The sequence below is a fragment of the Mastigoproctus giganteus genome, chromosome 12, assembly GCF_048544385.1.
Source record: "Mastigoproctus giganteus isolate SK-2022 chromosome 12, ASM4854438v1, whole genome shotgun sequence".
NCBI classification, from domain to species: domain Eukaryota; kingdom Metazoa; phylum Arthropoda; class Arachnida; order Uropygi; family Thelyphonidae; genus Mastigoproctus; species Mastigoproctus giganteus.
The window spans coordinates 145,725,563-145,797,651 of NC_143586.1; the positions used below are offsets into that span (position 1 = coordinate 145,725,563).

At 37.4% G+C, this 72,089-nt stretch overlaps 1 protein-coding gene across 1 annotated transcript; it reads right to left on the reverse strand.

The window, feature by feature from the left end:
* Positions 1-12,139: 12,139 nt before the first annotated feature.
* Positions 12,140-51,390, reverse strand: LOC150077486 (ferredoxin-fold anticodon-binding domain-containing protein 1-like). The gene is made up of 7 exons (XM_090385918.1): positions 51,210-51,390; positions 48,067-48,121; positions 47,751-47,909; positions 38,268-38,424; positions 28,057-28,257; positions 24,504-24,677; positions 12,140-13,385 (listed from the first exon to the last, which is right to left on the reverse strand). The coding sequence occupies exons 3-7, from the start codon at positions 47,905-47,907 to the stop codon at positions 12,140-12,142; spliced, it is 1,935 nt and encodes a 644-aa protein (XP_090242044.1). The 5' UTR covers positions 47,908-47,909; positions 48,067-48,121; positions 51,210-51,390.
* Positions 51,391-72,089: the final 20,699 nt, after the last annotated feature.

Sequence of the window (72,089 nt, forward strand, 5' to 3'; positions counted from 1 at the left end):
TACTGTTTTTTTGCTTCTATCCTTGTCCCCATAAGACCCAAGCTTAGAGGTCAAAGGAATCTTACGACTTTGCAATGTTTTGAACACTTCTGGAGATTTAACCACAGGGGACTCAGAGTCAGAAGATGTACCCCCTTCAGAATCTTCTCTTACTTCTGTTACCTTATCAGCTGTTTTATTTGAGTTGTCCTTATCATTTTTATCTGCTACAACAGGTTTTTCATTTTTATGCTTGTGACCCTTAGTACTGCCCTTAAGTGTTTTAACAGTACTTTTTCCCTTGTGTTTTTTGAGGGGTTCCGGCTTATCCCCAGACTCGCCAGAAGACACTCCCTCCACTTCAGAATCCTGTGTTAGTTCCTTGTTAGGTTCTGTATCCATTTTTGTGTGTATGTGTCTTAAATGAGACAAAGACCAAGCTACTTAAAATCTAAGTGTCCTCTTCCTCCTGAAATAAAATATCTTATTTTATATGATCCTCTTCTTCTTGACCGTCCTGTTAACAAATTCACTTACCTCTCTCCTAAAATAAAAACTAATCCAATTTAAATATATATTTCCTATAGTATTTGCTGGATGAAAATCAGCATGGAAGTTTTGGATTTTACAAAATTCAGGTTTTATAACTCAGCTCCTAATCACTAGATGGAGCTGAAAAATATCAAAAAAAATAAGTAATTGGCCAAAGATTTGATCCTCCAAAGATGAGTTCCTCGATCCCAATAGATAAGGAGATATTCAATTTTAAAGTTTTGCCAATTTCAGCCCAAATCAAGCCCGCAGTAAATCCTATGTTAACCTATGGGAAAATATTCCTCCATAGGAAAACATTAAAAATTCAAATATTTTTGTCAAAATTCCACTTAATATTGTGTAAATGCCACAAGTAGATGTCACTATTCCTGTTATGGGGTATCCCTGGACACATAAAAAAGAATTAAAGCCAGGCAGCCATCTTTTCCCATATAAAGTCTATGGGACAATGCTATTCCTATGGGAAAATTCACTATAGGATTTTCACAATGTTATTTCTATGAGGTAATGTTTCTCTATGTGTGATGACAAAATAAATTATTGAAAATTTTAAAACAGTTATTTCTGGGTAAATGCACAACCCCAACTGCCAAAACTTAACCTCTAGACTCACCACTAGTTATATTTTCTCAAACACATATTTTCTAATGTTGGGGGTTGCTAAAGACACACTTTTAAATCCAAAACGCAGGAGCACATTTTAACGGCACTATTACACATTAACCACCACCAGGGTTTTTCATTGCCTAGGGCTGTATATTTCTCTTTCTTCGTAGATTTTCTTAAATCTATTCATCAAAAGTCTTTCAAAACCTTTGTTCAACACTGGCAACAAAGCCGCTGGTCCATACGAGGGATCTGCCAAAACATTATCACGACTTTTCAGCAAAATCTTTACATTAGTTTCTTACCAATGCACGGGAAAAACTTCCTCTTTTAGACAACCATTATACATCTCCAACATTTCTTCTTTATGCATTAAACCAAATCTCTTAGCCACTTCGGGTAGGATTCCATCCATTTTTTCCTTCATATATCAATCTGTATCTCATCCCACTCGATCTTCTGGAAATAAGAAGAGCACCCTCTCCATAGAGGACGTCCAATGAATTGTTCCTTCATCACCACCTCCTACTGTGATACACTTTTTCTGCCTTTATCTTTTCTATCTTATAAGGTAGACTTCATACATCTTCTTGCTCTGAGAGGGATTAATAAAATGCATAAAGGTGGAATTCTCACTCTTCTAAAGAATCCCAGAACAAGGGGTCATAAATTCAATTTACAGGGCTCGAGGCTTAGATTAGATCGTAGGAAGTTTTCTTTAAGCCAACTAGTTGTTGATAGCTGGAAAGTATATAATTTAGAAGGGAAGCATATAATTTGTGTTTTCTTATCTGCTTGGTTGTTGTTTTTTTTTTTTTTTTTTTTCCAGTGCAGCAAAATTCTGACTTCCTAGCACTATTTGGCGAATACTATTACTATTATTATATATGACTGGTTCATGGGGTACAGGGTGAACAATGCACTAATAATGAAGATAGAAAGAGTGAAGGTAACTAATAGACAATTATTAGTTACCTTCACCTAACTAACAGACAACTATTAGTTACCTTCACCCTCTTTCTACCTCATTTTCTTTCCCATTTTTATCGCTTTATTGTACGTGCTCAGCTTAGGTTTAGCATTTAATGCCTTTAACTACAGTAGAATACTTCCCCTTTTTTCTATCTTTCTACCTTCTTATTTCCACTTTCTTGTTATTCTGTTCCACATATATAAATATATACACTGAGTGATAACTGAATTATGACCACCCCTATGAAAACTGAATGCCACCCATTGACCATGTGAGGTACGAGAGTGCGCAGTTAGTCGACCTACTTAGCATAGATAATGTGCCAGTGGTTCAGTAGGTAGTAAAATTCCGAGCATGATGGGTAAAAGGAAAGATTTATCGGACTTTGATAAAGGCCAGATTGTGGGAGCTCGACGAGCTGGTGCCTCGATTTCCCAAACGGCTAAACTAGTGGGGTGTTCGAGAGCTGTCGTTGTTAAAGTGTACCAGAACTGGTGTCAAAAGAGTCAATGCCGTCAGATCCGACGACATCGGCAACGACCCGACGTCAGCAAAAGGTTGATATTAGAGGTGAGCGTCGGGTCTGACGATTCGTACAGGCGAACAGGCGTAGCACCGTTGAAGAGTTGACTACCCAATACAACATGGGCCAACCCGGAACAATATCTGACATGACCATGCTTCGCACGTTGCACGTATGGGCTATACCAGCAGACGACCCATATGGCATTCTCTCCTAACCAAGGTTCATCGGCATAAAAGACTCGCCTAGTGCAAAGAGCATGCAAGTTGGACGTTAGAAGACTGGAGGAAGGTGTGCTGGTCGGATGAGTCACGTTATTTACTCCACACCGTGGATGGTCGAATATGGATTTGGCGTCAACAACATGAGCCTCTTGATTCGTCGTGCAAGTATCAAACGTGTAGGCCGGTAGAGGCTGTTGTATGGTGTGGGGCATGTTTCACTGGCAGGAACTTGGACCCCTGGTCCAAGATCCTGCCAAATCAATATATGAAAAAGTGAGTGTGTCAATACAGGTCAAAAGTTCAGATCAACATAGAACAAGGTGTCCGACAAGAAGAAACAATCTCCCCAAAACTATTTTCTGCCTGTTTAGAAGAAATGGTTTGCAAGCTAAATTGGGATAATGAAGAACTCAACATAAATAGAGATTACTTGAACCACTTACAATTGTCAGATGATATTATTCTCTTTGCGAATGATCCACAAAAATTGCAGCAAAACATTGAAGAACCTCAGCATGAAAGAAAGAAGTTCACTTTGAAGATGAATATCGAGAAAATACAGGTTATGTTCAACAAATCGTGGCTGATGAACAAGAAATAGAATTGGAAAGGTATGTTTACCTTGGACAAGAAATTTCACCAAATGGCATCATGATGGAAATTGAACAGCACATAAAATTGGGATGGCAAGCGTTTGGAAAACTTCAAAAAGAAAAGTCTACAAGACAACCTTGTCACTCTGTCTCAAACAAGTTTTTGATCAATGTATTCCCTGTCCTAACATCTGGTTGTGAAACATGGGCATTGAATGCCAAAGCTTTATAAAGGCTGAGGATCACACACAGAAGTATGGAGCGCTGAATTTTGAACATAACCAAGAGACCAAAAAACGTGTATGGATTTGCCAACAAACCAAGGTCTGTGATATGATTAAAAGAACAAAGTGCCATAAAATATTTAAGGGCAAAGGCCTCGTGCTACGAGGTAGAATGACTAACATATAGGTTAGTGCAAAAGCATCATTTTAACATAGCTATCTACCAAAGTAGTTAAATTAATTAATTAAATTGGCATCGTTTTGGTTATATCTCATATTGTGAATGCCTTCACAGTGAGTTGCCACGGTATTGTACTACCTCAAATAAGTAACACTTCACCAGTGGAGAAGACTATTGTTATTTCTTCTCAGTGGATACCACCACCCAGACGGCACAGTTTCAAAGCTTGTTGCCTTCTCTTCTGTGGGTGGGCAGGTACCCTGGTGTTACAATAGTGCCAACCCAGTTATGAAGTATAACTTCACAATATGAGAGATGCCCCACTATTGCAACACGAGGGTACCTGCCACCTTTGTATCTTTGTTTTTTGATACATCAATTAGTTATTCATTTTAGTTTAAAAGATAAGAAATATTAACACTTGTTTCTCAATAAATATCAAATTAAACTGAATGAAATTACACATCTGCAATATGTGAATTCATTAATTCAATTATAACTTTAAATACATACATAGCTGTTCCCTGCTATAGTGCAGCTAATCATCACCTTTCCCCCCAACACAGTTGTGCTATTTTCTCCCAGAACAGTGCAATTCCCTTTAAATGCCTTGGTAAGAGTTACTAATTAGCAGATGTTTAAGTGGTTCCTGAGCACGTCAAAAAACTACCCAGGCCTTCAAAGGGGTGTTCTTTGATTTTGCTATTAAAAATCCACTCTTCTAACTGATACTGAAATTAACAAGGAAATGGTTGAAGTGGTAACCAAACTGGAAATGCTGCAAAGCATTTCCAATTTATGTCAAGGAGAAACTTTGCAAGTGTCTATTCATTGTCCAAAAATTTAGTTTTCATGCCCATGAATAATTTAGATTACTGTGTTAATTTTCTGTAGCCGTTTGTACTGGCACAAGTTTCCTGTGCTCAGCTGTAAAATCCTACAGTTCTCTCCACTATTTCTGCATATTACAAAAATATACACTTCATACATTTTCCTGCCAACAGTGTTAATGGAAAGAGCGGGCCTACTTAAAGGTTCTAATTAACTAGTTTATTGAAGTGTTGTTTATAATACTTCTCTTTACTGCAATGCTATTTTCAGTTTAGTTTTTGTTTCTAGTCAGTTCTGGTTTACATATTATTTATGTGTATTTTGTATCCACATGAATAACTTCAGTTTACCATATAGCAGAGGTGGTCAACTTAATTTGTGATGCGATCTACTTTTTTCCTTCAAAATGTGCCGCGATCTACCATCCCAAAAATTTCATTGCACAAGATTAAAAAAGTGAATCAACACATACTGAAAAATGTTGTTTATAAATTTTAAAATTCAATACAATTCAGAATTCTTATATTAAATTCATGCGTATTTAAAATTTTAATTTATGCGAAGTTTGTGTCTTCATGTCATCTGCCAAGCTTTCAAAATCGGGGATATTATTTTTATTTTTTATTTATTATTATTAGCTATAGAGTGCAAGGAAGCCTGAGGCTTATGCTGCACCAGCCAAAATAAAAAAAATAATAATAAAAAATTCCGAGGTACCCTGAGTTACCCCGAGTGAGTTAAAAGTAGAAGGGAATCACCAAGAAAGAGAAGAATGATGATATCCAGCTCAGGACCCTGGGTGTGCCAACCCCATACTCACCAGATGTGAGCCCCTGGGGTTTATACTGTGATAAGGGCAACCGTAAAGAATCTTCTGTATGCAAGTCCGTAAGAGTAAAGCGATTCTTCGTCTTTGTTTGTTTCAAATACGAAAAGGCCGATTCACATAGATATGTGGAACCAAAACAGGAATTTAAAAGTTTACTGCATTTTTTTCCATTTGGGTACATCTCTCTCGGCAAACATATTTCCAAAAGTTTCTTTCTGATGATCTGGCTTTTAGGAAGATATCGTTTCGCAATGTAATAATTTCATTTTCAATTAATATTTTCTCCATGTGAAAAATCGCAGCGATTTTTTCTGTAATTTCTTTCGTATTTAAATCGACATTAAATGAATTAGAAATATAATGAACGATGTCTGCAATTGTTTTAAAATCACTGAATCTGGTTTCAAAATTGTCCACATTCTCAATTTCAGAAACATTCTCACTATTAAACTCAAAAACAGGATATTTTCGCAAATGACCTTGCATATTTGCAAAATGGTCGAATTTTTTTTCTTTGAGATCCTTAGCCATTGCCAAAAATTGATATTTATATGCAGAAATACTACTAATTGTGTCACCCACATTTTTATTTTTTCCTTGTAATTCCAAATTCAGATCACTTAATTTACTGGTAAAATCTGCCAAAAAAGCCAGACCACACCACCACTCCGCATCTTGTAGCTGCTGATAATCATCTCCCCTTTGATCAACAAATTTTTTATTTCATTCAGAAAATTTCGAAATCTCTGTAGAAACTTACTCCAACTCAGCTACCTCACATCTGTGTGTAATATCAGATCTGGTTCTTTTTCATCGAGTTGCATTTTGAAGAGTCCTTTGAAGAGATTGTCCTCTGATGGAATTCACGATTTCGAAAGCGATCACTTTTGGTACTTAATCTTTTGCTGGATAATACTTGTTGGTGGATGATAGTGGTAACTCAAAAAAATCTGGAAATTCATCATCCTTTTGGCACAATGAAATGAATCCGTTAAGATCCGGCGTCATTGCTTTAGCTCCATCTGTTGTTACTGATACGAGCTTAAATAGTGGTAATTTAATTTTTCAATAAAATGTTTGAGCGAGTTAAAGATATCAAGACCTCTAGTTCTTTCTTTTAACGAAACCATACCCAGCAGTTCTTCTCTAGTGGCAGAATCATCGAAAACCATACGAATAAAAACGAACAACTGAGTTGTATCACTGACATCTGTAGATTCATACAGTTGTAAAGGAAGGGACACACAATTAACAATATAAGCACGCAATTGTTCGCTCACATTTTTATTCATTTTTTCGATGCGTCGCATCACAGTATTTCGAGATAATTGCAGATCTTGAAGGGCACTTTTAATTTCATTTTTGTTCTTAAAATTTTCAAAAAGACAATCTGTTATTTCCAAAAATAAGGTCACTATTCGGCGGAAAATCCGATTGGTATTTACCATGGAGTGCGTTGAAGTGCCTTTCCAAAATTCCTTTTTTTTGCTTATAGCCACTAAAGCATTGAAAATCAAACATTTTTCTTTCACAAAAAAATATTCTAGTTCCCACTCTTGATGAAAATGATACGTTTTATTCTTTTTCCTAGTATTCATTTTAAATCAAAAGGTATTAAATTAAAATATAAGTACTGTTCAGTTATTAAATCAGCAAAGTAATGCTTACCGATTTAAACACTTTTAAGTTGCGCGAACCGGAAAAATATTCTGTCTGAACAGCTAAGGTAGGATAATTGATGGAGGATTCCAGAATGAGGAAGTTGTTTCCAAAATAACCGGACAAACACACTACCGTTTATTGCACTGTTTGGTTATATCGTTATAAGAATGTTTTGAATGCTTTTGCAGTATTTCTCTAAATAGAAGGGAGTTTATGACAGCCTTGTCGATCGATTCGGTCCTGGAAAGATTGTGCAAGGTTCAAGGGGTAGAATTTTTTTCAGCCTGGTCTGTACTTGTTCACAGGAGAGACTGCTTCTACAGGAATGGGATACACTTAAATAGAAAGGGTGCAAGAATATTTGCTGATGCTATCGAGACAGTGTTAGGTGGGTCGGAAAACTGCTAGCTTGGGGGGGGGGATACAAGGACTAATAGATTAACAGTAGCCACTGGCAGAGGTGAAAGTGATTCTTGCACTGCTTCTATTGGAATGAGCAGCAGCCTGGAAAACAAGTTGCAGGGTATTTCAGAGACTGCTGGGAGTTTTGCGGTACAAGTAAACACATGGGTTATGTTAGGGTAGCTAAGAATAGGAACAGGTGTACGTATACTTGCATGTACACCAATGCTAGGAGTTTGGTAAATAAATTTGATGTATTGCTCAAAACATCAAAGGCAGATATTGTTGGGATATCAGAGAGGTGGTGTCACACAGATATAAGGAATACAGAACTGGAATTTGGGGAATACAATGTGTACAGGAAGGATAGACAGGATAGGAAGGGAGGAGAGGTTATGCTATTAGTTAAGAAACACATAAAATCCAAGGAAGTCAAGCCAGTCGACATCGCTGGCCAGTGCAGTGTCGAGTCAATTTGTTGACATAAGCATTGGGAGATCAAATTTGAGAGTAGGAGTGTGCTATAAGCCTAATGACTCTGATGAGTATACAGAGTTATTCAAAATGAAGTCCAGGGTTTCAAACAATTCCTGTGCACACATGAGCAGACATAGGAAGAAAGAAATATTTCCAGAATGCAAATATAGTAATGAAGTTTTTTTACATACTTCATAAATGTTCAATATGAGAGCCTTTATTGAAATCGCCCAAAATCACATTCTGCTTATTCACTTTCCCCGACAAATGGAAGGTCGATTCTTCAGAAAAAATCACTCTGTCAGCAAAGTGGCGTTGCACAACGGTAACAGATTTACTTACATGAAACTCCAACACAATAAAAGCTTTCTCATTACATTCCGAAGGTATGTCGCAACAGAGCCGAACTGGCGTCACAGGCGAACGAACGAGTGCACGGCGGTATGGGTCCAACGCCATCTGCTGGTTAGCCGTGCAGCATACCGAATATCGCGAGCGTGGGAACGAAACTTGATATATTACGCGTTCTTTCGAGATGGCTACAAATGATTATGACACATGTGCTTTCCCAAAAAAAAAATTCTGAAACCCAGGACTTCGTTTTGAATAACCCTGTATAAGAAACTGTACAGGGAAATAGAGTGGGCCAGTAAATCAGTCTTATAATGGGGGATTTTAATTTCCCAGATATTGACTGGAATTTGTGGGTTGGTCACTCACACACTAGCAAGGCTTTTGTGGATTTATTGGATGATTGTTTTCTACATCAGCATGTTCGGGAGGCAACTAGAGGGAGTAATACTCTTCATCTGATTATCAATAGTGATTCTTCATGCATTAAGAATCTGCAGATAAATGAACCACTAGGTGGCAGTGATCACAGAGTGCTGAAGTGGGATTTACTCAAAGAAGTGACTACCATCAGGGGTAAAGGGAAGGGTTTTTGCTTTCATAAAGGTGACTACGGTGGTCTGAAACAGTACTTAAATTCTATACGGTGGGACCAACAGCAAATTCAAAATGGGAAGCATTCAAGGAATTTATCTTGGAAGCTACTAGGCTTTACATACCAAGAAATATTTTTCAAGGTTTAGGCCTGAATGGATGTCAGATGAACTAATGAGACATATGGCAGAGAAGAAAAATGCATGGGATACATATAAATTAATGGGTGACATGGGAACCTATGATACATATAAACCGGTCTGTAACCAAGTCAAAAAGGAGTTTAGGCAGGCAAAGGCAGATTATGAGAAATCTTTGGCAAAGAATGCAAAGAAAAACAACAAGGAGTTCTTTACCTATGTAAACTCTAGAAGGAAAGGGATGAATCAGATTGGTCCACTGGATATTGATGGTTCAGCTGTTGATGATCCTGCTCAGGTGGCTAACAAACTAAATGAGTATTTTGCGTCTACATTCACCCATTAGAAGTTATTCAGGGAGGGGAATGCCAGAGGTGAGTTAAACTCTGGCAGTGAGCTAGTTGATTTTGTAGTAACTCAGAGGAAAGTGGAGGAGAAATTGTTGATAAACATAAAAAAGGTACCCGAGTTGGATGGGATCAGTCCAGTTATATTAAAGGAAGCAGCAAAGGGAGTAAGCAAACTCTTAGCCACAATTATGAGAACTTCTTTGGACTCAGGGGAGGTACCCATAGACTGGAGATGTGCAAATGTGACCCCAATTCACAAAGGAGGATCAAACAGCGACACCAAGTAATTATAGACCTGTTAGTTTAACTTCTGTTCCAGGAAAATTAATGGAGGCACTGGTTAAAGCTTTGTTTGCTTGTTTGTTATTTGGTTTTTAGGAGCATTAGCAACTAAGGCCATATTGCTCCGGGGATATGAAGTGGTCATTCCCTGACCTTTCCGCATCCTCCGTATTTGGTGGTCACGGGTTCGAACCCCGGTCTGATCAAGAAGCGTGTGCTACGCGCTGCTACTCCTGCCCACCTGGCTACGGAGGCACCAATGTTAAAGAAGCACTGCTGGATCATCTAGACAAGACTTCAGTTATAGCTCGGACACAGCATGGTTTTGTTAAGGGAAAGTCTTGCCTGACCAATCTGAGTGGATACTATAATGTGGTCACAAAGGAACTGGATGGAGGGAATAACTTTGATATCATATATTTGGATTTTAGAAAGGCTTTTGATACTGTTGCATATGGAAGACTGCTGAACAAATTGGAGCAGTGTGGCATTGTAGGCAAATTGCTGCTATGGATAAAGGGATGGTGGAGTGGGAGAAGACAGAGTGGTAATCAATGGACACTGCTCATCGTGAACTAATGTTATTAGTGGAGTCTCTCAGGATTCAGTGTTGATTTCATTGTTGTTTTCTGTATTTATAAATGATACTGATGATGGTATATCAAGCTTAATGTCCAAGTTTGCAGACGATATGAAGGTTGGCAGGGTTGTTAAGGACACTAATGACAGTTCGCTGCTGCAGCAGGATCTAGAAAAGTTGAGCAGATGGGCTGAGAGGTGACAAATGAAGTTTAACATTGACAAATATAAAGTACTACATATGGGAAGCAGCAACCCCAGAGTGACGTATCAACTCTGTGGTACTACATTGACAGTGGTAGAGAACAAAAAGGACCTGGGGGTAAATGCACAGGCAGATATGAAGCTTTCAGTGCAGATGGTCTGCAAGAGTAGCTCATAGTGTCTTGTCAGTGATATACAGGAATTTTTCTAGCAGGGATAAGGTGATTATCCCCTTGTATAAGGCAATGGTCAGGCCACACCTTGAGTACTGTATGCAGGTCTGGAGGCCTCATTTCAAGGATGTAGAGCTGTTGGAAAGAGTACAGAGAAGATTAGTGAATGGAACAAAGGGTTGCTCTTACGAAGAAAGGCTTATGTTTTGCAAATTACAGTGTCTGGAGACTGGACACCTGCGAGGTGATCTGATTGAGGTGTATAAAGCCTTGAAGGATTTTAGCATGCTCAATGCTGATGGGATTCTTCCTCTTGCTCAGAATAATCACCTGAGAGGGCATAAATTGAAATTGAGGAAAGACAGATGTAGGATAGATGTATGTGAAGAAGTTAGCCTTTAGCCAGTGGGGTAGTTGATTGGTGGAACAGACTTCCATCCTTTTTTGTGGAAGTTGAAAGCCTAAATAAATTTAAAGCTGAGCTGGACAGGTATTTGGAACAAACGGAGGGATGAAATGGGAGAGGTTTTTTTTTTTTTTTTTTGGCTGATGCTGAATAAGCTTGCTTTCTTGCATCATATGCCAATGCCAATGCTATTCTGGAGGTCACAACCAATAAAACAATAAAAACAATTTGCACTTTTCGGCTTATTGGGGCTTTTCTGTTAGTGCAATCTAATTATAAACGGGTAGTAAACTCAATCTTATTGCATTTGCAATAATACCAACAGCTGGAATTCTGTGGAAATTTATGTTATTATGTGAAATGTGTTTCTCCTTCAATCAAGCAAAAAAAAACCAAAAATAAATATTCAAAATCTGCTCTTCATTCCTATTTTTGAAGCTTCATTATAAAAAATAAATAACGCGCAGGTAGCGAAACTCGCTGCACAATATAAAATTTTTGTCGTATAGCTGACAAAAGCCATGACTGACTCGTTGGCTACCCCTGCCATATAGATATTTTTGATTACCCCCTTTTAAATGTCTTCAAAGTGACTAAGTGAGTGAATAAGTCAGCTAGTGCTGATAACTCAAAGATGGTGAAAAACTATTGGAATTCTTGCATAATTTATGTAATTAAAGTGTAGATATAAAGGTTTAAATGTTTCTGATACATTTAGTATCATTATATAGAGAAATCAACCACTTAAAATACCTTAAAATCAACCACTGGTCATGTCAATCAGTCAAAATTATTCACATTATTTCCTGTGGATAAATCTCCTCCCCAGCCCTTAATGTGGATGCACTTAGTGCTCTGGTTTGACAGCTCCAATTAAGAACACTACACAGGGAATACCTGTACTATAAATATAAGATTTAACATGTAAAACTGTGTTAAATAAAAGTAAAAATAATTAAAACAAATAATATATATTTAATATAATATTCTGCAAATGAAAATTATCTCAGTTCATAATCTAATCTTTCCTGCAAATATTCTCTTAGAAGTAACTGAATATTTCTAGCAGTATCTTTTGACAAAGGTTTATCACATGACTGGTAAACAATACGATAACATCTACTAAGCCTGTCGGTCAGCTTACAGTAATATGTATCAACTAATTCAACATTCATTAACAGATCACCACATATACACCTTAACACAAGAAAAAACTTAATTTCAGAAAAATCTGATGGACACCAAAAGCTGATATCATGAGAAAAGGAAGGTGGGTATAAGCTTTTGGATACATATTTTTCCTTCATGATACCCACAGAGTTGTCATAAACAAATTCTGCTAAATCTGACCACATGATTCTCCAGTCATTTATCAGATACTTCCTCATTGCAAGAATATCAGCATTCAAAGAAAAACAATATAACCTACTTTCAGTCATTCCTAAATGATAAAGTGTACAAATTTTTGTAATACTTCTACTATTCTTACCATTTCTACCCATTACATGCACTGTTTTGGTTCTGAGTGTATCAGGAGAGACATGGAAATTCTGAAAAATTTCACAAACCACATGTGATTTGATAATGTTATCGTATATGACATTATCTGATATCTTGCTGCAGAAAACTGCACTGGAAATATTGTTATTATTTTCAATACAAAATAAAGAATTACTGTTACCTTCACTCATTCCAGAACAATTTACACTACTTATTTCTTGCAACATCTCATTCAAAGTGCATAACTTATTTGCATTATCTTTATTTTCAATATCTGTTAATGACTGCATTTGTAAATGTAAATCTATCCCTCTGCACCTGCCATTTCCAAAGTAAATATCTTTTTGATCACAATTAACTAACTGGTGGAAAAACTTTAAAAATTTTTCCAATAATTTATTTTGATCCCTAAAATATATTAGAATCTGATGGCAGACTGGGATATCTTCGGGTGAAACTGGACAGTGATGGTAATTTCTACCAACACCTATGACTAGAAGTTTATTTAACAGTTCCTTTTCAACTAACTCTAATGTGCAAGCACTACAAGCAATATTCTGACAAAGAATTAATGAATTAGTTGATAACACAGTTTCCCTACCAAAATAAACATCAGTGTTTGAAGTACAGTTAAAAATGGTGTTTTGAACTGGTATTATACTTTGAGAACCAAACTGACGATTCAAAGACTCTGAAATACAATTCAAAAGTCTTGAAACTGGATGGGCACTATTTTTTAGAAGATTTCTGCAATAAAAATATAAAATAATTAAATATTCATGGTTAAAAATTGATTGTTCAGTTTGAAGAGTAAAATTTATTTACAAAACTAAAAAAAATAAATAAATAAACTTATTAAGATTTATCAGGCCATTCAGAAATTAATTACAATTTTTTAACTTGATATTAATATGAACATAGCAGAAAAATACAAGGAAGCAAAGCTTGTTTAGCATCTACTGTTAAAAATAAAATAAATAAAAATAAATAATAAAATAAATACAGGCAAAGCTCTTTACAGAAAACTTCTTTTTAACATCCCACACTATATACGTCCTATGTGATTGGCCCAGCCAACTTCTCATTAACCTAATGCTATTTTATGAATAATCGACATAATGCCCTTCTGATATGAGCCGTTTTCTCATTTCCCTTGGGGTTCATTATGTAGAACTTCGACAGTAATATAAAATAAATTGGTCAGCTACCCTAATTATATATTTTATCTACTTCTACCAAATGTTAATTCAGCCCTCTTTAAAACAACCTAAATTCTATGATATTATATTTTGGGTAGTAATAACCTAAATTACAATCATTGATTATTAAAGGTAAATTTTATTACATTCATCCTGCATTTATCTACTCTATTGAATACTCTCTCCATAGCACTTTGTAACAATAGCTTTAACCTAGGATTACTACCTTTTGACCTTCAAATTTAGGGACAAAATGGCATCAACATTTTGTCCTTAATATATATATATACTATCATTGAATTATATTAAATAAAGTTAAATTATAATGAAATAAATAAATAAATAAATAATTAAGCATTCATTAGAGGCAGCGACATGCAATTCCTCCATATGAAGCTGAAATACATCCAATATGTTAAATTAAATAAAATAAAACATAAGCCAGTAGTATGGCAAAAACTGTAGAGCGAAAATTAACATAAAAATAACATAAAAATAACCCAAATAAACAATCGAACGAAAAGAAAGAATAGATATAAATAGTAGCCCGTAAACCCTTGTATAATTTCGAACTTTTAAACCAATTAAAACTATACAAAATTTAGACTAATGCCAATTATTTATTAATTTAGCGGTACCCCCCAGAGGTACCAGTTCCGAAAGACGTGAAATATCACCAAAGTATAATAGATATAAATAGTAGATATAATTGATTGACACCAATAGATATAAATAGTAGCCCGTATACAAGGGTTTACGGGCTACTATTTATATCTATTCTTTCTTTTCGTTCGATTGTTTATTTGGGTTATTTTTATGTTAATTTTCGCTCTACAGTTTTTGCCATATTACTGGCTTATGTTTTATTTTATTTAATTTAACATATTGGATATATATATATATATATATATATATATATATATATATATATATATATATATATATATATATATATATATATCGCTTTTTACCGACAATCTAGATGACTTCAACTGGGGCCAACCACCCAGAATGAAGGCAAAAAACGACAAGAGGTTCTCTGTTTCTGTGATGATCAATATATGCTAAGTAATTTAAATATAAACCAAATATAAACCAGTATAGGCCAAATATAAATAAATCGAATGATGATAAAAGTTAAGAAAATTTAGAAATATTAGAATCAAAGGTAAGAAATATAAGTAAAATATAAATGTAAGCATATATTAATCATCGTTAACCAGTGATCACTCACTGTATATATATATATATATACAGTGAGTGATCACTGAATTATAACCACTCCTATGAAAACTGATTGCGACCTGTTGACCACAGGAGGTACGAGAGTGTGCAGTTAGTCGACCTACGTAGCATAGATAAGGTGTCAGTGGTTCAATAGGTAGCAAAATTCATAGAGTAATTGGTAAAAGGAAGGATTTATCGGACTTTGATAAAGGACAGATTGTGGGTGCTTGACAAGCTGGTCCCTCGATTTCCCAAGCAGGAACTTGGACGGCTGAACTGGTGGAGTGTTTGAGAGCTGCTGTAGTTAAAGTGTACCAGGACTGGCATCAAAATGGTCAAACAACGACCCAACAGCAAAACTGCAAAGGTCAGAAAAGGGTTTATGTTAGAGCTGAGCGCTGGGTCCGATGACTCATACAGGCGAACAGGCGCAGCACTGTTCAAAAGTTGGCAACCCAATACAACATGGGCCAACCCGGAACAATATCTGCCACGACCATGCATCACACGTATGGGCTATACCAGCAGACAACCCCTATGGCATCGTCTCCTAACCAAGGTTCATCGGCATAAAAGACTCACCTGGTGCAAAGAGCATCCAAGTTGGACATTAGAAGACTGGAAGGTGTGCTAGTCGGATGAGTCACGTTATTTACTCCACGCCATGGATGGTCCTGTACGGATTTCGCGTCAACAACATGAGGTTATTGATCCATCATGCATGTTATCAAAAGTGCAGGTTGGTGGAGGCAGTTGCATGGTAGGGGGGCATGTTTCACTAGCAGGAACTTGGAACCCTGGTGCATGTGGAACAATGTGTCACTGGTCTCCACTATCTTAAACTGTTTGCTGACTGTGTACACCCCACTATGTTATACTTTTTCCCAAATGGCGATGGTGTCTTCCAAGATGACAATGCGCCAAGTCATCGGGCACTTGTGCAGGAATGGTTTGAGGAACACAATTCTGACTTCGGCATATCGATTGGCCTCTGAACTCCACTGATATCAATCCCATAGAGCACTTTTGAGACACTATGGAAAGACATATCAGGCATCTGGATTTGCCAATCGCCTCCATACCTGCATTCCTGACTGCATTACACACAGCTTGGTTGGCTATACCTCCCGAATACTTCCGACATCTTGTTGAATCAATGTCACATCAGATAGCTGCTGTCCTGAGGGAAAATAGGGCAACAAGCTCCGAAACACGTCTGGGTGGTGGTGTCCACTGAGAATAAATAACAGTAGTCTCCTACTAGAGAAGCGTTATTTATTTGAAGTAGTGCAATACCTGGTATCTTGTTGTGAAGGTAGCCACAATATGAGATAAAATCAAATGATGCCGTTACACTACTTACGTAGTTAAATTTATGGGTAAACAATGGTGTATTTACACCGATATTAAAAATTAATTTTAATCCATAATGTATTGTGCCTTGTGCATTTGTCTTCAAAAAAAAAAAAAAATATATATATATATATATACACACACAATAAGTGCCAATTATAGTGATCACATTTGCAAATTGAATTTTGATTATAATAAACGGTTCTCATAAGAACCGTTTATTATAATCAATTATATTTGGCAAAAATCGACAAATATTATCCAGATGCTATAAAAATAAAGATATAAAGCACAAATTTACACATTATTACCAAAGGTTTATTACAAGTTAATGATATGTAAAAATCGAAAGAATATTATCCACAGGTTAGCAAAATAAAAATAAATTTATACCTACGTACCTAGCTTAATATTCATATTAATTAAACATAACACTTTGTAATATGATTATAATTTAAAAAGTCACTTATTTTAGATTGCTTCAAATTATCACTACAAAGTATATTTATAGATTTCTTAATATTGTATAATAGGCTATATTCACAATCACTTGCACCAGTTTCTTCCAACTCTCTCCTCAGGACAGTTATAGCTTCATGAGTTTGCCCTTTTGTAACTGGAATTTGTTCAGATTCATCTTCATTTTCCTTCTCCTCCTTGGCGAAATTATCAGTAGCAGACTGGGCAATTTCTTCATCTGTTAAAGCTGTAGTAACTTGTAGATCACCTTCTATGTCCACCCACTCATTAAACTCCTGTTCACCCATGTTTTCAGGCTTTTCAACGTGATCGGTATCGTGACTTAGTTGACCATCATGAATAATTAATCCATATTATTTGAAACAGTTGCTAATGCAGGTTTAGGAAGCTTCTTTCCAGGCACTCATTGTCATATGAAGTGCATTTAGAACAGTTATCTGCTTTGCAATATCGGATGATATTCCCAAACCTTCATCTATAGACTGGATGATTCTTCACCTCATATCCGATTCTATCTTAAAGCTTTTTATTATTCCCTAGTCGAGAGGTTGAATCAGTGACATGGTATTCAAAGGTAGAAAAACTAATTCAATATTTTTGAAAGTCAACTTTGGATGAGCTGGGCAATTGTCCAAAACCAATGCAATTTTTTTGTTTTTTTTATCCAATTGCAAATCCCATTTACAAAGACAATCTTCAAATAAAGAAACTGTCATCCAAGCGTTGGCATTATTGACATATTCAACAGGCAGCTGTTTTACTCCTTTAAAACATCTACGCGATTTACTCTTGCCTATAACTAATGGCTTCATTTTGATTGTTCCTGTCATGTTGCATGTTAAAAGAACTGTAATCCTGTCCTTGATCTTCTTTCCTGCAGAAGAAGAGGGATTTTTAAAACTCATGCAACCCTGTTTCATCTGTATTAAAAATGTCTACAGGATTATAAGTGCTTAACACAGTTTGTCAAGGTTTTCAACCAGATGTCAGCTGCAGACCCATAGGAATCCTGTTTTTCTCCGTGAATTTTTTTTTGAAACAATATCATACCTCTCCTTCCATCTTGTCAGCCATCTGTCTGTGACCTTAAACTCTCTGTGTAGTTATTCAGCAAAATCATTAGTTTTTTGAAGAAGAATGCTACAATTGATTGGTGCATTAAATGAGCTGGCCTGTTTGAACCAAATGAACAGAGCTTCATCTACTGTTTGGCATTTCCCTTCACACTTCCTTTTTCTGGTTTCACTAATCAAGTTAGTGTTTAATGTGTGACGTGATTTTAATAATTTTGATAAAGATGACTGAGGCACTCCTAATTTTACTGCTATTCCCTTTGAGACATACTGCCTAAGTTTAATTTATTGTACATTTCTATAATTTGTTACTTATCTTTTACATTCAAATTTATTCTCTTTCTGTTCACTGACATTTTTTTTGGGTAGTAAAATTTAAAACACAGCAAAAAAGATATGCATCAATCAATAACAAAGTACAGGACACACACAAATTGGAACTAATATGACACACACAAGTGAAACGAAGTTTAGATATAGAAATGAAGGGAAGATTTCACTGAAGGGGGAAACACGTTTCACCATAATAATGTGAAAACACAGAATTCCAGCTACTGGTATTGCAAATACAATGAGATTGAGTTTACTACCTGTTTATTGCATTAACAGAAAAGCCCAATAAACCAGAAGCTGCAAACTGTTTTTGTTTTATGGTTGAGGCCTCTATAAATTTAACCTCCAGAAATGTGCTTTGGAAAAAATATCACAGAGGCATTCAAAATTGAATGCCTCTGTGATATTTTTGTGAACCCAGTGATCACTATAACTGGCACTTACTGTATATATATATATATATATATATATATATACACACCATTTGTATTTCTGGAGACAATTAAATAAATAATAATGATAAAATACTTAAAATGTATTTTTAAATTTTTTAATAATATTTACATACATAACAAGCAGAAATATATGCATACATCATGTTTTAAATTTGGTACATGTAATGGTCTTTTAAACTAAAAAATTAGACTAAGAGAATAACCTCTTTTGCAATTTTCAACAGAATTAATTTTTTTGATAATAAAAGATGTAAAATGCACATTACGTTTTAAAGATTTTTAATTTTTATTAAAATTTAAAAGTCATATATAATAAATATTGCAATCCTAATGGATTGCAATATTTATTATATGTGACTTTTAAATTTTAATATAATTAATATAATTTAATATTTTATTAATATAAACGGTGAAATATTTGCATTGATCAAGCAGTATTAAAAAAAAAATCAAAATGTTTTCCAATAAAATTAAATAGAATTCAGGCACCTATCAGATGCCCCACTATATTTGCCATAAATGGTGTTGCCACCACTACCAGGTTAATGAAGAAACCTGTTATGCAACATACACATGACACCAACTCATAACACTGTTGCAATTTATTGACCCCGCCCCCATTACTGTGTTATATGATTTGTGAGTAGTCCCTTGTACCATTAATTAATACTATTATAATACAACCCCGTATAACATGATACTTCTACAGCATGGTTTCGCTCTAACATCACTGATAAATTTCCACAATTCTCACACAACACGGTACTTATATAACACAGTTAGAGAATTTCAGCAAACCTTGGAAAGCATGGTATTTTTGAGCATTTATGCAAGAGAAAACCCTACTATTATTATGTTGAATGCAATTTTTCAACAATTGTATTCTTTTTTTTTTTTTTTGTGAATCCTCACTGTTGACTTGCTAGTCATTATGCAAAAAAAATTATTGGGAAATTCCCATATTTTATTTTGTTTGGAAATCCCGGTGTTAGGTTCTGTGCTATTGAACTTGTGCTTGTTTTGAGACCACAAAAAAAAAAAAAAAAAAAGACTTCCAAGCTTTACTAAACTTTGTTCTTAAGAACCATATTGGAATAATTTCTTTGTTGGAAATTAAATTCCGGCCCTAAATTATGCCTAAGGAATTTAGGCATAATTTGGGTAACTGCCAATTTATTAAAATAATGATTTCTAAATTGTTTTGTGCCAGCTATGGAAAACTATTTAAAGCGGAAAAATCTAATAAAAATTTTATTACTATTGGATAATGCTCCAAGCCATCCAAAAATTTAAGTCATCGAAAATGTTGAAGTACTGTTTCTACGACCTAATATAACTTCTTTAATTCAGCCATTAGATCAAGGTATTATATCTACCGTTAAAACTGATAACATCAGAAAATTTACAATGGATTTTGGAAAAAACTGATTCCGAATCTACTGAAGTGATGGAGGCATGGAAACATTTCTCAATTGTGGACTCTATTGGAATCATAACTTTATTGCTCAAAGAAATAAAACCATCAACGTTAAAAATGTGTTGAAAAATATATGGCCAGAGTCAGTTCATTCAGGAAATATGGTCGAACCAGCAGAAAACGGAATTGGTGTGATAGTAAATATTGCTAAGAAGGTTTGATGATATGACTACTGAAGATGTTCAAGAATTACTGGTAGAAAAGAGGCTAGTGAAGCAGATTTGGTGAAAATGGCATCGGAGATAAACCAAATCAATTCAGAGGGTGATAGTGCAGATTAAAATTCTGAAATTCCAAATTGTACACTAAAAAGCATACAGGAAGGCATAAACTTAGCTGAGCAATTAGAATCTTACTTTTTTGAATGCAGAGCCTTTAACTGAGAGGAACACAAATTTCAAAAGGGAGCTTCAAAAATGCTTAGCTCCGTACCATGCAATTTACAAAGATCTATCACGCAAAAGAAAACAAACCCAGATTACTAACATTTTTAAGGAGAACAGAAGGTACACGAAATCTAAATGCTGAACAAGAAAGTTCAGAAGGTGAAGATATTCTGCAACAGAGAAAATGTTCTCGTTTGATTGTACTTAGCAGAAGTGAAGAGGCAGAAAATTAAATGAACATACATTATCTGACATATATGTATCACAGTTTGTAAGACGTTTGTTCAGTTATTACTATTTTTAATAAAATTTAAGTTTCTGATAGTTATAAAATGATGTATTTTTGTTAGCTTTTGAAACGTAATCCCCCTTTTTGTACTGGTTCTTAGTCACATATAGCATGGTTTTGCACTACACGAGATTTTATAGGAACCAAACTAACGTGTTATATGAGGATTACCTGTATATGATAATAAAATATTACACAAGGTTGGCTCTCTAATGTTTAAAATATAATACAGTGAAATCTCTCTCTTAATGTACACCTCTTGTTATGGTCACTTAGGCTTGGGTTCCTGGAAAGAAGTATTAGAAATTACAAGTTAGATGACCTCTCCAAAACACTCTAATATGGACATGGATACTTGAATAATTATCCTTCTGGTATTTTCAACCTCCTTAGACTGGACACTTTTAAGGGTAATTTTTTTTAATGACTCATCTGTTTCTGTATGGTTTTGCATTTTAACTTTGCTGAAATAACATGTGGTGTTCCACAATAGGATGCTTATTCCTTGCCTTAGTAACAGAACAGTTCAATGTATAAAGTAGTTCATTGCAATTCTCTGGCAGGACCAGAAAAGAAGATTAATATGCTATTACGGAAAAGGAAGTGTATTCCTTTGACACACACACACATGCATTTTCATAGGTTAAGAGGCTTTTGCAATGAAGGCAATGAAGATCAAGGTCATCAGAGTAATACTAATTAGACTTGTGATGGCCACGAATTACTCATGGAGAAATGGCGCAATATTTTTAATACTTTCTCCACTAAGAAATGTTTACAAACTTATTTGGGCTTTCTGATGCAGTTCCACTGTTGTGCGTAACTCAGCAAGGCAATAAAATTGCCAACCTGAACAGTGCTGTTTCTAGAATAATTAAAAAAATTAAAAAGAAGAGGCAGGAGTACTGTAGCAAGTCTGTATACAGGATTCAGTTTGTGATATTTACATACAATAAAAAAAAAACAAAAAGTGTAGAAAGACAAATATAATACACTTATTTCAAAAAAAAAAAAAAAAACTCTACCAAAGGACTGAATAGATAATTTTGATCAGTATCCCACAATGCTACTTTTTCATGTCCAAAACAAGGTATTCACAACCTCCCTTACAAAACTTAAAACATTACTGTACAAATAGGGAACATGATACAACTATGATTTGTTTTTATTTGATTTGCAATACAAATATAACACCACTTCCACATAACAAAAGAATACCTTCAAGTTTTTATTCACCAACCAGAAAAGTGTACTCTACAGTAGATGGCAACAGAATCACAAAACAGCAATCACAGCAAAATTTACCAACTCTGAAAAGGCACTGTGGTTCAACACAGTGTGAAAAGGTTTAAGCTTGGTTCAATGATAGCTGCAGTTTGCATCAGCTGTTATGCATAAATTTCAAATACAATTTAAAAAGAAGCCACCGAGCAGAACTACACTTCTGTGAAATCCATATGATATGTCAGTCGTGCACTTAACATATCAAGGTCAAGAGTGTTATGTAAGTTATTATGGATGTCTTAGGATGAAACCATACAAGCTAGAGAGCTCTAATAGTAGTCGCTTAACAACAACAAAACCAAGGGAATAGAATTTTGTTGGTAAATTTCTCCATAATTAGTATTGTGATTATGCTGACATCTACTGCAGCATGCATATTTTCCAACTGTTGAATAAAAATTTGAAGATATCTTCTATCACTCAGAAGTGGTTTCAAATTTGTCAGATATCCTATTCAAGTAATAATGTTTTAGTAATAGTGCAAGGAAGCTACAGGCATTTGCTGCACTGGACAAAAAAAAAAAAAAAAACATAAGTAGATAAGAAAATACATATTATTTGCTACCTGCCTCAGACAGGTAAATCCAGCTGACCTTTGAATTCATTCACTCTCAGCCTCAACTACCTGTGAAGGCAACCAGCAATCAAAAACTTGCTGACTGCAAGAAAACTTTCTACAACCTAGTCTAAACCTCTTCCCCTGTAATATGAATTTACAACCCCAAGATCTTGAATTCTCTGTAACAGTGAAGTTTTTTAGTTTTGCAAAGGTTTATGGATACCATGTACATTCAATATTCCTGTATACTGATAAAAAACCTATTTAAAGTTTGACATTACTTTCATAACAGCAGTGCCCAATTTTTTGCCACCATTTACCACTTTCACTCAACACTGAGAAATGGTTGTTTCTAAGTAGCTACATGGGAGTTTGTTCGTGTGTGCATATCTTCTCTTGGAATACTAGTTGAAATTTTCCTGGGCATTATATTGATTGTGTGGACTCATAAGTGATCAGCCAGCTTATCTGTAATGATGATGAAATTGCCAAAATGAAAGGCACAAGACTGGTTAGGGAAACAAAGGGGGGTGCTTGTTGTTGTTGTTTGTTATTTGGTTTTTAGGAGCATTAGCAACTAAGGCCATATTGCTCCAGGATATGCGGTGGTCATTCCCTGACCTTTCCGCATCCTCTGTATTTGGTGGTCACGGGCTCGAACCCCGGTCTAATCAAGAAGCATGTGCTATGCACTGCTGCTCCTGCCCACCCGGCTACGGAGGCACCAAGGGGGGTGCACTTACAAAGAAAGGCTTCAGTTCTGCAAATTGCAGCATCTGGAGACTAGGCCCCTGTGAGGTGATCTGATTGAGGTGTTAAGGCTGAGTAACTCAATACTCATGGGATTCTTCCTCTTGCTCAGACTAACATGATGGGGCATAAATTAAAACAGGAAGGATGGTTGCAGAATAGATGTGTGAAAGTCTGGCTTTAGTCAGAGAGTGGTTGATTGCTGGAGTAAACTTCCATCTGTTGTTGTGGAAGTTGAGAGCTTAAATAAATTCAAGGAAGAACTAGACAAACTATTGGAGGGAAGTGATGGGTAAAGCGAAAGGTTTTTCTTTTTGGCTAATGCTGAATAACCTTGCTTTCTTGTATCATATGCCACTACTAATGCTAAACAAAGCATTATATTCATTTTTAATAAAAGTTAACATGTTAACTGCATCAGAGAATTTTTAATCCATTTGGATGAAAAATCTCATATATGGCCCAATGCTCATTGTGATTACACTAAAGAACTTAAATAGAATAATTTAGAATTAAAGAATTACACTGTTAAATAGAAATGCAATTTTAAAAAAAAACCATAAAAACAATCATAATTAAAAAAATAATAACAACAGAATCAGAATTTAAAAAAAATAACATAAAAATAATTGCTAGGTACATATATACATTTGGTTAATGTTTATATAAAGTACAATAAAAACCAATGAAAGATAAAACACCATGCAATACGACTACCAAAGAACTGAGAAACCAGAAGTTGTAAGCAGAAACTCTTGCATAGCATTCTTTGAGAATCCCTTTGAACACTTTTACCTCTATATAACATAGGTCCTACACATTTATTCTGCTTTACTATTCTTCATACCATTACAGCACTTCCAGAAAAGTGTTGTAATGTTTACCAGGAACATATTAACAAGGATTTTCCATCTGTCCCTTGGATCTTGTTGTAACTGAGCTCAACTGCATTAGCTAACTTAATCCAACTAGTATTATAAAAACAAAAAAAAAAAACTACCTTCTGATTTTTTCAGAAAAATAATGAGGAATTTGAAAAACTCCTTCAGGCAACTGAACAGAATCTAAGAGATCTTGCTGGCATAACAACTTTAATTCTGTAATATCTTCAGAGGCTCCTTTTATGAATATATGAGTTTTTGCTCCTCCTAATTTAAATGGCTTGTCCATGCCTCTAAAAACATAATTAAATAAATAAATTAACAAAGTGAAAAATCATATATTACAAGAATCATTTAGCATTTTAATAAAAGGTAAAATTAAAAACATCACAATAAAATTTATTAAATTACATATTTAGTGTAATAAACAGATCATTAATTTTTTTTCTGTGCCCTAAAACCAAAAATTTATATAAGTTAATTTTTGCAGGTTTATGTCCACTGATGCCCATTGTAAGTAGTTGCTATTAAACTGATATTTAATGTAAAAATATCTCTCAGTTTATAGTAGTCAGTGATGTATTTGCTGATAGTGGTTGCCGATACTTCTGAATATTTAAAAACTTTATGATAAATCTGGCTGTCTTATGAGTAGACATCAGATTATATGCATTTTCATATATGTGCATATGCAAATATATTGTGGCCATTTTAATCATTAGCGTATAAAAATGCATATAACAGAAATATTACTGGCAACACTGCATATTTCATAAATTTGTTCAGTTTATCAGACATCAAACTTGAAAACATTATTTCAATTATTGAAACAACATAATATCACAATAACATTAGCATGGAAAACATTAATGGCGTAGTTCTTTAATTCCCTTACCACATATCACAGGACATGTAAGTACAGCAAAAACTTGATTTAATGGACTATATTGGTGTAAGGCTTGGTCACTAAATCTGATAGTCCATGACACTTAAAAGAACTATACATATTCTCCATAGTTGCCACAGTGTTATGAAAAAGTGTTGTGGTATAAAATTAAAAACATTAAAATGTTGTAATGCTAGATTTTATTGCACGTATTGTGTGCAATATGTGCAATAAATGTGACATTTTTCTGTGTTGCACAGTGGTAGTGGAAACTGTGACTAAAGCTTATTTGGAGTTTGAAGAGCTCTCCCTCAAGTGCCCTCAGTGGAGGTTCAGATTACTCTCTACTAATGCCTAACATGTTTGGCAGGGTGATGGAAAGCAATAGTGAGAAAAATCCTGGCTCCCGCACTCTGCTTTATTATGAAAATATTTTAAGTGATGGTAAATACCATCAGACTGAGGCAGTTATGTCACTAGGTCCCATAATGTGGGTGAAAATGTTCATGTGGGACCAACAACCTAGTTGAGCCACCGTTATCAGTTATTTACAAAATTCATTAAATTTAGATTTTACTGTACATTATTTTTATATGTATCGTGAACAGATCAATTTTTCTATAAAAAATGCAGAACATGCAGTTGGAGCTTTTTATCAAAATGTCAAAAAACAAATCTACTATTATATATATGGAATTGTAGATTGTCATCACAAAAAAAGATTTTATTAGGATGGCAGCATTGTCTTTTGCATTGTTTAGGAAAAGAATGTTGGAAAAAACTTTCAAAACACCCAACACACGAAAAACAAACATTACACACTGTGCCAAAAGACAGAAAGAAAGAAAGAAAATATAAGTAAGACTGCCAGATCAACTGCTTTTAACTAAGATCATATACATAAAGGGAGAGAAAAGTTACTTTTCTCTTCTTGTTGATGAGAAAAGTAACTTTTTTTCTCTGTTATCTTGAGGCATAGATAACTTGTTAGCAGACACAATTATGGAAACAACTTCTGATAAATTTAATAAAGTCACTTCTTGTATAAAAATAATTAAATAAAAACCCCTATATCCATAGCTGCTGCTTAGCTATTTACAAAGAACCCGGCCCTACTCTTCCATGAGCCTCTTTTGACAAGGTGGAGAACATGGTTACATGTTGCATTGCTTTAGGCCGAAAATTTGATTCTATATAAAGTTGTCAATGTGCTGTATATTGAAGATGCACCAGCTATTTGTGCTGCCAAGGCAATTGTTTGGTTAGAAGAATATCTGCTCTTCATCGAGACTCATTTTGCTTGGTTACCTAATTTTATAATGAAACTAGAAACGTGGGGACTTTCTTTGAGCGGTGCAATTGAAGAGGTAGAGTGATTTCAGTTAGAAATTTCAGCAATACCTGGAACATAGGAGAGAGAAAATAATAAATAAATCTGATAAAATTTTTAAAAAAGAACTCCAGGGTTCTTGAGTACCTGTATTGTGGCAGTTATCTTGTTCTCTTGTAACTGTTCCAATAAACATTCTCAACATTTTAACATGATTTAATGGTGCCTTTCTTTGTATTCCTATATTTGCTATGGAATACCATGTACTATTTCCATTTAAAATAATGTTGCTTACTTAAACAACAGAGTGTGTGTGTGTGGGGGGGGGGAATTAGATGTTGACTTTCCCCTCCTCTATTTAGAATACCCAGAAATTTTGTGATAAATTCCATGAATAAAACTGCCCAATTTCACTTTACTTCTGAGAAAACTCTAGGCAATATCCTTTTCCTCTTTTCTTCAATTTCATTATCTCACATCCCAATTACAGAAAATTCATACTACTGCAGTCTAGCACCAAAACGTTTTTGCTAGTGCCAGAAAGTTAAAAAGCATTTAACTACGAATTCTTCTAATGGCATTCCCACAAAGATCACAAGGACTCTTCCCTTTATGAATGGGTATAGGAAACCCAAATACGACTGAACCAGTAAAATAAATATGGGGAGAGCCACCACATCTGTTCTGCATAAACATTTTTTTTTTTTCTGAAATTTTTTTTCAGAAAAATTGCATACAAACTTCTTCATAACACATATTTCCTTAACGTTCAGCCTTTCACCAGTTGTAAATGATCATTTATCAGCTTTGTCTCAAAATGTTGTACATCTTCCAATCTGCCATTCGTTATTTATTTGTTATTTTTGGTTTTTAGGAACATTAGCAACTAAGGCCATATTGCTCCGGGATATGCGGTGGTCATTCCCTGACCTTCCCGCATCCTCCGTATTTGGTGGTGACGGGCTCGAACCCCGGTCTAATCAAGAAGCATGTGCTTCGCACTGCTGCTCCTTCCCACCTGGCTACTGAGGCGCCAAATCTGCCATTCAACAGTCATTAAATGCCTTTGGAAAAGCTAAACACAGAAATATGTTCTCAACATTTTCCTTCTATAATTTTTTCTTTCTTTTTCTCAGTTTTTGACTACATTCTTTCTTCAAGTGAAATACTTCCACTTTATGTATATTATCCTGGTTCCATATCTCTAATAATTACTACAACCCTTTGCCTGGAATTTTTGAATTGTTTATATTTCATAAAACAATATTTCCAAAATAAAACTTTATATTTAAAAGTGGTGTCTCTCCTTGGGCATGTTAGCATTTTCTATTTTGAACTGAGTGTAGATATTCAACTTTAAGAGAATTTGGATTTCTCATTGATATAGATATTCATCTATGAATACAGACATATAAACAAAAATTAAAGCAATAAGGGAGATATGATTTGATCTTACCTATAGCCAGTACACTGATAACCAGGATAATCAGCAGGCTTAAAAGGAATAACCTTATGTAGGATTAAGTCTGCACATGTTGCCATAAGAACTACTTGCCAAGTATTGTGCCATTCCCGGAAAGCATCTACTGGTGTTCCCCCTTGACCTTCACAAAGTGTAACCAGTATTTCACCTCTCTTGTGCAGAATTTTACTTGCACTAAAAAAATTACATATTAACTTTCTAAATATTATAAAGACATTATAAAAATTATTATTATTATTGTTAGTAGTAGTAGTATATGATGCAAGAAAGCAGTACCTATAAAAGCAGTCTAGTTTGTCTAGTTTTCCTTGAATTTATTCAAACCACATACTTCCATGACAACAGATGGAAGTTTGTTCCAACAATCAACCATCTGCTGGCTGAATGCAAACCACATATCTATCCTGCAACCATCCTTCCTCAATTTGAATATATATCCCCTCGTGTCTGTAGCTTGAGCAAAAGGAAGAATGCCATCATCACTGAGTTTGCTTAATCCATTCAAAGCCTTAAATACCTCAATTACTCAGTTGTGAGTGATCAGTGTAGCTGAGTCTGTTATTTGTTTCAGGTTCCATGAAACCACCTTGTAGTTTATACAGCATTTGTTAAATTGATAATATGAAAGAGACCATATTATCGGTTTTAAAGACACTAAAAATTTGCTTAATTTTGCTGATAATTTAATATATATATAATTTATGGAGGTTCATTAAGAAGTCTGTGACTGCTGCTCACAGATATGCCGAAAAATTTTTGAATTCAATGATTACCAAATTTAAAACATTTGTGGCTCTGGACATACAACTGTGTGTGTGTGTGTGTGTGTGTGTGTGTGTGTGTGTGTGTGTGTGTGTGTGTGTGTGTGTGTGTGTGTGTGTGTGTGTGTGTGTGTGAGAGAGAAAGAGAGATTGAATCCATTAAGAATAAATACTACTACTAGAGGGAGATTTCGACAAATTAGAAATGTTGAAAAGTGCTGTAAAAGTATCTCCTACCAGAAGGGTTACATAAATGGGTGACAGGTTACATAAATGATCTACCTGTATGCACACGGAAGAAATATTATATCCATTTCACAGTATGCCTGCACAAAATTTGTTGCTACAAGATATCAATAAAGAAATTCTGTCAGTAGTTCATTTTGCTATGTACCCTCAACGTCTCAACCATGTTCTGGTTATAGATGATTCATCCATTTTATCCATAATCATCAGGTTACACATATCAATAAAGTTGATATCTGTAACCAGATTATGGATAAAAAAAAAAAATACAATTGTCAGTACTCATTATCACTGCACCTTTTCCTTTAATGTTTGGTGTGATGTTCTTGGAACTATCATATTGGCCCTTATTTTTTATTAGCAAGGCATCCAGAAATGGCATACCTACATTTTCTGCAAAACAATTTGTGAAAGCTATTGAAAGAAATACCCTTGAAAATGGCAGAGGATTGGGTTTATGAAAAATAGTGCACCTGCCCACTTTACCCATGATGATGCTGATGTTTTAAATATCCACTCCACTGGTTTTACAAAAATCAGTGGAATGATTGGAAGGGCCCTGATACCATCAATATGGACGATCTGTCAGTCAACTGCAGGTAGCTGAATGATAGAGCATTAACTATTGTTATTAGCAGCACGATGCAGGTATGTCATGGGAAATGACCATTCAATGGATTATGGTAATAGCAGCAACCTAGCAGTAAAATTCACATACCAAATTGCTAAAACTGAAAATTAACAAGGCCAATATTCATAGTTATATTTTTAATCATATGTTATTATATTATTTATATATTTATTATTATTATTATATTTTATATACATTGTGCTACCACTTTATTAAGCACACCCCTGCTGTGCACACAAATGGTTTGTCCCACAACATTGTAAGTCACATGACCACAGTTGCGGATATAAATGCAGCAGAACAACCTTTCTAGTATCAGTTAAGTGTACAAATCGTAGCAAGAATGGGGAAACGGAGTGATCCAATGGACTTCAAATGTGGCATGGTAGTAGGTGCAAGATATGTAGCCGACCGGGCTAGCCGAGTGGGTAAAGTACCTGCCCGGCAACCCAAAGGTCGCGGGTTCGATTCCCGCCTCGGGCTTGGATCAAAGTACTGCAAAAACCTTGGGAGGTGCAATATGGCCACAGAAGCCGATGCGCCAACAACTACCAAATCAAAAAAAAAAAAAAAAGCAAGATATGCTGAACAAAGCATCTCTGAAACGGCAGTTCTCCTGAACTTTTCACGCACCACAGTTTCAAGGGTGTATCGAGAATGGTGCAATGAACAGAAAACATCCTCTCAATGGCACTCCTGTGGAAGAAAATCACTTGCTGATGAGAGAGGTCAGAGGAGGATGGCTAGAATTGTGCAAGCAAACAGACGGGCCACAATGTCGCATATCACGTCAGAATACAACCTTGGCGCACAGAACAAAATATCGCAATGGACCACTAGTCGCACTTTGTTGTGAATGGGCTACAACAGCTGACGGCCACATCGCGTACCTTTGTTATCAATGAAGAACAAGAGAACATGCCTCCTGTGGGCACAGCAACACCAGCACTGGATTATCAAGGATTGGAAAACAGTTGCTTGGTCTGAGGAGTCGAAGTTCCTGGAGCATCATGTTGATGGAAGGCTCAGAATTTGGTGAAAACAACATGAATCCATGGACCTGTCATGTCTGATGACTACTGTGCAAAGTGGTGGGGGCAATGTTATGGTGTTGTTGTTGTTGTTAGGTTTGTTGGTGCATCAGCAACTGTGGCTATAATGCACTGATTTCTGACTAGTATATCTTTGCTGTTGATGCTGATTCTGATAAAAATTTAAACAAGGTGATATTTATCAATTGATTTTAGGAAAACAAAAACGTCATCCATATCTTGACGATCTTCCAGAATATTACGTAGTGTTAATTGATTGCAATTTTTGAAAAGTAAGAAGAAAGCAGTTTTTCGTTCTCTTAGATATAGTGGGCATTCGATAACGATATGCTTTACAGTGAGTGGACATGAACAGTAACTGCATTGTGGGGCATCTTCCTTTCTTAATAGATAACTGTGAGTGAGGTATGTGTGACCTATGCGCAGTCGTGCTAGTACAGTTTCTTCTTTTCTATTTCCTCTCAGACTGGAGCGCCACTGTTTGGGTTCTTTCTTTATTTCAAAAAGTTTATTATTTGTTTCTTTTTCCCATATATGTTTCCACTGTTCTTTAGAGGTCTGCTGTATAATGGATTTAAAGTCAACATAAGGTGTCCTGAAATTGGAAGAAATAGGATTGGAAGCATTTTTGGCAGGTAAATCTGCCTGTTCATTTCCTGGGATTCCAGAGTGTCCAGGAATCCAACAAAAAATTATGCGGTGACCACGTGCATGAATTGCCATTAACTGAGTCCAGATTTGTTGTACCAAAGGATGACTGTTGGGGCGTTTACCTTGTATACAATTCACAGCACTTAATGAATCGGTATAGATTATGGATTGAGTATATGAGGCTTCTTTTATTTTCTCCAGGGCTAGTAAAATACCATACAACTCAGCAGTAAAATTACTACATTCTGAAGGGAGCTGTTTAGCGATGATAGCATCCGGCAGGACTACAGCTGTACCAACTTTACTGGCAGTCTTGGATCCATCTGTATATAGCTGCACGTAACTGCTAAACTGAATTGAGTGGGCCAGATGTAATTGTCTGATGTTAATATCTGGAAGATTATTCTTTCCCCATTTCTGATAGTATTTTTCAATATCTATCGTGGGTATTTGCCATGGCTGGATTTGCATGCTAGTATCCTGCATTATGTCATTCATGTTGAGTCCCCAGCTAGTGTTTAGAGCTTGAAGCCTAATGCCAGATGGTTTGTTGATACGTGATTTAGTACGATAGAGGTTTTCCCATTTTGGTCTGAAGAGATATTGCCATATCGGGTGTTGTGGAAAGCTGCTGATTTTCGCAGCATAATTTAGGAGAAGAATTTGTCGCCGAAGGTCTAGTGGCGGTTCATTGGCTTCCGTATATAGACTTAAAATGGGAGATGTACGAAAGGCACCCAGTGCTATTCGAAGTGCACTATGATGAATGGGGTCAAGCCATTTCAGTACACTTGGCCTGGCTGAGGCGTATGCAGGTGATGCGTAGTCTAAGCGGGATCTAATTAATGAGCGGTATAAATGTAGCAACATGTACCGATCTGCACCCCATGACATAGAGGAGATTACTCTGAGAATATTTAGTTTCTTAAGGCAGCTGGTACGAATATATTTTATATGTTCAAGGAAGTTTAATTTTTTATCAAGTATTATACCAAGAAAACGAGTGCTTGGTTGAAATGTAATACAATGGGAGTCTAACTGAAGGTTTGGATCAGGATGCAATGTACGTTTACGACAGAAGTGTACTGCAGTTGTTTTCGGTTTAGAAATTCTGTAGCCATTGATTTTGGCCCAAGAGACTATTCTATTAATGGTGACTTGTAGTTGTCTCTCAATAAGTCGCATATTTTGAGAATGACATGAGATGGCAAGGTCATCAGCATACAGGTATGCATCAACTGTGTTAGGTATACAATTGGTTATAGAATTGATCCTGATGGCAAAAAGTGTTGCACTTAGCACTGAGCCTTGGGGAACTCCTTCTTCTTGAACATATGTGCCAGAAAGTGACGAGTGGTAGAGGACTTGGAAGGATCTGTTAGATAGGAAGTTCTGAATGAATTTCGGGAGATGACCCCGAAGACCAGATTTATGTAAGTCTCGAAGAATCCCATAATGCCAAGTTGTGTCAAATGCTTTCTCGATGTCAATGCATATCATAACAAAGTGTTCATTTCTTAGAAAGGCGTTCCGAATATTTGCTTCTGCTTTGATAATGAGGTCAAGCGTCGATCTACTTCTCCGAAAACCATACTGGCTTGGACTCAGAATGTTTTGAGTCTCCAAATACCACGTTAGTCGGGTGTTAAGTATTTTTTCCATTGTTTTTCCTAAGCAACTTGTTAAGGAGATAGGTCGATAGTTTGTTGGGTTTGTATGGTCTTTTCCTGGTTTCGGGAAGGCTAGCACATAAGAATGGCACCAGCTGGTGGGGTAATATTCCTCTAAAAAAATTCTATTATAGAGTAGTAAGAGACCACTTAATGATCTTTCACTTAAATGGGAAATCATTGAGTAATAAATTCCATCAGGACCTGGGCACTGTTTTTCACTTTTGTGAGCACATTAAGCAATTCAGTCATGGTCAACGGCAGATTGTATGAATGTTTGAGAGCTGTATTAAAATTCAGTTTATACTTTTCTGTATTTTGTTTTAGCATCTGAAAGGCTGGTTCATAGGCGGAAACAGCTGAGAGTGATTCAAAAGACGAGCCAAATGCATTAGCAAGTTCTTCAGGTTCAGAAATTTCCTTTCCTTTCAGAAATAGAATCGGGGAAGTAACAAGTGGGTATTTGCCATTGATACGTTTGATTTTTTTCCAAACTGTAGCAGTATCTGTGAATCTGTTTATTGTGGCAGCATAGCGTGACCATGCTTCTTTTTTACTCATTCGTCTTATATAACGAGCCTTAGCCCTTGCTCTTTTAAACTGTAGGAGGTTGGCTGTGGTTGGATGTTTTCTAAACTGATTCCAGGATTTATTTCTTTCTCTTTTAGCAATGCTACATGCTTCGGTCCACCACATTTTTGGATGGAGTCGGATTTTAAATGATGATTTTGGGATAGCGGATTCAGCTGCTGTCATTATTCGTTCTGTGATATAGCTTACTGCAGAATCTATCTTGTCAGTAGCAATGATAGTGGAATCTAAATGAGCTATTTCTTGATATTTAGCCCAGTTGGCCTTGTCAAATTTCCAAATTGTTCTAATTCTGTTGATCGGAGGAGAACTTGTACAGAAATTACAGATGATCGGAAAGTGATCACTACCAAGAGGATTGTCAGTAACTGTCCAGTCAATGAGAGGAAATATTGTTGGAGAACATACTGTTAGGTCAATGGCAGAGCTTGAGCCAGATGGTACATGAACATATGTGTGATCACCTGTGTTTAAAATAGTTAGATTGTGTTTGTCCAAGAATTTCTCAATTATTTTCCCTCTGCAGTCAAGTTGTTGAGAACCCCATAGAGGGTTATGGCCATTCCAGTCACCCAGAATACAGAAAGGAGCGGGTATTTGTCCTACTAGGTCATCTAAATCAGCAAGGGTGTAAGCGTGGTTTGGTGACAGATACAATGAGATTAAAGTTATCGTTATGCCTATGGTGATACGGGCTGCAACTGCCTCCAACGGTGTTTGCAAGGGAACAGGTCTGGAGGGAATTGAAGAGTTTACTAACAGCGCCACTCCTCCGTGTGCTGCATTAGAGCAGTTTCTATCTTTTCTGTACATGGTGAAGCGTTTAACTGTTATAGATACTGCATTCGTCAGGTTTGTTTCTTGTATGCATGCTGCAACGGGCTTATATTCACTTAGGAGATCGTAGAGGTCATCGATATTAGCACGAAATCCGCGACAATTCCATTGAATTACTGTGTGCATTGTTCGGTTTTAAAAGGAGGGTTTGGTTTCTTACGGCGGATTTTTTTGTTTGCGCTTGTCTACTTTTGCTTTTTCTTTTTTTGGGAAGACTGGCCTACCCGTGTCAATGTCATCCTCTGGATGAATCTCAAGAATTGAATCATCTTCATCTATCTTTTCATCAATATCCATGGTATCGGATATAAATTTAGTAGTGTTGCTTCTTTCAGGAGTCTTGGCTCGTTCATTTGGTTGTTCATTAGGCTTCTTATCTGGAGGTATTGTTACAGGAGTATTTGCTTCTCGAGTAGCATATTTAGGAGTAGGTTTTTCCTTTGATGAGGAGAGGAGCGATTTAGCCCAACCAGATATTGAGATATTTGGAGGGACTGAGCAGTCTGTCTGAGTTTCTACTGAGCGTAGCCGTTGGGTAACTGAAGCATATGTAGGTGACTTAGCAGGTACTGTAAAATGTTTTTTAGCTTCTTGATAGGATACTTTCTGCTCTATCTTATATTTTTGAATATTCTTTTCTCTTTTCCATTGAGGGCATTCCTTAGAGAAGGCAGAGTGGTTACCATGGCAGTTAGGACAAATTTGCACTTCAGTGTTACAGTTTGTGTGTGTATGCTCTTTTGAGCCGCAGTTAGCACAAGTGGCTACACTTCTGCAGACAGCTTGGGAATGACCAAATTTTTGGCACTTAAAGCACCGGACTGGATTTGGAATGTATGGTCTTACTTGGCATCGAAGATAACCAGCTTTAATAGAAGTAGGCAGATTTGGTGTTTTGAATGTTAGGATCACCGTGCGTGTGGGAACAGGTTCTCCATCTCTTTTAATCACAATTCTTTTGGCTTGTACTACATTTTGATCTCTTAGTTCATGCACAAGTTCATCCTCTGATACGTTTAATAAATCCCACTCTGATATTACCCCTTTAGAGGAGTTTAAGGTGGCATGTGGGGTAACCTTCGTGGGAATTCCACCGAAAGTAGATATTTTCAATAGCCTCTCAGCATGTCGATGTTCGGTCATTTCGATCAATAAATCTCCGGATCTTAATCGCCGAACCATTTTTGGAGGGCCAGCCACATTTTCGAGACATTTCTGTATCAAAAATGGGGACAGCTTACTCAGTGGTTGGTCTGTGGAGGAGTGTAGTATTAGAAAGAGTGGTGTGATCTTATCCATTCCTTCTTTTTTTTGTCTCTTAGCATGGGATACATTTGTGTCGTCATGATCTGGATTATGTTTGTCTAGTTCTGAATCATAAGATCCACACGAGGACTGTTTATTTTTGTCCATCGTTGCTCCTTTTAGTCCTGGGAGAGTGGATTTCTTCTCCCAGACTTCCAGCCCCGCCACGTGGAGGCAGGAGCAGTGCCACCTAGTGGCCAAGCGGTTGGAGAGGTTAGTTTGTTAGTGCGAAAATTAATAAATATACTAGGAAAAGAAAGGTAATTTTCCTTTCTGGGTTCTTACTTAGGACCTGTTAAGTACAGAACCACTTATAAAGAAATAAGGATGAGAAAAGCACTGGAAAGAAAATATAACGAAATCACTTAGAAAGAGCACTATATATCACTTAGGAAAATCGCTTGGACACTATCGCTTGGCACTCGGGGCCAATGTTATGGTGTGGGGAATGTTTTTTTGTACACGTTGGGTCCATTGATACCCATAGGTTCACGTCTGAATGCCACACCGTACCTAAACATCGTTGCTGACCAAGTGCATCCGTTCATGTTGACAGTTTATCCTCAGTCAGATGGCTACATAATGCACAGCAGGATAATGCACCGGTGCACAAAGCCTGAATCACTATGGAATGGTTCCAGGAACATGACAACGACTTTTCTTTGCTACGGTGGCCCACTCACTCCACGGATATCAATCCTAATGAACATCTTGGGGATGAGCTGGAAAGGGCTGTTCGCTGCAGGCCTACACCTCCGTCGAATCTCAAGGAACTACATGGTACTCCATTTCTGCACAATGTTTTCAGCATCTTGTTCAATCCATGCCTAGATGAATTCAGGTTGTTTTGAAGGCTAAAGGAGGCTCAACATGCTACTAGGTAGGTGTACCTAATAAAATAAAGTGGCAGCACAGTGTAATTTGACTGTCAACACTCATTCAACTCCTTGGCATGTATCAACCCCCTTTCAAGATGAATGATTAATGAATGAGAGGTAGCAACTGAAGTTTAACATTGAAAAATGTAAAGTACTGCCTATGGTAAGCAGTAACCCCAGAGTAATATATCAACTGTGTGGTACTACACTGATAGTGGTAGAGAATGAAAAGGATCTGGGGGTAATTGTGCAGACAGATATGAAGTTTTCTGAGCAGTGCGATGGTCTGCAAGAGTAGCTCATGGTGTCTTGTCAATGATATACAGGAATTTTTCTAGCAGGGATAAGGAGGTGATTATCCCCTTGTATAAGGCAATGGTCAGGCCACACCTTGAGTACTGTATACAGGTCTGGAGGCCTCATTTGAAGAAGGATGGAGAGCTGCTGGAAGAAGTACAGAGAGGGGCAACAAGATTAGTGAATGGAATAAAGGGTTGCTCTTACGAAGAAAGGTTTAAGTTTTGCAAAGTACAGTGTCTGGAGACTTGGCACCTGCAAGGTGATCTGATTGATGTGTATAAAGCCTTGAATGGTTTGAGCATGCTCAATGCTAATGGGATTCTTCCTCTTGCTCAGAATAATCACCTAAGAGGGCATGAATTCAAATTGAGGAAAGACAGTTGTAGGATAGATGTGTGGAAGTTTGCCTTTAGCCAGCGGATGGTTGACTGCTGGAACAAACTTCCATCTGTCATTGCAGACATTGATAGCTTAGATAGATTCAAGTCAGAACTAGACAAACATTTGGAGCGAGCAAGTGGATGGGTGAAATGAGAAGGGTTTTTTTTTTTTTTTTTTTGGCTGATGCTATGTAAGCTTGCTTTCTTGCATCATGTTCCTTTACTAATGCTAATTCTAATATCTCTTATTTATATCATTTTGTTCAATTTTTCTCACAAAAGAATCAAGGAAAAGTTGAAATGAAGGATAAAAAAATTTTAAAAAATGCCAATGTCTGAATTTAATTACATATATCCAAAGTAAAAAATACAGATATGAAACTCTTTTATCCATTATCCTACTGATTAAACTGGTATCATTATGCTTATAATATTCCAAGTTGCAATACAAGTCATTTGTGAAAATGGCATCAATTTCATAAATTACATAAATTTATATTTAAAAATTAACCTATTAAATTGTAGTTAGGTTAATAAACTTTTAGAATGTTATATTAATGTAGTTAGGTTAATAAACTTTTAGAATGTTATATAATTTATCTTTGTTGATGAAACTCAAGGCTACATAAATATGAACAAACATATATCCAAGAATGGTTATGATAATGTATAAGAGACGAATTAATTAAATGATGAAAAGTTAATTAGTTATTTAATTTCCAATTCCATTAATCATGGAAAAAGGAAAAATTCAATTAATTTATAAAAAGGAATTCAATTGTGTGTGAAATATAATACAATGTGTATACTTAACTTGTTTAAATTTTAATTACAAAAAAAGTAATCAAATTTGAGCAAATAAAGGAAAAAAGTATACAATACCTAACAAAGAAATTCCTCAGCAAATTTCTGTTTCTGTCAAGTTTCATCTTAGAACATATATGAGGAAAGTTAAAAATTATTCTTGAAAATTTGACCTCCTTCAAATCTGAATGAAGGTGTAACTGAGTGGCATCAACTGTTGTCAAAACCTTTCCATCTAAGTGAGAAAGAGGAAAAATATCAGCAACAGTGAACTGGAAAAAAATTATCATTCTTGAATATGAAAAAAAAAGACATGATGAAGTGATGGGATTTATTAAATGAAGCAGCGGGCAGATTGCCACAAACTGCTATTATAATGGGTGCTTCTTACAGATCTGTAATTGTTCTGGCAATTAAAAATCTGTAAGTTTGATGGCACGGATTTTTTTATGGAATTCATGACTAAGGACTACAAGAGCATCTGGAGAGGAATGAATTACATGAGAAACATAGTATGGGCTTGTTAAAGGAAAATCATGCTTAACTAACTTGAAAAAGAATCATGAGGTTGAAGAAAAAGAGCTGGATGAAAAGAATAATTTTTACTTTATTTAAAATTCTGATAAAGTACCAAATGAACACCATTTTGAATAAATTGGAACAATTTATTCAAAATGCAAATGCCACTAGTGCAAATGTACTAAGGGAGATAAAAGGACAATTATGAAAGGCTGCCATTCAAAGTAAAGGGAAGTTGCAACTGGGATCTCTTAATGTTTCTGATATTTATTAATAACACTGATGAAGGTATAACGTCTCCTGCCAAAGTTTTCTAATGATACAAAGGTTGGCAGGATGATGACCAATTGTGAGCAAGGTATATACTGCTTCCATGAAACCTACATATATTTAGTTAAGTTGAAAAATGGCAGTTAAGGGTACTATAGAAGTTACTGTAGAGGGTACAATTCTACATTGCATTAATAGTAATCCTGAATTATCTTAATGCTCATGAATGAACCTTATGGCAACTGATAATGAAATTGCAGAATCCCATATGAAATTTTCTCAAACAGTACAGAAGAGCTGCCAAGACAGCAAATGTTTTTTCATATATCACAGACAAGGTGCCTGTAATTAAAATTCACCTACCCTGATGTCTGTATGTGAAAAATATTTATCAGAAGACTTTGGTAGATATACTGATATACTATCAAGTTGATGATGAAGTGGAATAAGCAGCAGATAAATTAAACAAAAATAGTTCCAAAAACTCCACACCAGGTGAAGAAGTACTACAACTATGAAAATGAGCAGCTGTTTGTCTTACTTATATAAATCATATGCAAATGCAAAGTTTGTATGGAGCATGGAAAGAACTGCTGTTAGCTTGGATGGTGACATTGTGCCTGAATACATAATGTTACTCTTTTTCTTTTCTTTTTTTATGAAAACTACAAACATGAACAGTATTAGAACCTACAGTAATTTGTACTGTACATGGGTTGAAAAGAAAAGACACTTATTCTCACATTAGTGACTTGAATTTCTGTAGATCATAATATTCAAAAAAATACATGTGAACGAAGGTTGTTCCCGAGGAAAGTGTAGAAAAGATAAATGAGGAAGCAGAAAATTTGGTTCTGTGAGTCTAAGGTTAGACATTGTATAGAGAAGTACTCACTGGAAGATTAAGACAATTTGTATATAAACTGGCATTATTTGAAACAATCCTGAAAAACATATTTATACATAAGTACTCTTGAAGGTCAGATATATACAAATGTGCATATATATATATATATCCGTCAAAAAAAAAAAAAAAAACCTACCAACATCATTTGTCTAATTATACCTTACATTTATTCAAAAGTAAAGAATATGTCTAATTTACATTTATTCAAACTAACCCCCCCCCAACCTTCCACAACACCAAATGGCAAGTTTATTCCAATGATCAGTTACTCTCTGGCCAAAATAAAATTTTGTGCACCTCTCCTGTAACCATCCTAATGGGCAAATCTGAAAAAGGGCAAGGATGCCATTAATATTTAGTTTACTCAATCCATTTAAAACCATAAACACTCCAATTGGATCATATCACAGATGCCTTGTTTCCAGATAATTCAATTTACAAAACTGAAGTCTTTCTTTCTTGATAAGAGTACCCTTTGTGCCCCAGACTAATCTTATTACTCTTCTCTGCACACATCCCAACAGATCCATATCATTCCTAAAATGAAGCTTCCAGCCCTGTATACAGTACTCTGATGCAGCCAAATCATTGATTTATACAGGAGGAAATCACCCTTCTTGTTCCTGCTGGAAAATTTCCTATATATCATCAACAGAACTTCCCATGAGCTGTCCTAGCATCCTGTCTGCACCGCTCAGAGAACTTCATGTCAGACTGTACAATTATTCCTGTGTCTTTTTTGTTCTATATTACCTTGAGTGTGGTACTACCCAACTGGTATGTTATTCTTGAATTACTGCTACCCAAATGCAGCACCCTGCACTTATCAAACCTCAGCTGCTACTTCTCAGCCCATCTCCCTAGTTTCTTTAGGTCTTATTACAGTAGCATATCCTGATTCCTGTTATTAACCACCCCACTGTTATTTACTGTTATTAATCGCCCACCAACCTCTGTATCATCAGAAAACTCGGATGTTAAACTTGAGATACTGTGCATAAATATTCAAATAATAAATCATGAATATCATTAATAAACATTGAAAACAATAAGGTGCCCAGTACTCAATCCTGAGGAACTCAACTTGTAATAGTAGTCCATGAAGAGCAGTGGTGATTAATAACAAATCTTTGTCTCTTGTCACTCAACCATCCCTTTATCCACAAAAGTAACTTGCCCCTAATAGCACATTACTACAATTTGTAAAACAGTATTTTCATATGAAACAGTATCAAAAAATTTAATGAAATATAAGTACTGTATATGACATCAAAATTATTTTTGGCTTCCAGTTTATTTTTTGTGACTACATCACAGTAGGTAATCTGTAATTTTTCCTGGAACAGACATCAAGCTTACAGGTCTATAATTACAACAGGATCTAGATAATTTGGGCAGATGGGCTAAGAAGTGGCAACTGAAGTTTAACCTTGACAAATGCAAAGTACTGCATATGCGTAGAAATAACCCCAGAGAAACGTACCAACTGTGTGGTACTACACTTAAGGTGGTAGAAAATGAAAAAGACCTGGGAGTAATTGTGCAGTCAGATATGAAGTTCTCTGAGCAATGCAGACAGGCTGCCAGGGCAGGTCATGGGGTTTTGTCAATGATATATAGGAATTTTGCTAGCAGGGAAAAGGAGGTGATTATCCTCCTTTTCCCTGCTAGCAAAAATGAGGTCTTTCTTCCTAAAATGAGGTCTCCAGACCTGTACGTATAAGGCAATGGTCAGGCCACGCCTTGAGTACTGCGTACAGGTCTGGAGACCTCATTTTAGGAAGGATGTAGATTTACTTGAGCAGGTACAGAGAAGGGCAACAAGATTGGTGAGGGGAATGAAGGGATCCTCTTACCAAGAGAGGCTTAAGTTCTGCAAATTGCAGTGGCTGGAGACTAGGCACCTGCGCGGTGATCTGATTGAGGTATATAAGGCCTTGAATGGATTGAGCACGCTGAATTCTGATGGGATCCTTCCACTTGTTCAGATTACGAACCTAAGGGGGCATAAATTCAAATTAAGAAAAGACAGATGTAGAATAGATGTGTGGAAATTTGCCTTTAGCCAGCGGGTGGTTAATTGCTGGAACAAACTTCCATCTGTCGTTGTGGAAGTTGATAGCTTGAATAAATTTAAGGAGGAACTGGACAGGCATTTGGGGGGAATGGTGTGATTTTTTTTTTTTTTTTTTGGCTGATGCTGCATAAGCTCATACATTTGCTTTCTTGCATCACATGCCACTACTACTACTACTATTACTACTTCACTCTTTGATCCACCTCCTTTCTGAATATGAGAGACTCTTGCACATCTCTAGTCTGCAGGGACCTCTCCTGAATCCCAGGATGTTCTCATAATTATGGCTAAAAATTTGTTTACCTACCTTACTGCTTTTTAATATAAAAATGGACAATTCTGTCAGCCCAAGATGACTTATTACATTCAGCTCCAAAAATCTCTCTTCCACTTTTCTCTAAGTTTATCATAAAATCAATTGATTCCCACTTAGAATTATGCATACTTTGATATACCCATCCCTAAAAACTTCTTTGCATGTAAATCATATAGATGCAAAATATTTATACAGTTTGTCAGCTCCCTGACAAGGATTATCAATAGTTATTCATATCTAGTGGACCAATGCGATTCATCCTCTGCTTTCTAGTGTTTACATAGGTATAGAAGTCTAGAAGAAGAAGTCTTGCTATTTATCTTTGCATTCTTTGCCAGAGACTTCTTGCTGTCTACCTTAGACTTGCCTAACCTGACTGCAGACTAGTTTATATCTACCATAGGCTTCTATATTACCTGATAATTTATATGCATTCCACATATCCTTCTTCTCATCAGTACATCTGATGTCCATTTAGGTCTAAGTCTCGAACAGTATCTCTTAGTTGGTATTAAACGCCTAGTAGCTTTTACAATTCTTGGAACACTTCCCATTTAGAATTCGTAGCCGACAAACCCATTGGTTCATCCCATTGAAAAGAATTTAAACACTGTCTCTTGTAGTCACATTTACAAGAGCCAAAATTGCTTCCTTTACCCTTGATACCAGTTATATCTTTTAAAAAATGCCACAACAATACACTATAATCACTGTCTTCTACTGGTTCATTAACCTGAAGAATTCTTCAGGGCTAAGAATTCTTTCTTCTCTAACATGTTGGTGTAGAAGGCAGTAATGAAACAGATCCATTAAAGTCCTATTGTGTGTGAGCAACAAACATACAAGTTCTATTTTTAATCTCCTGAAAGTTAAAATTGTCCATTCTAATTTAATGGCCCACCCCATTTGCCTGTACAGCTGTTCATCATATTTATACTCATCACAGTCAATTGCCCTATAATATACTCCTAGTGTTATTTTTTGTTTTTCCAATGTTTACATCACACTAAACTGTTTGTTTGGGAATTTTTTAGGCACATCTATGGCCATAGTGTGCCAACACTAAACTGACTCTAGCATCAAATGTCCTTTTCCAGTACGATCCAAGTGTTCAATTGGGTTGAGATCAAGTGAGGGGTAAGTGGCCATGGGATGAGAGAGAATTCATTATCATGTTCCTGAAACCAGTTGTTGTTTTGGTTTTTAGGAGCATTAGCAACTAAGGCCATATTGCTCTGGGATATGCAGTGGTCATTCCCTGACCTTTCCGCATCTTCCGTATTTGGTGGTGACGGGCTCGAACCCTGGTCTAATCAAGAAGCATGTGATACGCACTACTGCTCCTTCCCACCTGGCTACAGAGGCACCCCCTGAAACTAGTAGCAACCTGCCAACCTTGTGGCATGGTGCATTGTCTTGTTGATAGATGCTGGAGTTGCCTGGATTTACAATCATTGTGAAGGAATTTACTTGGTCATCTATGAATTTACTTAGTCAGTAACAACAGAAAGATAGACATTCCCATTGAGCCAATGACTAATGGTGGTCAGAGGACCCACAGCATGCCAAGAAAACAGCCCCTAAACCATAACACCACCACTTCAACACTAACAGTGCATCCTGATTCCATGGCCTCATGTTAATTTCTGCAAATGCAGATATGTCTATCAGCATGTTAGAGTTGCAAATGGGATTCATCAGATCAGGCAACAGATTTCTCATTCTGAATGTCTGTGGTCCAGTATTGGGGCTGACATGTCCATGCAGGTGCAATTTATTGTGCCTTGCAGTGAACATGGGTACCCATGATGACTTTTGAATGCCATAACGTATACAAGCTAATATTTGGTGCACAGTCCATGTGGATATTGGTCTTGCTATTCCTATATTATACTGGGTGGTTAACCTGGCCACTGTGCAGCATTGTTACTGTATTACAAGACAACACATGATGCTCACCATGGGCATCAATCATACATGGCTGTCCCCATATGTCCTCTTTGCTGGTTCAACTACTGTTGAGTCAGTCATGGTAGACTAGTGACACCACAGAATGGGCACTTAACCATATTGGCTGTTTTCAAAATGCTGACAGCTACATGTCTTGCCCCTACAATCATTCCACATTTGAAGTGAAAAAGATCTTGATGCCAAACCATTCTTCTTCACAGACACTCAAAAACTGATCACTACATGTGCAAACTACAATGCTTATATTAGCCAATCCCAAAATGATACCTTCAGCAGCATCACAGACAGTCCATTCCTACACAATGGGGGAGGGGGTTGTTAATGCAAAGCCAACTGAGCGTTACTGTACAGTAACACTGAGTTGGCTTTGTTTCTCCAAATTATAGTCCCCCCCCTCCCTGGCTGACACCGCAGCCAAATCAGCAGTTCCCAATAATAATCGCTGCCTGTCAGTCCCTTATACAGACTACAGGCGAATAATACATGAAAAGATACACTCCCAATGGCAGGACTCGTGGAATAGACAGACTGCGAATAAATTATATCATATAAAGCCTGTAATTGAACCGTGGCAGTCTAGTCTGCGCAGGAATCGTAAGGAGGAAGTTGTTCTTGCCCGGACCCGCATAGGACACAGTCATTTGACACATTCGTTTTTGCTGAGGGCTGATGACCCTCCTATGTGTGTGTCCTGTGGCACAATGTTAACGATGAGACACCTTTTAATTGACTGTCCAGATTTTAGCAGCACTCGTTCTACCGCTTTTAACCCTCTGACTGAGCCGTATACACTCAGTCAGATTTTATCCGACAATGACAACGTGTCTGCTGTTTTTAGCTATTTTAAATCAATAAAAGTTTTTAATTGTATATAAAATTTATGTTATTGTTACGTCTTTATTGGTATATTTTTTATATCTTTGCTATTATACATCTGGACATGGTGGCCTAACTACTTAGGTCACTGAATATTTTAATTTTTTACATATGACCGGTATTTGGCGCATTATAGCCTCAGTTGCTGATGCGCCAATAAACTCAAACAAAACAAACAACCCCCCCCCCTCCCAATGATTCTTGTACAGTACAAGAATCATCAGGAAGTATGGAGTGACTACAATTTCATAAAATGGGTGGTGTCCAAGGAAATTGTGATTGTCAAAGGCAAGAAGGAGAGGAATTCAATTTTAATAGGGGAGACTATAGTTGATTGAGGGACTTCTTAGACTCTTTAAACTAACAGGGCAATTTCAGATTTGCTGGATACAAATGATCTGCGGGTTAAAGTTTAAATAAATTATCCTGGAAGCCTGCCTGCCGACCGGGCTAGCCGGGTAGGTAAAGTGCCTGCCTAGCAACCCAAAGGTCGCGGGTTCGAATCCCACCTCGGGCTTGGATCAGAGTACTGCAAAAACTTTGGGAGGTGCATCATGGCCACAGAAGCCGATGCGCCAACAACTACCAATAAATAATCCTGGAAGCCATAAACATAATTAAAGGATGATGGCAGAATGGATGACAAGAAAGTTCTTGACAGAACATATACAGCTAAAGAAGGAAGCATGAAATAGTTACATATTATTCTGCAATGCTACCAGATCAGAAAAAAAACCTTAAACAGGTATGTAACAATGAATGGTTTAACTGGTGACAATCCTACTCGGGTTTCTGACAAATTCAATAAGTAATTTGTATCTATATTCACACAAGAGGAACTTTTTTGGGATAAGGATCTAACCAATTATATTAAGGGGATCCAATTATATAAAGGACATAAGCAAACCTTTAGCCATAATTATTGAGAGGATCCTTGGATTCAGGGGGAGGTAAATGTAGACCCAAAATTCACAAAAGGGAGGGGAGCCCAAATGGTGACATAAATAATTACAGACCTGTTACCTTGACTTCTGTTCTGGGGAAATTAATGAAGTTTCTGGATAAAGAAGTAATGTAGGACCACCTACACAGGAAAATATGTCACAGCTACATTGCTGCATAGATTTGTTAATGGGTGATCGATCTGACCAGTCTGAATGGATACTATGATGCAGTAACAAAGGAACTGGATACAAAAGTAATTTTGACATCATACTTAGATTTCAGAAAAGCTTTTGATACTGTTGCATATAAGACACTGCTGCACAAGTTGTTGTACAGTGTGACACTAAGAGCAAGTTACTGCTATGGCTAAAGGGATGATAGACTGGAAAAAGATAGACAGTTGTTATCAATGGGCACCGATCTTTTTGTACAAATATTATTAGTGGAGTCCTCCAAGGTTCAGTGTCAGGCCAAGATGTTTTCAATCTTTATTAATGATACTGATGAAGGCATATCAGGCTAAATGTCTAAGTTTGAAGGTGATACAAAGGTTGACAGGGTGACTAATGCCAGTAATCAGGGTATACTGTTGCTACAACAAGATTTATAAATTTGGTAGATAGGATGAGAAGTGGCAGCTGAAGTTTAACATTGACAAATGCAAGGTACTTCATATGGGTAGCAATAATCCCAGATTAACATACCAACTGTGCGATACAATATTCAAGATAGTAGAGAATGAAAAAGATGCGGAGGTAACTATACAGTCAGGTATAAAGTTCTATGAGCAATGGAAAATAGGGTTTGTTAATGATATACAGAAATGAAATTTTGCCAGTAGGGATAAGAATGTGATTATCCCATCATACAAAGCAATGGTTAGGCCGAACCTTGAGTACTGCATACAGGTCTGGAGGCCTCATTTGTAGAAGGATGCTGATCTGCTGGAGCGAGCGCAGAGAAGGGCAATGAGATTAGCGAGAGAAACAAAAGTGTGCTCTTAACAGGAAAGGCTTCAATTCTGTAAATTGCAGCGTCTCGAGGCTAGACACCTATGATAGATTTGATTGTGGTGTTTAAGGCTCTGAATGGATTGAGTAAGCTCAATGCTGATGGAATTCTTCCTCTTACTCAGACTATGCACATGAGGAGGCATAAATTCAAATTAAGGATGGCTTGCAAGATAGATGTGTGGAAATTTATCTTCAGCCAGTTGGTATTTCTTTTTTTTTTTGCTGGAACAAACTTCCATCTGGCACTGTAGAAGAGGTAGTCTGAATAAATTCAAGGAAGACCCAGACAAACTGTTAGAGAAGATGCACAGGTAATAATCGGAAGTGCTAGTTTTTTTTTTTTTTTTGCTGATGCTGTATAACCTTGCCTTCTGGCATCATTTGTTACTACTAAGATATGATACATGATTTCCTACAAATTGCCAATGGTTTAATTCTTGCACTCCTTCCAATCATGTACCTGGGACAAGTTTTCTGTTCACTACATGATTAACTTTTACACTACTTTATTATACAACAATAAAGAACATTTATTTATAAAAACCAATAAAAGATTTTATTCGTTCTTAAGTTTTTATAATTTTAACTTAGTCTGCTCAAATTCTTGAATCATGAAATAAACTGAAAAGATCATTTTAGTACATATAAACAAAATGTCACCACTTACCATTCTTCTTTATGATTTCTACATTAACAAGCTGTTTTTCTGTCAATGGTGTTACTGTAAGGCATGTTGCTATAATCTTTTTCTGAGTAAGTTGACAATATGCTGCTCCAAATGAAAAGTTACCATCTCCCACAAGAAGGACTGGTTCTTCCTGCATTACTATATAAAAATATATTATTTTTTTGAATGTTCTATAACTTGCTTAAAATATGTTCAAATTTTAAAATAACTTTGAAGTCTGTATTATTCATATAAATGTCAGAAAGGAGCAAAAATTATTTTTCAAATTTATTGACAAATAATAAGGCATACATACCTTACAAACAAATGTACATATACAGATGCCTTCTGGTGTGATTAGGATATTTATCCTGTGGGAGGCAATTATAAAAATTTAGCAAAACTCCAATGAATTTTTACATTAAGTTCATTACTATAATAAAGGTTAATCAGAGTTGTAAGCTTGGCTCAGGAAATTAGTGAATAAGAATAAATACATGAAAACAATGTGCAGAGTAGTCATAAAATAACAATGTGAAACATATGACCTAAACATATTAATCTACATATAAGAAAATATAAAAACAAAGTATTATTGTGAAGCCTCGATTTACATAGCTATAAATATTGTTCAAAGTGCTTTCCTTCTGAAACGACAATAACAGCTCTGATGTGAGTGTGAAATTATAAACAGCAGAGAAAACTGATTTCTGGAAAAATTCATTATCTCTATTTGGATTACCCTCTAGTTGTGTAGCATCTTATAGAACATATCTGAATACAGCCTTTTACATAATCAAACAACCAGAAATCTGCAAGAGATATTCAAATCTGAACTGCAAGGTGGCAACTTTATTTCAAAACTCCACCAATATTTCATCTGCCAAATCATACTACTACTAAAACAGTAACACTCTATCCTATTTAACAATCACTTAGTTTGTTGTTGTTTGTTGTTTGGTTTTTAGGAGCATTAGCAACTAAGGCCATATTGCTCCGGAAATATGCGGTGGTCATTCCCTGACCTTTCCGCCTCATCCGTATTTGGTGGTGACAGGCTCAAACCCCTGTCTAATCAAGAAGAGTGTGCTATGCACTGCTGCTCCTTCCCACCTGGCTACGGAGGCACCAATCATATAGTCTAACATCCCTCTATCTCAAGAATAGAATGACAATATTTTCCAATGCATCTGCATGTCTCTGTCCATTCACAGATAATGCAATGAAGTGTCCATTACTAATTAAAAAAAAAAAAAAAATGTCCCAATTATGAAAGGTGCCTGTTACATGACAAAAAATAAATTAATTTCTTGTAAATCAGAGTATATTGAAATGAAAATAATTGCATAGTGTTTCTGCTTTCATCCCAAATTAAAAAAAAAAAAAAAAAAAAATTTCAATAAAAATCACTATTTGTAAAATCATGATTATTTTCTTATTTATAAATCAAACAAAAATATGACACTCACTCACTAGTAAAAAATACTCTTATAAAACTAAGGGGCTCACATCTGGTGAGTAGGGGCTTGGCACACCAAGGGCCCTGAGCTGGATATCATCATTCTTCTCTTTCTTGGCGATTCGTTTCTATTTCTTTCTCTCTCTCTCTCTCAGGGTAATTCAGAATAATTTTTTTGGCTGCTGCTGCAAAAGCCTCAGGTTTCCTTGCACAGTATGGATAATAAAAAAATATATACGGGGATGAGTCAAAATTTCATGTATACACATTTTCATAATCCATAATTCATGAATAAGATTTGCATTATTCTTTTTTCAGATTAGCTTAAACCCACAGAAATCATGGAAAACCTGTAATTAGGCATTAACAAGAGAAAGGTGATTCTTAAATTGTACTGGAAATTTAAAAATGTCACATGGTAAAGATAATATGGAACAAAGCACCTACAATAATGTGTGATAAATTTGAGGTACATGTAACTGTACTCAATATCAATAAGACAAACAGTGGGAGGAAAAGAACATCAAGAAGTATCAAAAATGTTGAAGTTGTCATGAATGCATTTGAAGGTCCCCCACAAAAGTCAACAAGACAGCATTCATGAGAAGTACAAATGAGTCAATTGAGTGTTATATCTTAAAAGGACATAAATCTGAAGATTTTTTTTGTAAAATATTATAATTAAGACATAATAACATCTAATGTTAACAAAATTATCCAAAATCCAAAGTTCAAATCAAGTAACCGTAACCCCATTGGTAACTTCTACAACTTTAATGACTTATTTAGCATAATTAGATCATTAATAGAATTCTGTAAATCATTCTAGAAAATTGTACCTCAAACCAATGTTCTAACCCCACAGGAAAAAAAAAAGATGGAAAACAGCAAGTTCCCAAAACATTGCCAGAATTGTTTAAGTGTTAAGGTCCTAAACAGGCAAGGAAACTAGACCACTAAAAAGGTAGCAGAAAAGCCTATGAATAAGCCTAAAACGTATTTGGTATTATTTAAATGTATATAGGAGAATAACAGAACAAGTACTTCCTCGGCATCATGTTCCATTGTTGTAAGATATTTAGACATAACAACAACTTAGCCCATGTTGTGCAGTATATATTACGAATGTAAATAGCATGTTGTGCTGTGTGGTCAATTTGCCTGTTTGCTAGACAAAAAAACCCAGGTATTCAGTAAAAAACATGGGACAATCTTCATATAAAACTGACTAACTCAGCTACACCGTGAAATAGCCCATAAAAATAAGTGTATTGATGGAATTTAAACCCTGCTGTTTTCCACCTCATATGGAAAGGGCAGTGCATATGCTACCAGAGAGAGCACCATGTGCAAGTTGCTTGTTGCAAACTGGTCAGGTGAAACTAGTGGAGATTCAGTAAATAATGAAGCAACTCTAATTGCAATGTCCTTCATGAGTTTGGCATGAAGCCAAGTGGTCAAGCATGGGTCTACAATCATGCACACACATTTGGAACGTGGCTCAAACCCACATGACTGTAATTTACAATAAACAACTATATTCACTGTCAAAATAATTAACTGTAAATTCCTTTGACCCAGTGCTTGTACCAGAGTATAAACAAAAATATCCTTTTTTTTTAAATTTTGGTTACATGAGAGGGCAATAGGGCTGACCACTACTCTGTGAGGCTGACAGATTACTAATGTTACTGAATGGTTTGCAAAAGATAGTAGTGCGCATTAACATTTAAGGGGTCAAGTTATCAATCTTTAACTTTAAAAATTTGTAAAATTCCAAAATACAAAAATCCTACGCATCAGGAACACTGCAGTCTATTCCGATGGTTACTGCAGTCATAATCATGACCGGGTCGTTTACTTCAACGCACCACGAGAACTTACACTAACCAACTACTTATTCATTTACACTGTGCAATGCCATCCGTGATAACAGTTCATATGAAAACTTTTCCGAATACCATTGAAATATATGTAACCTAATCTGTAAAGGGGCTCACATCTGTATGGGTTTGGCACACCCAGGGTCCTGAGCTGGATATCATCATTCTTCTCTTCGTTGGTGATTCCCTTCTCTCTCTCACTGTCTCTATCAGGGTAACTCAGTAACAGAGAAATTTTTTTTGGCTGGTGCAGCAAAACCCTCACGCTTCCTTGCACCATACGACTAATAATAATAATATCAAGCAGCACTAAAATCCACATCACGCAAAACTAATACGTGAACAAACTACCTGACCAGCATCAACTAAAGCGCAATAAATTGGAATGAGTCCGCCCTAAATGGTATAATTTACCATTTCGGTTTTAGAATTTCAGAAACAAACTTCTGAATTATGTCTGTTCTTATTTTTATTATTTTTTTTTTTTCCCTGAAAACAACCATTTCTGCCATTCCAATCTCAGAAACGATATGTGTTGATGAACGACAGAAAATAACACTAACCACTGAGCTATATAACGAAATTACATTTCTATTTCGCCATACACAATCAGTGGAAAATTTTGAAAATATAATAAATTTATATATAATATTTTATTCCATGATTTATTTATAATTTATAATATATCACATAATAATTAATTATATAATATAAAATTAATTTATAACAATATAATACTAGGGGGCTGCGCTGGCTTCTTTTGATAAAATAAAATAAAATACTTACGAAGCTTTCAACGCTGTATGTGTCCCTTCCTCAGCTATGAATACATAAATATTTACATATGGAAATATTTACATACAGATTTTACATATGGAAATCAAGAATGGTATCACGTGGTCATGCTAAATAAACAAAGCGCGAGCACGAAGTTCATGTAGCATGATCACACTAAAACAGAAACTTTTTACCACAGCAAAAAGAAGTTTGTTTTACCACAGTAAAACAAGCTTCTGTTACGTATTTTAGTAATTGTTACGTAACCCACATCCCTCTTCTCCCATTGACTGAAAAAATCTTACTAGGAAGAAAATAATTTTAATGCATAGAAACATATTTATATTTTATATTTAAAATTCATAATATATTATATAATATATATTATCTCTCTATACACGTGTACATTAAAAAAATTTTCCTCCTAGTGATGTTTATTCGAACCAATGGGAAAGAGGGCGGCCCACATACGTCACTACAAATGTGCAGGTAAATAATTACTAAATCCTGATTAGATTGCGATGAGTGCGTTATAATGTTAGTATATTAGTATAATGTTATTATTATACAAACTATGCAAATATTTACAAAGAACTAAAATATTTACAAGAAACTAAAATATTTACAAGGAATTAAAATATTTACTAAATACTAAACTATTTACAATCAAACCTCTACTATATCGGGACAATGGGTCCCTTCGTCAGCTGACATTAATTAATTAACGTTAATTAACGTTAATTGACATTAATTAACGTTACAAAGAAACATAAAATGATGCTGGGCATAGTCATGTATTCAACATTGAAGCACAGGCAAGAATTTGGTGAACATTAAATAGAAGAAACACAAATAGGTTACTGGGCAGAAACAGACACTTGCTGCTGACAACGTAGAGCACATACGTGGGATGAATGCCAATATTCACACATTACAAGATAACTGCCTCCATAACGATCACCAACCTTGTGCATATGCTTCATTATCTAATATGTGACCACACCCGGCATAAGTTGATGTTCTATTGTAACGTTTTTGGTGTATTAACAAGAATGGTCTCATCGTTCCGTTATAGCTTGTATATTTGTAAACAGTTTAGTATTTTCTAAATATTTTAAATATTGGTAGTCTGTAAATATTTTAGTCCTACTGTTTCGGATACAACAATATTCCTCATGCATCGTAGAACATGAAGCAAAAAGCCTTTTCCTAAGTGATCTATGTAAACACAGGTATATAATTACATAGTGATATTTATTCGACCTTGAGAATGCTGCGTGGTGGAGCTTGGGGTGGCCAGTAGGAGAACAGTGATACAGTTCACCTGCTGCAAGTGAGCAGGGCAATTACTTCACTACAGTTGTATAGGTAAATAATTATATAGGTCATTTCCTGATTAGATATCGATCAGTGCGTTTCGACAGGTTTTACATAGAAAAGATTTGACTTACTCTGTCACACCTTTAGATTTCACATAGAAAAGCGTGCATGGGGGTCAGCGAGCCCTTAGTCTTATATAATAATAATTTATAATAATATATTTATAATTCATAATATATTATATAATATATAATTATATTATATAATAATAGCTTATAATAATATAATTATATTACCAGAAGGACCCGGCGTAACATACACCATCTTTCTGATTATGAAATAGATCCTTCAGTCTTCACCATTCTTGTTTATCAGTGATATAATTCTACAGCAGTCACCTGTGTGATATATGCATATGTCTCTATTTGCAGGTTGTTCCCTGTCTTCTCCAACAAATATTGCAGCAACCTCCGTTTTGGAAGTAGGTGCATTATATCGTCTCTTAACCGTCTCGTCCAATTGTTGCATTATTTCGGCCATACACCCTTGGCTTGATTGTTTTTCATGCAGTTTTGTTGTTGCTTCAGCAGAATCAAAAATATAAAATTGTCCATATCCTTGCTTATTTGCCTTGTTTGGATATAGCAGTGAGACCAAATGATTAATCTGGCCGTGTATTCTAAAACAGTAAGTACCATTTCCAGGCGGTGATTTAATCTCTGCACCCATTGATGCGAATTCCATTGCTGAGTTGTACGGTCATATACACCGATGAGCCAAAACATTATGACCAGTGGGTCTTTATGCAAATCGAAGCAATTGCAGGTGAACTACGGCGCGGGTTGGGATATGGTATAAAAAACATCTGATACTGAGATCCGTTAATCAGTGTTACTCTTGTTCTTCAGATGGGAAAGGCAGAGGATTTAATCGAGTTTGACAAAGGCCAAATTATAATGGCCAGATGACTGGGTCAGAGCATATCCGAAACGGCACAGCTGGTGGGATGCGCACGGTCAGCCATGGTTAGTACCTACCGAAAGTGGCCCGAGGAGGGGGGGAACCCACGAACCGCCGGCGAGGCGTTGGACGAACGCAGCTCATCGATGTCCGAGGTGAGCGAAGGCTCTCCCGGATGGTAGGTGGCAACAGAAGAGCGACTGTGGCTCAACTCGCCGGTAATTGGAATGCTGGTGATGGGAGTAATGTGTCACAACACACAGTAAATCGACAACTGCTGAAAATAGAGTTGCATAGCTGCAGGCCTCTCCAAGTGCCCATGCTAACCACGGTCCACTGGCGACAGCGCCTACAATGGGCACGCGAGCATCGAAACTGGACCTTGAGTGATTGGAAGAAGGTCGTCTGGTCTGAGGAATCACATTTCTTGTTGCACCAAATGGACGGCCGGATACGTGTGCGTCGTTTACCTGGGGAAGTGATGGCACCTGGATGCACCGTGGGATGAAAACAATCCGGTGGCGGCGGTGTCGTGCTTTGGGCGATGTTCTGCTAGGATACTCTGGGTCCAGTCATCCATGTGCTGGGCACTCTGACCGTCTGGCCTTTACAGGGTACTGTAACACACTACAATGTAGGCTACACAGAGATGGGGGAACCCCTGGTGTCATTAGACCCTAAACACACTTTACTCCTAAACATCATTGCTGACCAGGTACACCCTATCATGGCAACAGTCTTACCCTCTGGCGGTGCCATGTTTCAGCAGGATAAAGCGCCATGCCACACCGTCCGGATTGTTCGAGACTGGTTCACAGAACATGAAGAAGACTTCCAGGTATTGCCCTGGCCTCCAGATTCTCCGGACATCAATCCCATCGAGCATCTATGGTTTGTGTTGTAACAGCAACTCCGATCTTCGGCGTCTCACTCATGAACCTTACAGGAGTTAAAGGATCTGCTGGTTAGGGGTTGGTACCAGATACCACAAGACACATTTAGAAATCTTGTAACGTCCGTGCCTCGCCAGGTACGAGCTGTTTTGGCTGCACATGGAAGACCAACTTTATATTAGGTAGGTGGCCATAATGTTTTGGCCACCTACCTAATCGGTGTATGTTCTCTGTAGTTATTTGCTTCACGTGTTGCCCCTGTAAGCAGGGGCGACAATAGAGTAGGTGTGTCAGACAGAGGGTCAAGTAAAACTTTTCCACCATGACAGCATTTATTGTATTTATTCGATGTGTTTAACTCATGGCCCCAATATCTTGCATTGCAATACTCGCCTGATACTGAGTTGTAACACATATTTCCTATGTCATGCTCTTCCACATTAATTACAGCTTGTTTGACTATTCGCACCTGGTATTTCTATTTGATTAGTCCTACGGCGTCTTCTAATTTTCAATCTTGCTTCTCTTTCTTCAATGGTTTCTATTCGTTTTCTGTCCGTCCTCGACAGAAACCTATTTACGTTAAACATTAAAACCGTAAAAACTATTTACGATCAACATTAAGCAAAAGAAAAATTGTATCTTGTATGGCCATTTTTATCAATTGAGAGGACCATATGTAATCAAATAAATTTATACAAAATTATTGATGACATTTAGTCACTCAAAGCTCGCAAAATAAATTGTAATCTGTACATATAAACGGCGTGTGTCTGTCTGTAATATATTATTGTTAATTTTTTAAAGAAATATTGTTTATTTGTAATTAAAATTATTCTAATTTGTAATATTTTTGAGGAAACATTTGTTTCGAATATTACAATATTATTATTTTTGAAATTACCGATGCATAAATAAATTGTTATATTTTCATAATAAATACTGCTTGTGAGAATAAAAATCACTTTAAACAGTTTTTATTTTATTTTTTTTTTTTTTGTTTATTTATTTATATATATTTTTTTGTCATCCTTTTGTTTTTATTATAATGTGTACCAGAAATGCATTATAAATAAGTCATATATTATTTAATTATTTATTATTATTATTTTGTAATATTTTAGAGTAGGGTGCAAAATTTCATTCTTGGCCTCAGGTACTAAAAGGGCCGGGCACGGCTCTGGATGTGCAGAAGTCTTCCTTCAGCTAATAGGTGGTTGATTACTGGAACAAACTGCCATCCGTTGTTGTGAAAGTGGATAATTAGAATAAATTCAAGGAAAAAGTGGACAAACTATTGGAAGGGATGAACAGGTGAAATGAGATGAGTGATTTTTTTTTGGCTGTTGCTGTAACCTTGCTTTCGTTCATCATTTGTCATTGTCATTAGCAGGGATAAGGAGGTGATAGCAGGGATAAGGAGGTGATTATTCCCTTGTATAAGGCAATGGTTAGGCCACATCTTGAGTACTGTATACAGGTCTGGAGGCCTCATTTCAAGAAGGATGTAGAGCTGCTGGAACGGGTACAGAGAAGGGCAACAAGATTAGTAAATGGAACAAAGGGTTGCTCTTACGAAGAAAGGCTTAAGTTTTGCAAATTACAGAGTCTGGTGACTAGGCACCGGCGAGGTGATCTGATAGAGGTGTATAAGGCTTTGAATGGTTTGAGCGTGCTCAATGCCAATGGGATTCTTCATCTTTCTCAGAATAATCACCTCAGAGGGCATAAATTCAAATTGAGGAAGGACGGATGTCGGATAGATGTGCGGAAATTTGCCTTTGGCCAGCGGGTGGTTGGTTGGTGGAACCGACTTCCATCACTTGTTGTTGAAGTTGATAGCCTAAACAAATTTAAAGCTCAACTGGACAGGTATTTCGAACGAACGGAGGGGTGAAATGGGAGAGGGTTTTTTTTTTTTTTTTTTTTTTTGGCTGATGCTGAATAAGCTTGCTTTCTTGCATCATATGCCTCTACTAATGCTAATGCTAATGCTAATTATTAATACCAATACTAATTATACCAACTATGTTACCGACGGATTAGAAACTAACAAGTAATATATTTGGGATTATTTTTTACATTTGGTAACAAAAAGACGTTTTAGGAAAAACCTTGAATTGTTTATTTATTAGTTAACAAACGGGTTAAATTTAATCTTAGTATTATTGTTATAATGATGTGAAAACATCATAAAGCTTGCATAATTCAAGGTAACCAAGAGCTGTACTGAGTCCAGTAGCAAATTGAGCCATTTCTTCACTTAAGCAGAAATGCTTTTTGAGACTCCCATAAAATTATGTCAATATACAAACCTATTGTTGTAGTGGGATTGTAGGAACATCGGCGAGGACGAAAAACTCGGGTTTCCCTGCGGGAGGAAAACTATGCTACCCTAACCGAGACCGACTAACTCAGCCACGTCGTGGAAAAGACCCATTAAAAATCCTCACGTCATCATTGAGTTTTCCGCCCGGTGTGGGGAGGAAAGCCATTCTACCAACTGTGTTACCCAGGAGTGCTACACAAATCTACTTGGCAAACATAGGGTAAACAAATCAAACTATTATATTAAGGCCACCATTTTTTCTAATATATACCCATATACTGAGTTCAGTCACAATATTATGACCACCCCAATGTAGACATCACACACACACACCTAGCGAATCATACAGCGCACGTGTCAAGTTCACACACCGCAATCATATAAAGCTTGATGTTCGGCATCAGTGAACACAGTAACAGCGTCTGTCATAAGCAAAGCATGCGACCTATGAGACCTGGAAAACGGCATGATCGTCGGCTATTGGGCCAGGGATGCCAGCATTTCTGAAACAGCGGCTTTGTGAAATGCTCACGTGCTTCAGTAGAGAAATTATATCAAGGACTAGACGAATGGGACAGTTTTGATGACCCAACGTGCCAATTGTGGAGCCCCATGCGCCATTAATCCCAGAGGTGAACGTCAGCTGAAATGGTTGGTCAGGACCGATCGGCGCGCTAATGTTGCTCAACTGGCCGTCCAAATGAACCGTGGGACCACCAGAAAGGTCTCCAACACGACAGTGCAGCAAACTCTGTTGCGCATTCGGCTCCAGAGAGACGCTTGGTGACAGTACCCATGCTGACGGCGGTTCATCGCAAAAAAAGCCGACAGTTTGCAAAGCACTGGACCCTGGCCGAGTGGCAACGGGTGACCTTCTCCGATGAGTCGCGGTTTCTGCTGGATGGACGGTGTCGTATTAGGCGTGAAACCTCCGAGAAAAGACATAGTGGGCATAGTGTTAGGGTCGAGCATCACATGTGGTTTCTCACATCTGCGTCATAAGTACACCGCGAAGAAATACAGAACACTGTAAATGCCAGAAAAGTGTTGTGTGTTGAATGCATAGTATTATGTTGGACTCTGTTGTATGTCCTGGCATTTGGCTGCAGAACAGACATTCATTCATTTTTAATTAATTAATTAATTACACACGATATACAGTCTCAAGATTATGTGCATCAAAGTATATAGATGATTTATATACAACATATATTTACATATAATCAGATGCTCTGTACATATCATTAAACACTCGTGTGTGTGTAAGTGTAAGTGTGTTCTTTAATAATGGTAGCTCCCAGGCATAAGCCCAACTCTACCTTGAGAACTTGTGAATATGTAGTCTTTACAAAGCAGGCCTGGAAAAGTATGTTGAATTACCTGGGTCTGGTTTTACTGTAGCGCAATTCGCGCATGAAATTCCACACCCACTGGAGGTAGTGCAATACCAGTGAGTGCCAGAAATCCCGCTCCCCGGAAAAACAGACAGTAATTACAGAATTGACCACAGACTTCCAAAATACTAGGATCAAGTTAATTAGAAAGACCTGAGATGCGGGGGTAATCATAGAAACTGAATCTGGCCAAGAAACTGCTGATATCATGAACAACCCCCAAGATACAAATGCTCGGGCTCATAGCCGCGCCACCAAAGAAAAGAGGACCCTCCATTATTGTCTTTGACGTTGACAAAGATCTCACCCCCGACTCAGGAACGGGACGAGCTATAAGGAAGAAATATCCAGAGAACACTCCCAGACGTCAACCCGGAGGAAATTATGACCCCAAAATACCATACAAAGCGCACAACGGGCAAAAGCAGCAGCTGAACAGCTAAGATTAAAAGCAGATGAAGACAACGTCGATATTCTGATCTTACAGGAACCATACACCTATGCAAATCAGGACAGGGGTACCCCTCACCTATAAAATTACTCAAGTTGATGAAGATTCCCCCTGGGCTATAATAGCAATTAGGAACGCTAACATAACTGTCACCAAAATCCCCCATTTACGCACAGCCTGGGCGGCATATGCCCACATCATCAGCTCCCTGGGAAATTTTTTCAATCTCTTATACTGTAGGCCGGGAGTGGATGTACTTCCATAAACGAAGTATCTGGAGATCGTCCTCACAACTCTCCCAAATGAGAAGATCATCATCGGTACTGACGCCAACTCAGGTCGCCTGCCTGGTTCAGCACTACTGCTGACAGGCATGGCTGTAAGAACAGCCAAAAATTTGAAGATCTTCTGGCAAATTCCCAGCTTACCGTTCTAAACAGGCCGAACAACATTCCCACCTTTTGTAATACCCTGTGGGAATCCACAATTGATGTCACGATGGCTACGAAAAACATATCAAACTTCACCTGGGCTGGGCCATCCAGGATTCCTGGACCACCTCAGACCACAGTGCCATAACATACCAGATAACAAGATCCTTGGATAGAATCCCAAATCAAAGATTCACTACTAAAAGGTATACCATCTCCAGAGCAAAATGGGACATTTTCGCGGAGAAGCTGCGCTCCTTAGTCCAGCAACTGCAAGTTAATAATTACCATCCCACTGGTCCTGATGCCTACCAGAGAAAAGTCACAAATATAAATATAGAAGTTAGCAATTGCGCCGTTCCCAGTGGGAAACCCATTCCTGGTGCTGTCCCGTGGTGGTGCCCAGAACTCCAGAGCCTCCAGCGGGAGGTCAACTCCCAAAGAAGAGCCTTCCAACGAGCGCAACGGTCCTAGCCAGCCGCGGAGGTGGAGGCTGTCCGCCAGCAATACGGAGACACCAGAAATATATACACGGCTACTATCAGGAAACGCAAGCAAACATCATGGGAACACCTCGTTTCCACAACTGGAAACACCGATCCTTCGGATGTAGTCTATAAACTCACAACGAACAAACTCTCAAGAGGGGAGGTAATCACAGCAACCATAACCCCTCAAGGTAACATAACAACCTCATGGGATAGATCCATCAATAACAATTGGATACAATTATCCAACCAGCAATGGATCCTCGTACAAGTCAACACAACAACTCTGCCAGGACAACAGTATACAGTCCAGAACATCAAGAGCCGCCCTTCACTATTGAGGAGCTGTACACCACACCAAAACTAATAGACTCCGCAACAATAAATGTCCAGGACCAGACCTACTTGAACCAGAGATTATAAGGAAGACTGTGGAGCATACGCCATACCTCATCTTCGACCTCTACAACCACTGCCTGCAGACAAAAGTCTTCCTCTCTGATTGGAAGACAGCTAAGGTACGCCTGATTCTGAAAAACCTAAAAAAGCCTCCAGAAATCGCATCTTCATATAGACCGATTGCCCTGTTGTCTGTGCTAAGCATGCTTTTCGAATACCTCCTACACAGTAGAATTGCAGTACATTGTAATGCAGCAAATTTATCCTCTACAAGCCAATATGGTTTCAAACAAGGATGCTCAAAAATTGACGCACTCCAGAATATCCTCAAACTCCAAGAGAAAATATTTCCTGATTATTGCCATAGACTTTACTGTGGCGTTCGATTCACTCTGGTGGCCCAGTGCTCTCGGCCAACTAAGACGTGCCTGCCTTCCCTGAAAGCTCTATAACACCAGGATAACAGTTTATAGTCCAAAACATCAAGAGCCGCCCTTCACTATTGAGGAGCTTCACCCCGCAACTAATAGACTCCGCAAAAATAAAAGTCCAGGACCAAACCTCCTTGAACCAGAGATTATAAAGAAGACTGTGGTGCATACCCCATCTTCGACCTGTTCAATCACTGGGGCACAAAAGGTGATATAGTTGTACAGGTTGGCACTAAAAATATTAAGAGTAGAAGACCGGCAGAATTACTTAACAAGTACAGGTCACTCTTGAAAAAAAGCCTTGAATTAGGGTTGAATTTGAAAGTGTCTGCAATTCTGCCAGACACGATAGGAGGGAGTATATGATGAGAGTCTTGTCGGTCAATTCGGCCCTGGAAAGATTGTGCAAGGCTCAATGGGTAGAATTTTTTTCAGCCTGGTCTGTACTTGTTAACAGGAGAGACCGCTTCGACAGGGATGGGATACACTTAAATAGAAAGGGTGCAAGAATATTTGCTGATGCTATCGAGGCAGTGTTAGGTGGGTCGGAAAACTGCTAGCTTGCGGGGATATAAGGACTAATAGATTAACAGTAGCCATTGGCAGAGGAGAAAGTGATTCTTGCACTGCTTCTATTTGAATAAGCAGCAGCCTGGGAAACAAGATGCAGGATATTTCAGAGACTGCTGGGAATCATTGCGGTACAAGTAAACACATGGGTTGTGTTAGGGTAACTAAGAATAGGAACAGGTGCATGTATACTTGCGTGTACACCAATGCTAGGAGTTTGGTAAATAAATTTGATGAATTTGAGGTATTGCTCAAAACATCAAAGGCAGATATTATTGGGATATCAGAGACGTGGTGTCACACAGATATAAGGAATGCAGAACTGGAATTTGGGGAGTACAATGTGTACAGAAAGGGTAGACAGGATGGGAATGGAGGGGGTTATGCTATTAGTTCAGAAACACATAAAATCCAAGGAAGTGAAGCAAGTCGACATCGCTGGACAGGGCAGTGTCGAGTCAGTTTCGTGTGACATAAGCATTGGGAGATCAAAATTGAGAGTAGGAGTGTGTTATAGGCCTGATGACTCTGATGAGTATAATAAGAAACTGTACAGAGAAATAGAGTGGGCCAGTAAATCAGACAGTCTTATAATACGGGATTTTAATTTCAAAGATATTGACTGGAATTTGTGGGTTGGTCACTCACACACTAGCAAGGCTTTTGTGGATTTATTGGATGATTGCTTTCTACAGCAGCTCATGGTGTCTTATCAATGATATACAGGAATTTTTCAAGCAGGTCTAAGGAGGTGATTATTCCCTTGTATAAGGCCATGATCAGGCCACACCTTGAGTACTGTATACAGGTCTGGAGGCCTCATTTCAAGAAGGATGTAAAGCTGCCAGAACGAGAGGAGAGAAGGGCAACAAGATTGGTGAATGGAACAAAGGGTTGCTCTTACGAAGAAAGGCTTGAGTTTTGCAAATTACAGTTTCTGGAGACTAGGCACCGGCGAGGTGATCTAATAGTGATGTACAAAGCCTTGAATGGTTTGAGCATGCTCAGTGCCGATGGGATTCTTCCTCTTGCTCACAATAATCACCTGAGAGGCCATAAATTCAAATTGAGGAAAGACAGATGTAGGATAGATGTGCGGAAATTTGCCTTTAGCCAGCGGGTAGTTGGTTGGTGGAACAGACTTCCATCCCTTGTCGTGGAAGTTGATAGCCTAAATAAATTAAAGGCTCAGCTGGGCAGGTATTTCGAACGAGCGGAGGGGTGAAATGGCAGTGTTTTTTTTTTTTTTTTTTTGGCTGATGCTGCATTAGATTACTTTCTTGCATCATATGCCTCTACTAATGCTAATGCTAATATGAAGCTATCTCACAGCCAAAGAAATAACTGTCGATGTACCATACTACAGAGTCAAACGCCAGGTTTACAAGGACCGTACCCAAGGCTCGGTACTGGGGCCGCTCCTTTGGAATGTTGTACTTGATGACTTCCTTACGACTAACTTGAATGAAGTTATCTCCCAGGCCTATGCAGATGACCTGATTATCTGCATATGCAAAAAAAAAAAGTGTGTGTTTTACTTGTATCAAGGGTGGCTCCTAGAACTAAACCCATCTCCAACTTGCACTTCTGTGTTGGTGCAGAAACTCCGCAAAGCTTTAGGTATTTGTGTATGGCGTGTCACTTGTGAGAGTCCACCTCTCCAGCAGAAAGCATTAAGGGACAAAAAATGGAGTACAACCATTAAGATCGAGAACATGACTACCAGACCAATCCCCATCAAATGAAGAATCCTTCAGGGAGATACTCTGAGCCCACTATGGTTCTGTCTAGAATTCAACCCGCTATCCACCATGCGTAATGGCAACAAGTGTAGATATAACCTCAAAGAAAGAAGAAAGAACATGTACATGTACACCTTCACCCACCTGATGTACATGGATGACATCAAGCTCTACGCGGCAACCGAGAAGCAACTCCAGCAACAACTCTGGATCACCGAAGAATTCAGCAAGGATATAAGGATGGAATTTGGTCAAGACAAATGCAAGACCCACACACTGCACCACGGAAAATTAGTCGGCTGAAACTACCAGCTACTAACTGGTAAAGAGATGGAAGCTATGACAGAAGGAGAGACCTATAAATACCCTGGGATGATGCAGGCTCTGCAGAGGGATTGTTGGTTGGATTAATCGTTAAAATGTGCTCCTGTTCTTAAGATTATTTAAAGTTTTTTAAGCCTCCCCCTGCTATTAAATTATGTGCTTCTTAAAGACGAAGAGTTGGTGAGTTGTTCTGTTAAATTTTGGGTGTCGAAATCGTGGGGTTGTGCTGATATCATCGAGTGAAGTATTCTCTTTCATTATTTGAATACTATACATAGGAATACATAGAGTTAACACTGGAATATATACCGTTCTGAAATTTCCCATAGACTTAGCATTAGCCCATAGACTTTTCATGGGAGAAAATGGCTACCTGAGAAATTTTGTTTAAAAATATCCATGGAGATGGAAAACAATAACTAGTGCCATCTCAGTAAATACATAGTACTGAATAATATTAAATATAATATAATTCAAAATATACATATTTTGAAGTTGTGTGATTATTTTCGGGATATTTTGAAGAAGAGAAATCTATCCAACTATAAGATTTTTTATTTATGGCTTTTGTTTCTTCACTGAAACATACACTCTTAAACATGGATACGGATTTAGAAAAAACTTTAACTAGACATTCTGAAGCAGAGAATTCGTCTTCTGGATCGGAGTTAGTGGATTCGGGGAGGAGAAAGAAATCTTCAGACAATGTAAAAATGTCTAGAGGTAAAAAAACACCTAAAACGCCCAGAGTGCTTGCTCCTTGGTTGGACAAAGATAAAGACAAGGATAAAAATCCTCAGGTGTGGGTGGAAGAGTCTACCCCATCAATAGAAACGGATGTTAATCTAATTACTACTACGATTAATACGGATAATCAAAATAGTTCTAGTGAAAATGATGTGGTTCGGGATTCGTCATTTACCGAGGGTTTGGACCTTGGTGGGTCCATAGAGGCTTCTGCGGTGTATTCAGCGGTAGCCAAAATCCAAAAGGCTTTGGGTGAGGTAATGTCAGCTGATTCAAGCAAAGTAACAAAGTTGGCCTCAAATCGCATCCATAGTTTGTGGGCAGATTTGGAGGCAGTCACAACAGCTTTATTGATTGACAATGAGCGATTAAAAGCTAAATCAGTTGAACTAGAAATTCGAGCAAATCATTTTAATCAGCTAATGGAGAAACGGGCAGCTCCTCATAGATTTTTTGCTGATGCTGTTAGGCAGAATTTGGTTTGTGAGAATTTAAATGGTGATACTATTGTTAGAGAGGCTACTGAGAGGCGCGCAATGGGTGTTGCTGCTGCAGATAAGGTTGTGCATGTGTCCTCGGTTAGTCCTCGTGGTATTTCGGACCCTAAGAATATTGTTATACTTAGACCAACAGAGAATTCTGCTTTGGCTTCAAGCCAAGACGTCAGGAATGCGGTGGCAGACGCAATTAAGAAGGATTATAAGAATATGAAAATTAAAAATATTCGTCTCCTGAGGAATAAAGGGGTTTTATTAGAAACCACAAACTCAGAAGATGCAACTAGGATAGGGAACGTTTCAGCTTTAAAGGAGGTTGGTATATCGATCGAGAGGCCTAAAATGTCAGATCCAACAGTGCTTGTATACGGGGTTCCCAAGGAGTTTACAAAGGATGAAATCCTGGCGGATTTATATTATAAAAATTTTAAAGATTATGAATTTACTCAGGATGAGGTAAAAGATGAAGTAACATTCAGATTTAATTCTGGATCTGGAACTAATGCAACTAATTGGGTCATTGGTTTCAGCCCTCGATTATATAAATGCTTGTTTCATAATGAAAGAATTTTCCTTGGATTCGGTTCACATAGGTTTCGGAAATTCACGGTGGTGAACAAGTGTTTTAGATGTCTGGGTTTTGGACGTGGTGCACAGTCATGTTCACACAAGACTGTTTCTTGTGGTCACTGTGCTAATGGGGGTCATGTTTTCGCTGAGTGCCCTCACAAGGAGGATCCTCCACAATGTATTAATTGCAAGAGAAGAAACAGAGATTGTAATCACTCCGTAAGCGACATTAAGTGTCCTGAGTACATGAGAGCAGTGGAATTAGCAAACATGCGCATCAATCATGGATAATAACTCCTCTGATTTTACCTCTGGAGCTTTGCAAGGACATAGAGATTTAAAAATTTTGCAAATAAATGGTCAGCGCTGTCGGGCAGTTGCTGATGAAATAAGGGTGATTGCCTTGGAGCATTGTATAGATATTGTTTGTATACAGGAGCCATTTTATTCCTCACAAGTGGGAGGGGCAGCTCATAAGATTATGGGTTTTCCTTCTTCTACTAGAATAGTAGCAGCTGTGGATGTTCCTCCAAAATCCGCTATTGTAATTTTTAATCAAGACCTTGTTGTAACGTCAATCACGGGTTTGTGCTCGGCGTGTATGACAAGCATTATTGTGTCTTCACAAGTTTCTTCTTTCTGCCTAGTGTCACTGTATTGTCCTCCATCGGAAAATATTCAGATAGCGCTTCATAATTTGGAAAATATTTGTTTAAGATATGCATCCCATAATCTCATTGTGACTGCTGATTTTAATGCAAAATCACATTTTTGGCACAGTGGATATACTGATGTGAGAGGGAACCAATTTGAAGACCTCTTATTATCTCATAATCTTGTTGTTCAAAACCTTCCAAATAAGCCGTTCACCTTTTCAACTGTAAATGGAGAGTCTAATATTGACGTAACTGTGACATCTCTTCGTATGTGCGATTCTATTTTGAATTGGGAAGTCAATTCTGGTTTAGTAAATAGTGATCACCGTGCAATTTCATTTGATCTCTGTTTCGAAGTAAGGGAAAAGAGCTTCGCTACGAGTGATCTGTCTAGATTTTCTATGGACCGTGTTAACTGGAACAATTTTAAAAATTATTTGACTACAGTTTTCGATAGTGATAATTGTGCGATACCTGGAGAGAGTTTAAATGGTATGACAGCTTATGAATATGTAAACTATGTACAGTATCATATTTTCCAGGCTTGTGTGCACTCTACGAGGAGAAAAAGGACTAAAAAGTTGTCTGTGCCGTGGTGGACTCCTGCTTTGTCTTCTCTGAGGTCTCAGGTATGCCAGGCTAGGAAAGTATACCAAAGAAATAGACATCTCTCTAGTGTTGATGTGGAATCATTTAAAAATGCCTATAAAGAGAGAAGAAAGGCCTTTCATACGGCTATTGCTGAGAGCAAGAGAACTTGTTGGCAAAATTTGGTTAATGAAGTTGGTAACAGAGATCCCTGGGGTCTCGTGTATAAAATCTCTCGTAATAAGTTGCTTTGTGGAGAAATATACAACACTGTATTGAACAATAATGATGAGACATTGGATTGGTTTTCTACTGTGGAAACGATTGTTAGAAGACTATTTCCTCAGGATCTTCCTCAAGATGATTCACCTGAACAAACGGAGATACGCCGGATGAACTCTGAGTTTACAGGAGCAGGTGACGCTGAAGCTGAACTCTTCAGTTTGGTGGAGTTGGGTGCAGCAGTAGCTAAATTGAACGTTAAGAAATGTCCAGGTTTAGACTTAATTGAAAATCAAGTAATCATTAAGTTTTATGATTACTTTCCTCAAATTATGTTAAATTTGTTTAATAAATGTTTCACTGAAGGTACTTTTCCAAGACCGTGGAAGATGGCACTGCTAAAGATATTGCATAAGCCTGGTAAGCCCAGGACTGATCCGAGAGCATACAGACCAATTTCTCTCTTGGCGAACATGGGTAAGGTTTATGAAAGGTTACTTGCTCCCAGAATTTCTGCGATGTTAGAGGATAAGCATCTGTGTTCTGCTGATCAGCATGGATTTAAGAAGGGGCACTCTACAGAGGACGCCATAACATCTCTTTTAAAGTACATTAAGGATTCTTCTGAGAAATATGTTCTTATGGTCTTTATAGACTTCGAAGGAGCATTTGATTCGGTATGGTGGGAAAGTGCCCTTCGATCTCTAGTGCTTGCAGAGTGTAATAGTTACATATTTAACACTATAAGGTCATACTTTCAGGACAGATTTATTACTGTGCGTGCACGTCATCCGTCATATAGTGCCAGTGTCTCGAGAGGCTGTCCTCAAGGTTCGGTTTTGGGACCTCTCTTTTGGAATGCAGTTTTAGATCAGTGGCTTGTTAAGGAGAGTACAGAGGTTGCTAAGATAGCTTATGCTGATGACCTTGTGATTGGAGTTTCTGGGCGCTCCAGACTTATATTGGAAAGAAAAATACAGTCAGTTTTAAATGATTTAATGGAGTTGGCCAATTTGAACAAATTGAAGATCTCTGCAAGTAAGACCTGTTTTATGGTTTTTAAGAAACAATTTGATTACGGCAGGCCTCCAAGAGTTCTTTTAGGTGGTGTTCAAATTCCTTATGTTGCTAAAACTAAGTATTTGGGATTAATCATAGATGACAAACTTTCCTTTTTCCCACATGTTTCACACCTAAATGTAAAAGTAAGACACTTTACAAGCTCCATTGCTAGGATTTCTCGTAAGGAGTGGGGATTGAATAAGAGAGTGTTGTCATTGTATTATAAGACTATTTTTCTCCAGATAGTGGCATATGCCGCTGTTGTTTGGTTTTCTGTGGTAACTAAAACTAGGATTCGATCGAAACTTTTATCGCTTCAGCGCTCTATGTTATTAACTTTATTGAAAGTACCTAGAACAGCGTCTACAAACGCCCTACAGGTAATTGCTGGTACCATGCCATTGGATTTATTTATTGTGTACAGAGGGTTTTTGTACAAATTGAAAAAGGGTACATCAGTAACGTTTTTGGATATTACAATTGATTTGGAGAATAATATTAAAGAAGAAAAACAACGAATATGGAACAAATTAATGGATTTATGGCAGACCAGATGGGAAAGTGGTGATGTTGGAGCTGTGACGAGGAAATATATTCCCCAGGTGAACTATGCATTGGCAAAAACCGTGGCATCTTGGTTTACGCCTTCTATGTACACTTCTTATTTGTTAACAGGACACGGCTCACTTAGGGCCAAATTATATGAGAGAGGGTTGGAGACAGATCCTTTCTGTACATGTGGCGAGCAGGAGACTTGGATGCATGTAATTTTTTTATGTCGGGAGTATAAAGACCAAAGGCGGATTTTGATGGCGCATATTCCTGACTTATCATTTGATACAGTGCATTTGCTTATTGCAAATCGTGACTGTTTTAATTTATTTCAGGAGTTTTCAGCTGCTGTTTTTGCAAGAAGAACTGTTCTCAGAGCCTTTCTTCAGAGGCAAACCTAGTGTCTTAATTGTCTTCATGGAGTTTCACTATTGGTTTCTGCATCTGGCTGGCGGCTGGGGTGCTGGACCTGATTCATGGTGTTGGGTCTGGTGCTCTGGTTGGTTGTCTTTTGTGCTGCAATCATGAATACTCCAATCTGGATTCTGCCGTGCTGGATCAGATTCATTGCGTCGGGTCTGGTGGCCTAAAGCGTCTATTATCCATGGCGTACAGTTGGAGATTGCTGGATAGTACCGTTATTGGTTTTGGAGGTTCCAGTGCATGTGAAACAGCAGCTGAGGAAATATTCAATCGAACTGTGATTTTTGAAGTTTATAGTTGTGCCATCCAGACTATTGAATATTATTGTTGTTTTATTATATATATATATATTTTTTTTATTATTATTTTTTTTTTCCCTGCTGGCTCCCTGGTATGGCCAACCCGGGGCGCGGGATTGCTGGCACTCACTGGTATTGCACTACCTCCAGTGGGTGCGGGATTTCAAGTGCGAATAGCGCTACAGTAAAATCAGACTCAAGTAATTTAACATACTTTTTAAGGACTGCTTTGTAAAGACTATATATTCCCAAGTTCTCAAGGTAGATTAGGGCTTATGCCTGGGAGCTACCCTGAATAAGAACACACTTGCACACACACATGAGAGTTTAATGTTTGTCAGAGCATATAATTATATGTAAATATATCTTGTATATAAATCATGTATATACTTTTATGTACATAATGTTGAGACTATATTGTGTGTAATTAATAAATGAATGAATGAAAAAAAAAAAATGCAGTTAGAGCACAAGGAAATCAAGAAGTGCCTGACCGAAGAATATCATCAGAGACTCAGAAGCCCGCTGAAAGCAAAATTGAAAGGAGGGAACACAGTTAAAGCCATTACCACCTGTGCAGCTAGATTACAAAAATACATCTTGGGGTTCATAAATTAGACTAACACCGAGCTAGAGAATATCATGCGAAGGACAAGGACATTGATGCACAAGAGCCGCCAACACCACGCGATGTCAGCAGTGGAGAGACTAACCACAGCTCGGAAAGTGGGAGCAAGGGGTCTGATAGACCTCACAGAGCAACAGAAAACAAGGACAGTTAACTTGAAGTATTACTTCGAGAACAACATAACCACTCCAGAAGGTGATAAGGAAGATAGATAAGTGGTATATCCCACTCAACCTAAGCGAAAAACCGCCTCCCACACAGAGGGCACAAGAAAGGAAGCTAGAAAGATGGGCAAAGAAGACACTCCATAGCAGACACAACATTGACCTCCATCTAGATCAAATCGAAAACATTGCTTCTAATGATGGCTCACAAGAGGAACGGTCTTCCCCGCGACTGAAAAAGTGATGCTGGCCATCCATCTCGCGGGAACTAAAAAAAATAAAAAATAAACCACTGGACTTAAGCTGAAGCTAAAAAACAGGTCTTCATAGATGGATGACGTCGCAGAGAAATATTATTCACACTGCATCGAGTGTGGCTCAGGATAAAGTCACTCACTTTAGCACAGGGGTCGTCTCGAAAAGTTGGAGACAGTCTCCCGAGCAAGACAGTGGAGTAAGTGGCTCTGTCCCACAAGAGAAGGGCAAGACCATCCAGCCCCACCAAATGGAGGTGCTTCCTGCGCAACTGCGCTAGTAACCATCCAGGAAGGAAGAAAATGCCAATGCATGAAATGGAGCCTTGAAATGAATACATACATCATATTGCCCCCACTTCGCCTCCACGGGGCGAAGTGTGGGCAACGTCCGGCCTCAGCAGGGGTCTGGAGGCTAAATGGCCAGAAGGACAACGGTACACGACATCACACACCTCAAGATCCATATACTTTTAAATCTCTGGCCTTTACAGTGAACTGTATCACACCACAATGTAAACTACGCAGAGATGGGGGGAACCCATCTCTGGATGCAGAAAAGGAGGCAGCAAAGGAAGTAAGCAAACCCTTAGCCATAATTATGAGAGCTTCCTTGGACTCAGGGGAGGTACCCATAGACTGGAAATGTGCAAATGTGACCCCAATTCACAAAGGAGGATCAAAGGCTGACACAAGTAATTATAGACCTGTGAGCTTAACTTCTGTTCCAGGAAAATTAATGGAGGCACTAGTTAAAGAAGCACTGCAGGATCATCTAGACAAGACTTCAGTTATAGCTCGGATACAGCATGGTTTTAAGGGCAGGTCTTGCCTGACCAATTTGATTGGATACTATGATGCAGTCACAAAACAACTGGATGCAGGGAATAGCTTTGATATTATATACTTGGATCTTAGAAAGGCTTTTGATACTGTTGCACATGGAAGACTGGTACACAAATTGGAGCAGTGTGACATTGGAGACAAATTGCTGCTATGGATAAAGGGGTGGTTGAGGGGGAGAAGACAGAGAGTGGTAATCAATGGACACTGCTCATCGTGGACTAATGTTATTAGTGGAGTCCCTCAGGGCTCAGTTTTGGGTCCATTATTGTTTTCTGTATTTATAAATGATATTGATGATGGTATATCAAGCTTAATGTCCAAGTTTGCAGACGATACAAAGGTTGGCAGGGTTGTCAAGGACACCACTGACACTATGCTGCTGCAACAGGATCTGGAAAGGTTGAGCAGATGGGCTGAGAGGTGGCAAATGAAGTTTAACATTGACAAATGTAAAGTACTGCACATGAGAAACAGCAACCCCAGAGCAACGTATCAACTCTGTGGTACTACACTGACAGTGGTAGAGAATGAAAGGAACTTGGGAGTGGTTGTGCAGGAAGATATAAAGTTCTCTAAGCAGTGCAGACGGGTGCAAGAGTAGCTCATGGAGTATTGTCAATGATATACAGGAATTTTTCCAGCAGGGATAAGGAGGTGATTATTCCCTTCTATAAGGCAATGGTCAGGCCACACCTAGAGTACTGTATACAGGTCTGGAGGCCTCATTTCAAGAAGGATGTAGAGCTGCTGGAACGAGTACAGAGAAGGGCAACAAGATTAGTGAATGGAACAAAGGGGTGCTCTTACGAAGAAAGGCTTAAGTTTTGCAAATTACAGTGTCTGGAGACTTGGCACCAGCGAGGTGATCTGATAGAGGTGTATAAAGCCTTGAATGGTTTGAGCATGCCCAATGCTGATGTGATTCTTCCTCTAGCTCAGAATAATCACCTGAGAGGGCATAAATTCAAATTGAAGAAAGA

Bases quoted from the DNA above. Each gene is read 5' to 3' on its own strand.
- LOC150077486 (XM_090385918.1), bottom strand. From the start codon at position 47,907: ATGCAGGAAGAACCAGTCCTTCTTGTGGGAGATGGTAACTTTTCATTT. The intron at 28,258-38,267 runs GTATTGTATACT...TAATTTTTTTAG, and splicing joins CTGAGGAATTTCTTTGTTAG to TGCAAGTAAAATTCTGCACA. The intron at 24,678-28,056 runs GTAAGATCAAAT...TTATGTTTTTAG, and splicing joins TATCAGTGTACTGGCTATAG to AGGCATGGACAAGCCATTTA.